The following is a 71,196-nucleotide window of genomic DNA, read 5'->3' as shown; positions in this document are numbered from 1 at the left end:
ATGATGTTCGGGAATACGAGAAAAACATGCATGAACAAACCAACATAAAAGTTTGCAATCAGCATTCCTCCACTGTGGATGACATAGAGAGCCATGCCCAAACAAGTGTATGTAGAATTTTTAAAACATGTTGCCCACCCTTTACCAAACGTCCACATAAACTGATATATGAAATACTGCAAACGTTCAGTTCTCGGCCTGCCACAAAAACATGTCATCGTCGCCCAGAGGCTGTTGGTGAGGAACCTGAGCTGGGTCTAAACTGGACAGTGTCACCCCCCTCTCGACTTTTCGCTCCTTCAAAAAGCCGCTTGATTTGGGGGTGGTTCCATTCCTACAACCCAAGAACGTGGAGGGCGGAAACATTTGTGGCTGGTGAATGGCCTGCACCACGAAGGAAGACAGGGGTGAAAACAGAAGTCCTAGGAAAACTAGAACGTCGTGACCGTAACTCTTAAGAATGTAGTTAGCATTCAAGTTATTCGTTCAAGGGACAGCTTGTGACTCATCTGGTATTTGAGATTTCTTTACATTTCCTTTGAAATGCTTTCTATGGCTCTTTATAGCTGTTCTATTCTAGCCAATCAGTTCCTTTTTACTTGGGTTCATCTCAAGATGGGGTGCAATCTGTGCACGCACTGGCTGAGCGGTGAAGGTGTGGTGAGCTGGGAACGTGCTGGGCCATGTAGCACGTCCAGCCTGGGACTTAAAATGAGACTCAGAGAGCCACAGGTTATTTAGTGGCACATTGGACATTGAGAGCTGACTGCATGGTGTATGTCAGCGTTTTGAATATCGTTCCCTCCCAATCATTTGGTGCGAATGAAGGGGAGATACAGATAACGAAGAAAATGTAATCATCAAGTTGTTTGTATGTGTTTTTGGCCAGAGCCATGATCTCTCTGGGTATCGGCTTGAGCCTGCCTGTCAGCTGGCCCATGCCCCAGGACAGAACATACTAGATTTTTAAGAAACTGGTAACCTAGTTGTGGAAAGTTGAGCAACGGCCATTGTTGTAAATGGGCGCTTCGGAATTGTGAAGATCTTTTGGTTGCACTTTGGAAATTCTTAGTGCAGTTTTTAGAGCATGTGTTTGGTATGTGCCCCGCAAGGCTCGTTTGTTCCTGTCGGGTGTGTGTGGCTGTCCTTGAGGCCGAAATGGCCCTGACCTTTCCTCCCCATGTTGCACGCAGTGATTGGATTTGCGGAAAGCTGTTGGGTAGACTTAACTGGGATGTTCCTCTCTATGCACAGGCCAGTCCCAGCAGGACCTCCCCCTTTCCTCTGTCCCTGTGCTCACGTTGGAAATGCTCATTAAAGACACTGTCCTTGAATATGCATCATTTTCTATTCCCTTTCCTTTTGGAATCTTAGATGCTAGGGCTCGCTCAGCCGCGCTCTGAAAGCTGCTTTGCTGGAAGTGTGACCAGACAAAGGAAGCCAGGGGAAAGGGGGAGAAATGCCACATTCCCAGGGATACTAAGCGAAGCGCTTTTCTCATTCCAGGCTCTTATGGTTTATAGCTTACGGCTGTTTGTTTGGTTTTCTTTCTGTTTTGCTGTGATGATTACCATTAGAAAGTCCGTTGACTATGTATGTAGACAGTGGTACCTAGAATGGTTCTCCCATGGGGAAGCCCCATGTGTTCTCTGGCTGAGATTCACTGTGGTTCCCATGACTTCAGCATAAGAGATGCCTATCTCCTCGGAAGTTATACAAAGCAGTTATTTTGAGTGCTGACGACATTTCCCTTATGCTTTGGAATTCCATCAAATTGGGGACCATTTATTTTTCCATTGTCTTTCTTCTCTATCATAATGAAAAACAGTTGACATCAAGAGGCCGCTGTCCGTCACAAACAAAAACTGCATGCGTGCTCAGTAAAGTTTAAATCCTCAACCTAAGACAGGACGTGGTAGGTTGAAATTATGCAAAATTAGCATCCATGAACACGGCAATAAGAAAATAACAGTCTTCTTTTCCATTGAGCAGTTTCAGTGCCTTCAAGGAAGGGAACTTCTAAGAGACTCTGGGAATGTAAAAACCCAATTCTGTATTTTGGATGCTCTCTGCCCCCTGCTGGATGTGTGGAGTAGAGCATTATACTAGCCACTAGAAAGTCTAATTTTCCAAGATGACATTTATTTATGATAGCAGGAACATACTCCATTGACTAAAATTTTTCTGGGAGTCTCAATTATATTTTGGAGTAAATCCTTCTTTTTTAAAAACTTAATCTCATTTCTTAGCTTGTTTAATAGTCTTAGTATTTTTTAAGTGGTAAATTTATAGGTACAATTTTTCTTGTTATAGTCTAAATTTTCTACGATATCGATACGATCGTAATTTTGTATTTACTTTATAAAGTTCCCCTTTCAGAATCTTTTAACAATTGCTCCCAAGAAATCCTCTTATGGGTTTAGTTTTTTAAGAAATATTTCTGGTTTCAAAATAAAAAGCTTCTGCACAGCGAAGGAAACAATCAGCAAAACTAAAAGGCAACCGACAGAATGGGAGAACATATTTGCAAATGACATATCAGATAAAGGGTTAGTATCCAAAATCTATAAGGAACTTATCAAACTCAACACCCAAAGAAACATTTCTGGTCTGCTCATGTTACGATATGACCTCATATATGCATATATATCTCCTAATGATTAATACCATGTTATGAATATTCATCCCATAATTAATATTTCCAAAGTGGATGTATTGCGCCTTGCTAGCTGATGCACTGTCACCTCATGGTTCTACCACTCGGTGCATGGGAGAGGACAAGAATGAAAAATGGGTCTGTGGGAAGTTAAAATACACGTGGAAAATCCATGGGCAATAGCTTTCACCTTTTATTCAAGGACAAGCCCTTAGACTTTCACTCAGTGCTTTTTCTAATAAGCCCAGTTACCCATTTTCTCTGTTCCCAGTAAGGAAAAATGGCAAAGGGGACCAGGGATAGCCAGAGAGTAATTAATAAGAACCGTAACAATAGTGATGATGGTAATAGTTGTAGAGTTTTGAAAAGTAGAGATCTCAAACTATTAAAAAAAAAAAAAAAGGCCGTGATAGAGGAGTCATCACTGTGTTGTAGCACAATGATTTTCATATTAGGTCTAAATGGTAGCAAGTGTATGTAATACATTAAATATATGGCCGGAGCGGCAGGGCGGGGTGGGGTCCTGGCTGGCTCAGCTGGTAGAGCGAGCAAGTCTTGATCTCAGGGTTGTGAGTTCAAGCCCCACGTTGGGCATAGACATTACTTAAAAATAAAATCTGTTTGAGAAACAAATAGATTAGGGAAAGATTTACATTTAAAATAGATACATTTTTTTTTACTTTCTCACTTAAATAAAAACATCTCAGGTGTTTAGAAAATCTCCATCATCTGGCAATTCCTCTTACACGGGGCATCACTGAGTTTATTTCTTGAATGCTTTTTTTTCTTTTATGTTTCCTTGAAAAATGGCTTTATTTTTCTTGGCTTTGGGATAATTAGCAGCGTTTGTTGTTGTCATTATCTTACCTGTTTTTTTAAGCTGAATTAATTAAAATACAGGATGGATACATAGTCAGGATGGGTTCACAGTCAGGAAACCAGTAACCCCCAGAATACAAAAAAATACATTTATTGAATAAGAAGAAACTCTGATGATTTGCCTGTTTTACCCTATAAAGGTATACTTGCATGACCTAAAGTAGGTAATAATATGTGTCATTCCTGGGCCATTGATGGCTTTAACTGCCTTCCCTTTATAGAAAAGATAGGTCTAATAATAGCTCCATATATCATACCATACCCACCACGCATGCACACACACACACACACACACACACACACACACACACACACACACAGTCTGGTTCTGTACTCTGCTGATCAGTTCTAATTCAGAACATTTAAACTACTCACTGAAGAATGCTTTGGAAAATCTTGGATGGATATTCATAAAGGAATTTTTTTTTCCCCAGAGGTTTGCCTTAGTAAAAAAAAAAAAAAAAAATTGTTTTAGGGTTTAGCATTTCAGTGTTACTTTTGGTTTATAATCTGGACAGACCTCTTTATGGTACAGTTCCCGTAGTTCCCTTAAAATCAGGTGTAGAGATAAAGCCATTTGCATCTCTTCTAAATGACTGGTCATTTTTCTTTTTTTTTTTTTTTCCTTTGAAGACATGACAATGGATGAAGTCCGAGAATTTGAACGAGCCACTCAGGAAGCCACCAACAGGAAAATTGGCGTTTTCCCTCCTGCGATTTCTATCTCGAGCATCCCCCTGCTGCCTTCCTCAGTCCGCAGTGCCCCTTCCAGTGCTCCGTCCACACCTCTCTCCACAGACGCACCAGAATTTCTGTCCGTTCCCAAAGATCGACCCCGGAAAAAGTCAGCCCCAGAAACTCTCACGCTTCCAGACCCTGAGAAAAAAGCCACCCTGAATTTACCTGGCATACACTTTTCAGATAAGCCATGTCGGCCCAAATTAGAGTAACTTCCTATGAATCTTTCAAGGGGTTTTTATATTTTCATTTGGGTTGTTGGGTTGTTTGTTTGTTTGTTTTTAAGAATCTTCTGATAGAGAAAAAGACTGCTTTGTCACTCAACCATGTTCTTTCGATCTCTGAGTATGCATGTGGTTAAGTAATTTCCCATATAATACGATTCCCTAAGTATGCCACACAGCATCATACTAGATGTAAAAAGTAAGGCTTGCAAAGGACAGAAGGAATCTTCTGTAACCACAGCTGGAAGCCGGGAGGAAGGCAGGAAGCCTTGTTATTGAGCATTTGATGAGGTAGGTGTGGACTTAAAGAGTAAATAAATGAAAACCTTATGCCACTGTTACAGGGGTGGTAAAATAGTGAAGTCAGTCTCCTCTCATCAAACCTGAATTCTCAAAAATATTCTCAGGCATAACATACCTAACTGTTCGATTTCAAACTGTTTATCGCCAAGACTTGAATACTAGTACTTAACTGAGATTCCTATTTTGATTAATCTGACTCAGGATTTGGGGCCTAATTAACTCTTTAAATTTTTTGAAAATTTTAATTATCAACCTATAGAGGCTCCAAGTGCAATTAATGAGAACTTATTTATACCTTTCGCAGAATTTAATAAAGATTCCACTTGTTTCTGTCTTTTAATAACTTCCCCCTTTGTGCCCTTGTGGCCTCAGAAACCTTTCAGAATTGCATGGATGAGTGTGGCCGTAACTGACTGATTTGGGGATGGCTTGGTTTAGGAACCAAGAGGCCCAGGTGAGGCAAACGTCCTTTTTCTCTACAGGTACCAACAAACCCTGAATTGTCACCTTCCGTCATCCATTAAGATTCACAGTATTTGCAATTAATTGAGTAGAATTCGTTGACTCTTTGTCCATTCTAAAAAGCGCAGGGGTAGTCTAAGCTGACTGGACTTTAGCACTGTCAGGATGTCTGGTCTGGGAACCCTGAAAAAGAGAACTGTCTCCCATCCCTCTCCAGGTTTTACTTTTCAGAGCATCCAGATTTCCCTGGAACAGATGGCCCATCACCGGACCTTAAAAAAGACTGTCCTTCTCTTGCTCTTACTTGAAATCCAAATATTGGGAATGCTGCCGAAGTGGAGTAAATGCTGTCGGGGGGGGGGGGGGGAGGATGAGCAGAATTGATGACTCCTGTTTGTAGAGTATACAGGAAGCATGAGAAAAGGTGCCCCCCTGGCTAGCTTTCTTTTCTGCAAGTAGCCGTAACGCAGGATCAGAACCCAGGCTGACAGGAAGCAAGACCATTCAACCCAAGTGGCAGAAAGCGAACTCTCCTTTGCTCTAAAGAGAAAACTCTGCCATCGACGCGCCTCACTGCCTTTAAACGCAGAAGGAAAGGCAAGCAGAACCGAGAATTTATTTTTGTCCTCCAAGAGAGGAAGACGACAAGGTAGTTGGGCGACTCCGAGGCCCCAGCTAGCCTTCCTGACCATAACCTCCAACCTCAGGAAAGGGACCTTCCCAAAACACAGATTCCAAAGGAAACAACAGAAACCAAGGAGCGCGTTCTCCTTCCCACACAGCCTCTCAGCCAGTGGACCCTGCCTGCTTCTCTCTCTCAGCGCTCAGCACGCTGCATAGTGTCTTTCCAATTGATCAACTCTCCCAAGGTGCAGGCGCTGGCCCCACGAACCCAGCACCGAGTATTCTAAGTCCTACGTCAGACTGTCAAGATCATTTCTTTATCTACAGGTTGACGTTGAGCTTAATAAATAAATAAACCCAGAACTCAAAGGAAACCAGTTGCAAATAGCTTAGATCCACAGTGCGTCTCTTCCCTGAGAATGACGGCGCTACATGTAGTAAGACCTCTCTCTGCATGGTATAGTAGCATGATTTTTGCCTGTGGGAAAACTTAATCTTCTCAAACCTCTTGGACTTGCTCAGTGGTCCCCTCTCCACACAGTAGTACTTAATGAGAATGTGTGGCTTTCGAGTGCCAACTTCTACTCTCAGAAGACACTGACATAGTATACGTATTTGCTTATTATTTGCCAGCTGAAATTTGCCAGGATGGGGCGGGATCGTTATTTTTGCACAGAACAGATTTATCTTGTGCAGGTTGTTAACACATCTGGCACCCAGTTTTTCCATTAATACCGTTGCCATTTTTCTTTCTTTGTAAAGCAGCTTCTGCTGTCAAGGTCAACAATGCTATATGCTTTAGAAAGCGGATTTCTGATTTCTTTCTGTGAGTTTTCTTTCTCCTGTAGCCAGTTCAGTAACACAGACATCAGTTTCAAAGCTGCCAATGATCGTGTGGTTTTTTAGCCAGCAAACGTGTGTGCACTCCAAGTATGTTCAGTTTTTCCAGTTTTTCCTGTCTACATGTGGTTTGTGTGCATTTAAACAAGGGGGTGGGGGGTGCAAATATTCCCTTAGCTGCTTTGAATATTTAATCCGGTCATCACAAGGCATAAATGACTTCAGTACTTTGTCTATCTTGATTTTTCACCTGTCCTTTCATATTCTCCATACATGAGTCTGTTTCTTGTGCGATACAAGCCTGCGATGAACGTGTATATATAGACCATTAATAATTCCTATAAGGATGGAAATTAAATGCTTGCATGATGGAAACTTAGAAGAAAACAAAGCCGAAACTTGAATTTATTAAGCATGTTTGGGGAAACATAGAATCTTAACTCAGTGCCTCTGTCTGCAATGTGGAAACCTTCAACTTTGTTCACCGAAATTGTATTATACCTGTATATATATAAATATAGTATAGTGAATCAGACACCACCAGTTTTAAGTCTCGGGTAGCCAAATTAAAATAAATAATCCATAGAAGAACACATATGTTCACCCCATCTTTATCTCTGTCGTTAGTGGAGACCATCAAAATGGCCATAAATATCGTTGCTTTGGATGGATTTCAAATGGTGAAATACCCCTGTGCTTCTCATTGGCTATAAAACAGCATTGTCGCTTTGGCTGTGCTGTCCCAGGATAAGAAGGTCTCCGTGTTTTTACTGCACAGACTTTCTCTGAGATGAGCTCTGAAGATCATCGCATTTTCCTACAGTTGGGCTGAAATAAAGCAAAGCAAAGGAAAAGCATAACAAAGGAGTCTGTGACGTCTTTCAGTTACCAATGTAATAACAGAAACAAAGAGTTCGCTGGTGAACTAAGTTATAAACCTTCTGCTTTGGGTTTGCATCTGTGTGGGGGGGGAAATGGTTTTAATGTGGGAGGATTTAATACCCATGTTTTGGGTTGTGAAAATAAATCTCTAAGGGGTGCAGTTGTGGGTGTCGAATGAACGCAGACACTTAAAAAAACACGAGACCTCCAAAAGCAAATGACACTGTCACCAGCAGTGACCTAAGAGAGAAGATTCTGACACTTCTCAGGAAGTCATTTTTCCGTGAAAATTTCAAGACTACTGTCTTTATGTGTGTTTTCCAATTTTACTTACCTTAGCATCTCTGCGTGGCCTCAGAAACAACAAGGTCACTGGCTGGCTTACGTCAATAGGAATTTTGCTTGTTACGAGGGCCAGAGTATAATTTAGTCACATAGAATGTGTATTCAGATAATCCAATAGAGAAGAATTGTCTAAATAGCTTTAGTCCCTTTCTGATCATCTGACTCAGTAGGCTAGGTGACAACCTGCCATCTGAGCCATAATTCTTGAAATTAAAAAGAAAAAAAAAAGGTCTGTTTAATAACTGCAATTGATCATAAATAGACCGTTTAAACTCTCCATTCTTGCTGAAACTGAAGTGTTACTCGAGAGCACAGTGTTGGCATGCAGAGACAACACCTACTGGGTTCTTCTGTGTTCTACCTTCAAAACAATCTGTTTGCGTTTGAAATAGAAGTGTTTAAGCTTTTTAGGAGTTAGTGCAATAAGAGAATGTGAATATGTTAAGAATTTTTCAGATGCCGTTATTATAATTTCATTGTTAACAAGTGCATTAGGATAAGCCTCTGGATGTTTCTGCTTAAGATGGAAAACGTCTGTCGAATTGCAAGTTTCCCTTCAGTTTCTGTGTCATCACCAAGAAGAGGTTCTTTGAGTTGTTGTTATCTCTATGCCCCTTACATGTGGCTTCGAGTGTAATTTTTTAGTGTTGACATTTCAAGCCGGGATCTGGATTAGTGACATATATTGAGTCAAAATACCACTGCCACTGCCGAAGGACCAAGTTTTGGAATGCACAGTGTTACAGACTACGAGCAGAGCAAGCAAGGTTTGACCCTCATACGTGCCATCCTTCTGTGTCATTTTATGGCTGTTTTGTGTTGTTGGTTTTTTTCCCCCAGTTATTTATTATTGTTAATAACTTCCTTTTTCTTACATTCTATTGTAAATAAACTACCAAGCAATCTTCTTTCCAAGTGTAGCTTCCTTCTTTCCCTTTCTCAGCCATTCTCAAGGGAATGTTAGCGATTGTGAACTTGCGGGTTGCCGGAAAAGAAGCTTCAAGGAAGAAGGAGTGAGCCAATGGTCGGCACTGAGACCTAGTTCTAGGTAGGAGTGGGAGTGGGTAGAGTGAAGACAGAAATGCTTTACTGCCCTTTGTCAGTCGTTTGCTACATACCTCCCAGCCTATGCTCTCTCCATACCTGAAGCTAATGTCAACGTCCGTGTCCCAATTGCATCAGGCCACAGGCTTCATATAACTGCACCATAACGAGGCTTTCTACACCGAAAACTTTCACGTAATCATGTCACACTGAGCCGATGAGCTAAAACATGCTTGCTTTTATAGCTCTCATTCCGCCATTGCCACTCCCACCCCGCCTTATAATTCTCTCTTCCACACACGCAGACTTCACTTTGTGCCAGCAAACTCAGGTACAGCCAGCCTGGCTGTTTCTTCCTGGGGCCAAACTAGAAAGGTTGCTAAGGATTTGGATGCTTACTGGTGAATAAATAGTTTGTAGTTTACCAGCTTACCAGTACTGCTTTTAATCAGTGTTTCCTGTTTGAGTATTACTCTTAGACGTCCAAATGCCCACACTGTTGTCTAAAATTCCCTGTTTCCTTTTGGGAGTTTTTGCCTCCAACCTCCGATTGTACCTTGGCCTGTCAAGTTCAGGATAAATCATGTATCCTTCCTCCAAGCCCTGTTCTGAAATATCCCTCCATGAAAATGTTCCTCTCAAACCTGAAGCTTTGATGGCCTTGGAACAGCAATCAACCTGTGTGTACATGTACATACGTGTGTGTGTGTGTGTGTGTGTGTGTGTTTAACTCCACGTGGTTGATCCAAGCAAAGCCCTGTTTTCAAGTTTGTTATGTTGACTTTCTCCATTGAATTATCAGCCCTCTAATAGTCCGTGCTCTCAAAAATTCCTTTTCTATAACATGCAACCTAGTGGGATATGCCATTCAAGTCCAAACATTAAACTGGGAAGATTGGAAACAGTCTGGTACTCTGCCTTAATGCTCTGGCTCTGGTCCCAGCAGTGAGGACTCAAGGTAAGATGTAGCCCAGGAAACTCGACATGGCTTCAAATCCTACTGAACGTGGCTGTTCGGTACAGCAACATTACGGAGCAACGTTACCAACCTTACAAAATGAACTAAACACCTGGAATTTAGAAGGCAGACACAAAAGCCTGGAGATCATCAGTTCCCCTCCAATTTATAGAAGGGAGACTGGCCACTCCCTCTCTCTCGAGCATATTGAAGGACAGCCACATCTGGACCTTTGTGATTTTTTTTTTAAACCTTTAGCTTTCAAAATAACTTTCCTGCTTCTAAGCGATTCCACGTGCAAGATGCTGGCAGTTTGCTGCTCCTGAGAAACGCTTGAGAATCCTTGTGTCATCTTAAGCACACTAGTGATCACATCCAGAGCATTCCAAAGATACCTTTGCTGCCCTCTGTATGCACTGGTTAAAGACCAGCCATCAGTTCTTTTTTTTTTTTTTTTAATTTTTTTTTTAATGTTTATTTATTTTTGAGACAGAGCACGAACGGGGGAGGGTCAGAGAGAGAGGGAGACACAGAATCTGAAACAGGCTCCAGGCTCTGAGCAGTCAGCCCAGAGCCCGACGCGGGGCTCGAACTCACGGACCGTGAGATCGTGACCTGAGCTGAAGTCGGCCGCTTAACGGACTGAGCCACCCAGGCGCCCCAAGACCAGCCATCAGTTCTAATGTGTGTTATGCCTCTTCTCAGAACGTAACTTGAAAACTGATAAATGTTTCTACAAGTTTGAATTTCCTCACACTCATCTTAGACTTATTCTATGTATTTGCATTTTGCTAAAATCTATTCTATAGACCCAAGGACATGAATTTCACTTTCCACCTTAATTAAGCACTGTAGAGTTTGCTCTTTCTTCTATGGAAGGTAACTCATAAGTGCATACCTTTCTATAAAATGCTTTGACGATTGTGAATTGTTTTATAAGCACCTTTCCATTTGGTACATAGCCTGTTTACCATTTTTCATAGCTATATAATAGTCCCCCAGGTTGGAAATCCATAATTTACTTAAACATTCCTTTATTATTTGGCATTTAGGTTATTTTCTGGATTTTGTTATTATATAGAGTGTTGTTAGGAGCATCTTTATAACATAGTTTATGTCTTCTTTTTAATGATTTGTTTTGGGTAAATTCCCAGAAATTGAATTACTGGGCCAAAGGATATGAATGTTTTTATGACTGAGTATTTACTGCCAACATCTCTTCCAAAGAAAATTGTAACAATTTACAGTTCTGCTGACAATATATGAGTGAGAACATTTGTCTTTTTAAACAAGTATTTACAGTTTGAAAAGTTTACTACTCTCCACTTGTTAAGCAATTGCTAGCATCCAATTCCCATTGAAGTCCTTTGTTGGTTTAACGTATTAATACTCTCTTTTTGGGTGTTCATGTGATGAAGGGCAAACGTAGACAAAGAAGTTCTCTGATTTATTTAAAGGTTCGGTGTCTTCGCTGGCTTACTACACTGCAGAAACATTGGCTACGAAAGAGACAAAAACATAAGGAACTCCATTTAATTGAATAGACAAACATCAATTCTCATTTGCGTTCGCACTTTCAGTGATAACATTGAATGCATCTTGACTTGAGGATTTCCTGAAAACCACCATGCAAATGCCAACAGAATTTTTTGGGGTGGTTTTGTTTTGTTTTGTTTTTAACCAGGAGAGAATGAAAGTAAGAACTCAAGCTCACTGTTATTTTAGAATCCATGCTTTCCTGGTTCTAACAGGACCTTGGTAAGGACAGCAGAAGCTTAAGTCTTTCCTTTAACTTCTTGGAAAGAACATGATGATAGATTGCATGTGTGTCCCCAGAAAAAAGGACATCAACAGACTGTGCATCATCCTCTCTCACTGACGCCACGGGAGAGCCACTCCTGGAGAAGAGAGAATTCTCCTCAAGGAGAATGGTCATTCCTCCCACATCACAAGGACAAGGAATAAAATCTACCCTCAAATTCATGCGCCATCTGACTGCTGTCTTTACTTTTTCGTTGTCCGTGTCGTGTGTTTGGGTTAACTTTTTATTTTGAAAGAACTGTGGATTCGCAGGGAGTTACAAAGAAATGGGTAGGGATGTCCCGTACGTCCTTACCCCGGCCTCCCCCAATAAATATGATAACCACGAAATTGATACAATCCATAAAGCTCATTCAGATTTCACCGGTTCTACGTGCACCACATTGTGTGTGTGTGTGTGTGTGTGTGTGTGTGTGTATCTGTGCAATTTCACCACCTGTGTAGCTTCGTGTAATCACCATCGTATTCAAGCTACAGAACTGTTTGATTCCCACAGGACCCTCTCATACATGCGGCCACTGGTTCCGCCTCCCAAACCTTTGTGAAATATTTTATTAGTGAAATATTTCGCAGCCGTATCTTTTTTTCACCATAACATACTCATCACAGCTCTCAAACATTTGGGGGGTATTTTTTTTTTTAAATTTTTTTTTCAACCTTTATTTATTTTTGGAACAGAGAGAGACAGAGTATGAACGGGGGATGGGCAGAGAGAGAGGGAGACACAGAATCGGAAACAGGCTCCAGGCTCCGAGCCATCAGCCCAGAGCCTGACGCGGGGCTCGAACTCACAGACCGCGAGATCGTGACCTGGCTGAAGTCGGACGCTTAACCGACTGCGCCACCCAGGCGCCCCTGGGGGGTATTTTTTAAAGATTTTTTTTTTAATGTTTTTATTTATTTTTGAGACGGAGAGAGACAGAGCATGAGCAGGGGAAGGGCAGAGAGAGAGGGAGACGCAGAATCCGAAGCAGGCTCCGGGCTCTGAGCTGTCAGCCCAGAGCCCGACGCGGGGCTGGAACTCACAGACCGCGAGATCATGACCTGAGCTGAAGTCGGACGCTCAACCGACTGAGCCACCCGGGCGCCCCTTTTTGGCTATTTTTTAAATGTTTATTAATTTAGAGAGAGAGCGTGCACCGTTGGGTTAGCTACAGCTGAGGGGCTGCGTTGGGGGATGTGGGAGGAAGGCTAATGTTTGAGTTTAGGGGCAGGCAATCTTGTTTAAAACCTTTAAAGGCTAAGCATTTGGATTTATATGTATTTCTTTTATTTTTTTAATGAGAGAGAGAGAGCATGTGCCAGAGGGGGAGGGGCAGAGAAAGAGAGAATCCCAAGCAGGTTCTGTGCTGTCGGCATGGAGTCCGATGCAGGACTCGAACTCATGAAACCGTGAGATCATGACCTGAACCGAAACCAAGGGTCAGTCACTTAACCAACTGAGCCACTCAGGCGCCCCTACATTTTACTTCTATAAAGATAATTAAATGAGGGTGCTTGGGTCATTTTTTAAAAACTGGCTAATTCATATTATCTGGTGGGTCAATAGTATGTATACTCAGATTCTTTTGAGCAACATGACCTTGTATTTTCAGAATATAAAAATGTCAAGAACTTTCCTTTTTTCCTAATAGGCTAGGTCTAATTTACATCTAAATGAAAAAGCTTTTTCACATAAGACACCCTCCCCAACCTGATGAATGGCTTTTGAGACAGATCTAATTAATACACAGAAGTTTAACTAGAAAAACCAACATTTTGTTATTTGGATTTGCTAAGCAATAACACCGCCTCAGCTGAAACTCTTCAGTGAATCCTTTTAAGTAAAATTAAACCAAATGTACTCAAAGAAGCATACATATCTTTAACAAGAGCCTCTTCAGATCTGGATCCAAATATGAATCAATTATTTTAAGTGTTTTTAGTGAGTTCCTCTCTTCCTCTCCCTCCGGAATCTTTTTTTTTTTTTTAATGTTTATTTATTTATTTTTGAGAGACGGGGTAGAGAGAGCGGGAGACAGAGAATCCCAAGCAGGCTCCGCACTGTCACTGCAGAGCCCTACACAGGGCTCAAACCCGAACCCACAACCGTGAGATCATGACCTGAGCCAAAATCAAGAGTCAGGCGCTTAACCCACTGAGCCACCCTGGCGCCATATATAGAGAGATAGATAGATACTTTTTAAATGTTTATTTTTCAGAGAGAGGGAGGGGAGCACAGAGAGGGGAGGGACAGAGAGAGGGAGACACAGGATCAGAAACGGGCTCTGTGCTGACAGCAGAGACCCTGATGCGGGGCTCGATCTCATGAACCTGAGATCATGACCTGAGCGAAATCAGTGGCTTAACCAACTGAGCCACCCACGGTTCGTGGGTTCAAGCCTCATGTCAGGCTCTGTGCTAAGCTCAGAGCCTGGAGCCTGCTTCAGATTCTGTGTCTCCCTCTCTCTCTGCCCCTCCCCCACTTGCGCTCTGTCTCTCAAAAAATAAATAAACACTTAAAAAATTTTTTTAAAAAAAGAAAGAAAAGAATAGAACCAATTTAGGGGTGCCTGGCTGGGTCAGCTGGTGGAATCCCCAACTCTTGATCTCAAGGTCGTGAGTTCAAGCCCCATGTTAGGTGTAGAGCCTACTTTAAAAAAAAAAAGGAATAGAACCAATTTATTTGTAGAGCTGACTGAGGAAGAAGAGCTTGGTGAACGGACTGTCTTTAACCCTTGTTCACGCTAAGCTGACAAAGGAAGATGTTGGGGCCACAGGGGTGGAGGGGAACAATCCCCACGTAGTTGAGCAGCGTCCTAGCCCAGACCCACTTGACCTTTCCCTGAGGCAACAACTGCACAAAGAAGTTCACTCGTACCCACCCCCGTGCTGCCCCATATGCCGGACCTAATAGAGTTCAGAGGTAGAATATGTTTAAGCAGCCTCAAACCTCATCCTCGGCCCCATCCCCCACATATTGGGAAAACTACCTTCTTCCCAAGCTGACTTGGGTATTTTGTCGTTACCCTGCATTCTCTTCCTGCCTTCCCTGTGAAACTGGTTCCTAGGGCCAATCTCTGCTGGAGTCTTTATTCCTCACCCTGGTCCTGATAAAACTTATTCAGTAATCTAGTACTATCCTTCATCTTTTTCCCTTCCTTCCTTCCTTCCTTCCTTCCTTCCTTCCTTCTTTCCTTCCTTCCTTCTTTCCTTCTTCCTTCCTTCCTTCCTTTTTTCCTTCCTCCCCTCTTTCCTTCCTTCCTTCCTTCCTTCCTTCTTTCCTTCCATCTTTCCTTCCTTCCTTCTTTCCTTCCTTCCTTCTTTCCTTCTGTCTTTCCTTCCTTCTTTCCTTCCTTCTTTCCTTCCCTCTTTCCCCCCCTCCTTTTTCCTTTAACTCCTTTCTTCTCTCCCTTCACAGTGCCTATCATGTATCAGACACGAGGAGAGGCACAGGGGACACAGAGTGAGCAAAAATAAATCTGGTTTCTCACCTTACAGTTTAGCGGAAAAGATACAATACTTAACATAGTCACACAAATGTGTAATTGCGGTCTGACACAGGGTCAGTGAAGGAAAGTTACACCACTCTAGGAGAGTACACAACACAAGGAGAAGGCTGTGAAATCTGAAAGGTGAGTCACAGCTAATCCAGGAGGAACTTAAAGCATTCCTAGCAGGGCCGCCTGGCTGGCTTGGTGGGTTAAGTGTCCAACGTCAGCTCAGGTTATGATCTCATGGATCATGGGTTCAAGCCCCGCCCGGGCTCTGTGCTGACAGCTCAGAGCCTGGAGCCTGCTTTGGATTCTCTCTCTGCCCCTCCCCCGCTTGCATTCTGTCTCTGTCTCTCTGAAAAATAAATAAAACATTCAAAAAAATTTTTTTAATGGGGCACCTGGGTGGCTCAGTCGGTTAAGCATCCGAATTTAGCTCAGGTCATGATCTCACAGTTTGTGGGTTCAAGCCCCTCGTCGGGCTCTGTGCTAACAGCTCAGAGCCTGGAACCTGCTTCGGATTCTGTGTCTCCCTCTCTCCCACTCCGCCGCTCACACACACTTTCTGTCTGTCTGTCTGTCTCTCTAAAATGTAAATAAACATTAAAAAGTTAAAAAAAAAATTTTGATAATAAATAAATAAATACTCAAAGCATTCCTAGCAAAGGCCTTGAGGTGGAGAGGGCAGAGTGTATTTCAGGTTCTGAAGAAAACTAATATGACTTGAGTCAGAGAACAGGGGATATCTGATGAGAGATGAACCAGGGAAAAATGGCAGGGGTCAAATCTTGCAAAGCCCTGGTGGGTAGGTAGGGTTGCCAGACTTAGCAAATAAAAATACAAGATGCCAAGGGTGGGTGGCTCATTCGGCTGAGCATCTGGCTCTCGGTTGGGCTCAGGTCATGATCTCACAGGCCCATGGGTCATGAGTTCGAGGACCAAATGGGGCTTTCAGGCTGACAGTGTGGAGCCTGCTTGGGATTCTCTCTCTGCCCCTCTTCCACTCGTGTGCACGTGCCCTCTCTTTCTCTCTCTTTCTCTCAAAATGAACGGATAAACTTAAAAAAAGTACAAGATGCCAGGTTGAGTTTAATTTAAGGCGAGTGATGATATTTATACTAAAAGTGATTCTTCATCTGAAATTCAAACTTTACTGGGCATCCTGTGTTTTCTTTGGCAGCCCTACTTGTGGGTCAGGTAAGGATTTGCTTTTGTTCTTCCTGAGACCAAGGCATTCAAGGGTTGGAAGCTGGGGAGCGGCATAATCTGATTACATTTTGAACAGGTCACACTGGCTAGAGATTAAACAGGAACAAGCAGAGAAGCACGGGGACAAGGAACAATTACAGTGGCCCAAGGAAGAGCAGGGGGCTGGACCTGAGGGATGGTAGGGGAGAAGGGGCGAGGTGGACACGTTGAGCTAGGTTGAGAAGATCAAATCAACAGCGTTGGACACCTACCTACTCTGGTCCCACCTTCCACATGCCGATGGTGCTGAAATGCCCAAATCCGTATGTCTGACCTGAACCTCTGCCAGGAACTCCGGGCCCATGAGAGCTACTGCTTACTTGGCACCTCAAGCTCAACACAGCCAGACTAGAACTCTAGGTCTGGCCTCTCCAAACCACTCCCTCCAAATCCCGCCTCCCCTGCCCCGACCTCCTATGTCGGTAAAGAACACCCCAATCCACCTGGTCACTCAAGCCAAAAGCACAGGGCTTGCTCTCGATTCTCCTCATTCTCTCCTACCACACTCCATCCATCTACCGTCCTGTTGACTTCACCCCAAATCCCATCCTGAATCAGTCCACTTTCTCCTATTTCCATTATTACTAACCAACCACAAGTCACCATCTGTCGCACCCAGATGAATGGTAGAGTCTCAAAATTGGTCCTTCCGTTTCCACTTTTCTTCACCTATAACCCATTCTCCCCTCGGGAGCAAAGGTAATCCGTTCCAAATAGAAATCAGATCTTAGCTTAAAACCCTTCCAGCACTTCTAATGGCATTTAGAACGTGCCAACTCCTCACCTTGGCTTACAGAGAGTCCTAGAAGATCAAGGCTCCTGCCTTTCTCCGCCTCATCACCATAGGTTGTCCCCCATCACCTGACCCCTTCTTGTCCCACAAATCTCAGTGGGAAAGTCCCACCTTCAGGGAGACTTTTCTTGAGCAGACTGTCTCCCCCACTTCCCATGGGGTTGAGAGCTCCTTGGGAGTAGGAGCCTCATCTGTCTCATTCACTGCCAAATTCACAACTCCTAGGCCCTCATCAATATTTGGGAAGTGAATGAATACATAGGAACAGTTTGGATCTGGGAGACAAGGGAGAGGAAGTATCAGTGATTTCTGGCCAGATCCAATCCTCAGTCCAGTGACTAGAAACCACTTCCAGAGGCCAGACCCCTCCCAGATTGTTTATTTGTTCACCTGCCAGCAATCACTTTTGCAGAGCCCTGGTTACTGCTCTGACCTCAACTTGGACCCTTAGTGACAAGTTGCCCAAATTCTTCCTGAAGATTGTTGGCTTCTGTGGACACTGTACCCCGCCCACCTGTCTAAAAGTCCTCAGCTTAAGGGGTGTCTGGCTGGCTCAGTCAGGGGAGCATGCAACTCTTAATCTGATCTCGGGGTTGGGAGTTCAAGCCCCATGTTGGGTGTAGACATTACTTAAAAATAAAATCTTAAAAAACAAAAACAAAAACAAAAACCTCTTCTGCTCCTCAGCTCAAGTTTTTTTCTCCTCCTTCCCTGTCCTGTGAAATTAAATTACAAGTGTTTGCTTGACCTCAAATTCCAAACACACCTGTTGCATTTGGGCACAATGGAAGGGCATTAGCGTTAGACTGAAATGTGTGCCCTAAATTACCAAAAAATAAAAATTAAAAAAAAAAAGCTTAGATTCTTCCTTTATCTCTGAAATTTACCATGGGAAGTACAGAGGTGTCTGACTGAGTTTCAGTGATATTGTTCAATTCATCATGGCGGTCTCAACATTTGCCTCAAAGGTACTTTGAGATTCTAACACCGGAAAATATATCTTGGAGCATCTTAGACCATATTTAAGAACCACCATAACTTCCATATGATATGGAGATCTGGTAGAATATATATATCTGCCATGCATCTTCTTTTCAGAATGGTGCTTCTAGAAATGTTCCTTTGGCAAAGCTCTTACTATAACCCACTCATGCAATGTGCACACCACCAACTGTCAACCTTCCATGAAAAATCCATAATGGGCAACATTCTCCCTTTTGAATATGGGCAGGCATCCCTTCCTACCCGTTACATAATTAGACTTGTTCATTGTATATTTATCACCTAATTCTATTCTAGGAATTGAATGTGAGAGGCGATAACTTCCCCCAGTCTTCACGGCTAGGCAGCCAAGCAGCATAAACACGACAAACAATTCAGATGGAACAGCCACAGCTCACAGTAAAATGTACAGGGTCACAGCTGCCTTTGAAGCCTGGCTCTTCTGTGTCTCTCACTGGCGATGGATACCCAGGCTATGTTCTTGCTCATTGACCTTGACTGATGCATCTTGGAAGTGGAACATTTTGACCCGTTCTTATCTGAGACTAGGTTACTGAAGCCTCCTAGTTCCCTTGTGACGGCTGGTGTCCTTCCAGAAAGGATTGCAATCTCCTTTAATAGTTTACCAAACTTAGACTCGAATTTACAGATGAACATGCAAATGCAGCTTCACCTTTCTCAACCACCAAGTCTTACTTTATCCTAATGGATCAAGCCCACAGCCCATTTATTACAATGGCTTGCCATGTGAGTGAGTGTTCTTCTATTTAACAAACATATATTAAACTCTTTCTTCTTTTAAAGTAAACCCTATGCCCTACATGGGACTCAAACTCATGACCCCAAGATCCAGAGTCACATGCTCTACTGACTGAGCCAGTCAGGCACCCCTGTATTGAACCCTTTATGTAGATCAGACACAATTGCTGGTGCTAGGAATGCAAAGATGTAAAGTGATCGATTCATTCATTTAAATAGCATATTTTTAATGAGTACCTACTAAGTGCCAGGAAATGAGGATGTGTAGGTTAATAGGACAGACAGGGACTCCCTATGCCCAAGAAGTTTATGATATAGGGGCGCCTGGGTGGCTCAGTCAGTTAAGCATCCGCTGCTTGATTTAGGCTCAGGTCATGATCTCACGTTGGGGAAATCAAGCCCTGCATTGGGCTCCACATCATGGAGCCTGCTTGGGATTCTCTCTCTCCTCTCTCTGCCCCTCTGCTGCTCGCTTGTGTGTGCACTCTCAATCTCTCTCTCAAAATAAATAAATAAACTAAAGAAAAAAAAAAGAAGTTTATGATATAGTTGGGGAGCCTAGGTGAGTGAGAAAACTAATTTTTAAAAATTTACAAACTATGATAAAAAGGAAACAAATTGTTAAGAGAATGATGGGCAAGACTTGTTTTAGACAAGGTAAACAGGAAGGCCTCTCTGATGATGGTATCCTCATCATCTATCACCTGGATAACTACAGTAACTACAATAGCCTTCCAATAAAGTCCCCTGCTTGTGCCACAGGACACTTGCACTTTCTGCCGACAATGCTCTTGTCTCGGCTAACTCCATAATTAGCTCCCTCTCCTCTTTCATGTCATTTACTCAAAAGACACCTTCTCAAGAACACCTTCTATGGTCCCATCCTTACTCAAATTTCACATACACACCTATCATCCAATTCCCCCCTCCCCTTTTCATTTCTCCCTTCTGAGCTTTTTTTTTTCCTCCTTGCCACTTATAATAATGTAAGTTACAAAGCATAATACGTGCGTAATAAAACACATATTCCTGAACCCACCACCCAACCTAAAAAATAGAATGATATCAGTAGCTACTCCATATATGGCTGCATATTTCATGAAATCCCCAAACCATCAAAAATCTATTACCGATTATGCAAGAATCAAGAAGAAGAAGAAAGTTCTTTATGTATTGATAGGGAGTGAGCTACAGGACACATTATTTAGATGAAAAAAGCAAAGGGCAGAGCACTGGATACACTATGCCATCCTTTTCGTAAAAGCGAGACGAAAAAAGGTGTACGTACACAAGACTTATATGGGTAGAAAATCTATCTGAAATGTTACGTAAAAATTGTTAACACTGATCATCTCTGAGGAGGAGGATAGGGTAGCTGGAGACAGGGATGGGAGAGTTTTTACTCCACATAGCCTTTGTATGTTTGGAATTCTGAGTAACCTATCGTATTCGTTTCCTGGTGCTGCCATAATTGGGTCCTAGAGGTCTGAGATCAAGGTGTCTTCAAGGTGACTACTTCTGAGAACTCTCTCCTTGGCTTGTCCATGGCTATCTCCTCATGTCTTCACAAGACCTCCTCTTTGTGGGTCTGTGTCCTATTCTCTTCTCCTTCTCCTTTTTAAATTTCCTCTTCTTATAATAAAACCAGTCATACTGGATTAGGGCCTACCCAAATGACCACATTTTACCTTAATGACCTCTCTGAAGCTCTGTCTCCAGATACAGTCCCATTCTAAGGTACTGGAGGCTAAATCTTCAACATATTAACTTGGTTAGGGGAGGGGATGATTCAGCCCATAACCTCTATCACAAGAAAGAATGGAAAGAAAATGTAGGAGCACCTGGGTGGCTCAGTCGGTTAAGTGTCCCACTTCAGCTCAGGTCATGATCTCTCTGTTTGTGGGTTCAAGCCCTGTGTCAGGCTCTGTGCTGACAGCGCAGTGCCTGCTTGGGATTCTCTCTCTCCCTCTCTCTCTCTCTGCCCCTCCCTCACTCACTGTCTCTCTCTCTCAAAATGAATAAACTTAACAAAGTTGTCTTTCACATTATTTTTCATAAAAAATACTATTTATGTTAATATGTAATGAGTTTATTACTATTTTAAAATGAGTAACTTTTTTCCTGATTCCTGTTTTAATTTCCAATACAGTAAATATCAATAAATATAATCCGTAGAAACAAAAGCTATTTGTGATCCTCAATAATTTTTAAGAATTTGAAGGAATCCTGGGGCACCTGGCTGGCTCAGTCCATGGAACATGTGACTCTTGATCTTGGGGTTGTGAGTTTGAGCCCCATGGTGAGTATAGAGATTACCTAAAACAAAATTCAAAAAAAAAAAAAAAAGTAATCTTGAAATCACAAAGTTTGAGAAACCCTGTATTTATCTAATTTTTTAAAGTAATCTCTACACCCAATGTGGGGCTCAAACTCACAACCCTGAGATCCAGAGCTGCATGTGCTTCTCACTGAGCTATCCAGCTATCCCTCTTCCAACTGAGCGAGCCAGGTATCCCAAGAACCCCTGTTTTAAGTCTTCAAGCTGAAGGAAAAGGGAAAGCACAAATTCAAAATTATGAGTAAGCTTTCACTATTTATTCACTAGTCGCACAAATATTTATGGGATAGGCATTATGCCAGATACTAGTGAAAAATCCAGAGTTCCTTCAAAGAAATAAAATATAATGGGTCAGATATTTGAGTAGGCTTTCCCAGTACTGGATGGCACATGTTGCAATAACATCGGTGCATTGAATCATTTAATCCAGTCCCAGAGAATCAGGGTAGGCTTCCTGGAGGAGGAGGAAACGTCTAGGCTGGAACCAAACCATGGGCAGTATGCACCAGACAACGTTCAGTGGAGAGGCCGATTAACTGTCCTGGGAGGAAAAGGAAGGTTTCACAGAGGCCAAGATGGGTCGAATCTCATAGTACTTCTTTTCCAACTAACAAAGGGGCCACAAATTCGTAGTCAAATTCCTTGGCAACTTTAGAAAATTAAAGGCCTGTTAGCCTTATTAAGAGTTTACAGTATTTGATTCCTTTACAGTAGCTAAATATCCTCTTGTCTCCAGTGTTGTAATGTTGTAGCCATAAAGTATCTCCACACATAAGGCGATCCAAGTGGATGCTTGATTTAAATGTTGCCCTGATGTAACACCTGATATAGGTTTTTTAGTAATTGCCCATTTAGATGGTTTCTCCCTAAGAACATGAACTATTTATCGTTATTATTTTTTTTTACATTACTAGTTAAATCAATCATGTTGACATTAGAAATCTCTCCCAGAAATGATGTAAATAAAAATTGCCCAAGAGGACCTTGGCCTTCACCTTCTATCAGACAAATTCTTATTAGCTAGACAGGGCTCAGGAAACAGAAGGCGACTGAGACAGATGCAGGTGGGTTAGGCATCTCACTTAGGGACAGCACTTTATCAAGAGTTTATTTAAAGAGGTAAATTTCTCTAGCACACTGTTCCTTGAGGCCTTGGTAAAGAATTCCCAGAGAGTTCACGTAGAGTAAAAACAAAACAAAACAGAACAAAAACAAACCCACAACCAAAACAAAAATGAGCTTATTTCTGTTTGGTCACCTGCCACGCCCACCCTTCAGACTCCCAAATCCTTAGCAGAAGGCGCTGCACCTTGGGCAGCTGTACGCAACGTAAGCTTTCCCCAGCCTGCCCATCCCCGTCACGCAGAGTACATCCGGGACGCTGACGGGGCGTGGCTGGGAGGCGGAGTCTAGAAGGAAAGTCCAGGCTCCGCCCACCCGGCGGCGCCCACAGCCCTGCCTGCCCGCCACGCCCGGCAGAGGTCGCAGGCTCAGCAAACAGGTTTGTTATTTGGCGAACGCCTGTCCAGTTGCGATCCTAGTTCTCGCGATAGAAAGCGCAAAGCCTGCCGGGAGGGATGCGCGGCCGTCGGTAGGTTTGCCCAAAATGGCAGCCCTGGAGGAGGAATTCACGTTGTCTACGGTACCCTTGGGTGCCGGGCCTAACGGACTCCTAGGTGTGGAGCAGAGCGACAAAACAGACCAGTTTCTAGTGACGCACGGCGGCAGGACCGTCATCCTCTACAAGGTGAGGGCGATGTGATCGGAGAGCCCCCGCTGAGGTCTTGTCCCTTTCCGTTCACTGAGCTAGAGCCGCAGGTTTCTCACGGCTTCAGAAAGAGATCGCCGAGCAGCTTGTTGGAGAGCTGGCTTGGCCCCTCCGGGACGCTGAGTGAGGTCTAGAATAGGATTCGGCTGTTTTCCTGGAGAGAGAGGCATATTTCGGAGTTGCAAGTGGCGGAGCGTCTAAGTGCACGTGGGCTAGACTCAGAAACGAAAAGAAAACCTGTGCTTTCGCTTCGCATCTCTCCGACAGGGCCTTAACATCCCCTCCTGGGATTTCTGTCACCCCAGCTGCCCGCAGAAGGTTGAACAGAGATTGGGCGGGAGAGCGTGATTGGCAGCATGGGAACAGTGTTTGTGTCCATACCCTTCTTCCCTCTCTTTGGGGAAAAGAGATGTGTGGATTGTTTTATTGTTTGTTTGGTTGTTTGTTTGTTTCCTTGGTAGCTTGATGGAATTTTGATTCCGAGTGAGCTGTCTCTTGCCAACTCCCATGTTGTAAATCCTGGAGTTGAGTCCTGGACAGGCTCTATACGTCCCACCCCCTTTTCATCCTCGCTCTTGGCTCACCACACGTTCTAATAAGTTGTGCTTTTAGTGGTTTCATAGAAAGTAATTGTTTTATTTGGGCTGCTGAACATAGTTTCACGTGTCTTTAAGAAGCTAGCTGTCTACTTGGAAGTTTGGGGAACAGGTTCCCAACATTCCTTTTTTTTTTTTTTTTTTTTTTTTTTAGTTTTATTTTTACTTATTTTAAGAGAGAGAGAACAAGCGGGTGAGGGGCAGAGAGAGAGGGAGACAGAATCCCAAGGAGGCTGCCTGCTGTCCAGCACAGAGCCGAATATTGGGTTCGAACTCACGAACCATGACATCACAACCTGACCCAAAATCAAGAGTCAGAAGCTTAACTGACTGAGCCACCCAGGTGCCCCTTGACTCCTCTGATGACACTGTTGGTTTTTACCTTGGCTGTCTAGTGGACTTAAAATTTTGTAGTTCCTGCATAGGAATACAGTGGCTGATTGGAACTGACATGATCGGGACTGTCCCTACTCAGTTTCCCATGCCTCTGTTCAAAGGCACAGTGGAATCCATTTTTTAAATGTACTGTTCACTAAATAGTGTTGTTTATTTACATTTTCATTTTAGGAACTTAGTCATATTTTCATTTAAATTACTTTTTGAAAATTGTTTATGGTTTTTAATTGTAGTAAAATACACATAAAATTTATCTCGGGGTGCCTGGGTGGCTCAGTTGGTTAAGCGTCTGACTCTTGATCTCACTCAGCTCAGGTCTTGATCTTCGGGTTGTGAGTTCAAGCCCCACGTTGGGCTCCATGCTGGGCATGGAGCCTACTTAAAAAAAAACTTAGATCTTAACCAGCTTACATCATACAGTTCAGGGTATTTAGTACATTTACGTTTTCGTGCAGTCATCACCCCCCTCCACCTCCCAAACTCTTTTCATCTTACAAAACTGAAACTCCACCATTAAACAATAAATCTCAGGGCGCCTGGGTGGCGCAGTCGGTTGAGCGTCCGACTTCAGCCAGGTCACGATCTCGCGGTCCGTGAGTTCGAGCCCCGCGTCGGGCTCTGGGCTGATGGCTCAGAACCTGGAGCCTGTTTCCGATTCTGTGTCTCCCTCTCTCTCTGCCCCTCCCCCGTTCATGCTCTGTCTCTCTCTGTCCCAAAAATAAATAAACGTTGAAAAAAAAAAACAAAAAAACCCAATAAATCTCTATTCTCCCAGCCCCTGAAAACCACCATTCTACTTTCTGTCTTAAGTGGAATCATACACTGTCTTTTGTGACTACTTACTTTTTTAATTTAGGAAGTTTGTTAAATGCTATTATGTTAATGATTTCTTCCTTTGTCTTGATTGTAAACTTAATTGCTTATAATATCTGAAATTGACCTTTTGAATATTGTATGTTAATTTTACTAGGTTTCTGATCAGAAACCCTTGGGGAGCTGGTCAGTGAAACAAGGCCAAATTATAACGTGTCCAGCTGTGTGCAACTTTCAAACTGGAGAGTTTATTGTTGTACATGACAATAAGGTGAGTTTTAAAACTATTTATATAATAATATATACAGCACAAGTGTTGATTTATTAACTGTGTAAATGAAAACTGTTATGTGTAAATGAAAACTGGAATGCTTTCTTAACTTGTATGTTTTGATTTAAGGTTTTGAGAATATGGAATACTGAAAATGTAAACCTGGATAAAGTATTTAAAGCCACAGTAAGTCTGAATTTTCTGACTTTTTAAAAAAAATGTTTATTTGTTTGTTTTTAAAGTTTATGTATTTATTTTGAGAGAGAAAGAGAGAGACAGAGCACAAGCAGATGAGGGGGAGAGAGAAGGAAAGAGAGGATCCCAGGCAGGCTGCACACCATCAGTGCAGAGCCCGATGTGAGTCTCGAACTCCCTGTGAGATCGTGATGGGAGCAGAGATCAACAGTTGGACACCCACCTGACTGGGCCACCTAGATGCCCCAAATGTTCATTTACTTTTGAGAGGGAGGGAGGGGTAGAGAGAGGAGGACAGAGGATAGGAAATGGGCTCTGCACTGACAGCAGCAAGCCCGATGTGGGGCTTGAACTCAAGCCGCCAGATCAGATCTGAGCTGAAGTCAGACACTCAACCCGCTGAGCCACCCAGGTGTCCCGGAATTTTCTAACGTTTTTAATGTAGTAGATCGTTTCTCTTCATGCATCTGTGAAAGTGAGCATAAAGGTTACATTAGCTTTCATTCTAATTATCTTATAGTGTATCTTGGTAACACATCTTAGTTCACGAGTTAATGTTAAAAAATATAAACTTTTTTATTCCATGAGATTAAGAATTTAAATAATTCCTGGGGCACCTGGGTGACTCAGCCGGTTAAGTGTCCCAACTTCGGCTCAGGTCATGATCTCATGATTCGTGAGTTCAAGCCCCGTGTCGGGCTCTGTGCTGTCCAGCTCAGAGCCTGGAGCCTGCTTCGGATTCTGTGTCTCCCTCTCTCTCTGCCTCTCCACTGCTCGCTTGCTCTCTTTCTCTCTCTCTCAAGAATAAATAATTAAAAAAAATTTTTTTTTAAATAATTCTTGAATAAGTTTACAGTTAATTTCCACGAGTTCAGGTGTTTATGGTATGTCTCTTGTGAGAACTTACCATGCCCTTTCTTAAAATAAGTAGAACACGTCCTGCTACTTTGATGCAATATATGTGTGTGTGTGTGTGTGTGTGTGTGTGTGTGTGTGTGTGTGTGTACATGTATATATATATATATACATACATGTATTGTTTTTTCAATGTTTATTTTTGAGAGAGAGAGAGAGAGAGAGTGGGGAAGGGACAGACAGAGAGGGAGACACAGAATCCAAAGCAGACACCAGGCTCTGAGCTGTCAGCACAGAGCCCCACACGGGGCTTAAACCCACGAACTGTGAGAGCATGACCTGAGCTGAAGTTGGACACTCAACTGACTGAGCCACCCACGTGCCTATATATATATATATTTACATACATACAGAGAGAGAGAATCCCAAGCAGGCTCCACTATCAGCGCAGAGCCCGATGCAGGGCTTGAACTCACGAACTGTGAGATCATGACCTGAGCTGAAATCAAGAGCTGGGCGCTTAACTGACTGAGCCACCCAGGCGTCCCTGCATTATGTATTTTAAGAGTGGCTCAGAATGCAATAAAAATAACCATGAGGAACTGTGCATTTTCTAGTGATGCCCTAAAGTATGTTAATTAACATTTTCTTACAAATTGAGAGTCTCAAATTAGGGTAACCTTGAAAGTTCCTTCCAGTTCTTTCTATCCATCTATCTATCTATCTATTTATTTATTTATTTATTTTTACTTTTTACTTTTTATTTATTTTAGTGGAGAGCGCTAGTGGGGACAGGGCAGAGAGAGAGTCCCAAGCAGGCTTCACACTGTTGAGAGCCCAACACAGGGCTCAGTCTCATGAACCATGAGATCATGACCTGAGCCGAAATCAAGAGTTGGACACTTAACTGACTGAGCCAACCCAGGCGCCCCCAAAGTTCCTTCCGGTTCTAGATGTCTAACTCTAAGGGTACCTGGGTGGCTCAATCGACTGAGCTTCCCATGATCTCACGGTCATGGGATCCAGTCCAGCATCGTGCTCCGTGCTGCGTGTGGAGCCTGCTTCCTCTCCCCCTTTCTCTGCCCCCCTCCCCCCACTCTGCTTGTGCTATGAATAAACAAAGATGTCTAATTCTAAGTATAATTGGCAAATTTTAAACATTTTTTAAATGTTTATTAGTTTTGAGAGAGAGACAATGTGAGTGGAGGAGGTGCAGAGAGAGGGAGACACAGAATCTGAAGCAGGCTCCAGGCTCTGAGCTGTCAGCACAGAGCCCGACGAGGGGCTTGAAATTACGGAACTGTGAGATCAGGACCTGGGCCAAAGTTGGAGGAGTAACCAACTGAGCCACTTAGGAGCCCCTAATTGGCAAATTGTAGACGTGGCTTATAATGGAGCTGGTTCAGATATAATGGCATTTATCACCTGGAACCTTGAAACTTCTGGCTAGCTAACTATGTTGTCTCTCGGCCCCCGTCTTTTCATTTACCCTGCGGTAACATGATCTTGATTTTTACAGTGGGGTTAACTTATTTTCTTGGGTTTACAGGCTGTAGTTGTAATTATGGCATCAGTCTTTGTCTTGCACCACAACTGCTTAAATCTAATTAGTGGCTTTATTTATACCTCTTCCACCTTCAGTTTTTGGAAAGCTAGGTTGTACCTAACCTCCAGTACTCACAATGAAAGGATAAACCAAAAATGCATAGAAATGCAAAAAAATACTTAAGGGGGAGAGCAGGGGACCGAGTGCACAGAATAGGAGTAAAAGGCTTCTGTGTGGGCGTGCCTGGGTGGTTCAGTCGGTTGAGCATCCTACTCTTCATTTCCGCGCAGGTCATGATTTTGCAGTTCGTGAGATCGCGCCCCGAGTCAGGCTCTATGCTGACAGTGTGGAGCCTGCTTGGGATGCTTTCTCTCCCTCCCTCTCTGCCCTTAAACCTATTGCTTGCACTCTAAATAAATAAGTAAATAAATAAACTTTATAAAGAAAAGGCTTCTATGTATATTTATGTTGTATGTTTGACTTTGGAACCATACAAAGCTGAATCAAAATGAAAACAAATCAGTTCTTAAAAATAAGCTTTCTATAAACATCCTTATTTTATTAGGTGACAATTGTTTTAGAATAAAAATTAATGCATTCTTATGTTTTTCAAGTTGTCAGCTGAGATCTATAGGATACATTCAATACAAGGGACAGAACCCTTAGTGCTATTCAAGGAAGGTGCTGTTCGTGGTTTAGAGGCCTTGCTTGCAGAGCCCCAGCAGAAAATTGAAACTGTTGTCTCTGATGATGAAGTGATTAAGTAAGTTCCAATACTTGTAAGTGAATTTTTACCAAAATAATGGACTCTGCATGTTTTTTGACATTCTCTGCCTTGGTTATAAACATAACAAACCTTAATTAAAAACCATGTATGTGCTGTTGGCCAAATTAGCATCCCCCAGAAGCCTTGAGAGTGTTAGGCGATTGAGGAAACTGCAGGGACATACGAATCCTGTTCTAATGACAGAGAACTGGATAGTCAATTATTTGAAGATGAAGTGGGTAACTCCAGGAGACCAAAATCTCTGTTTTCTGTCCTATTGCGTGACTGCCAAGATTGGAACCCTTACCCCTGAGCAAGTAGTTTGTTGTTAGTAAAATCATGATGGTGCTTTGAGCCCTCTGCTGTCCCAAATTCTGGAATAAAACTGGAAAAATGACTCACTCAAATGATAGAAGGAAATCCCCTCCAGTCCCCGTTATTTTATCACATTTCCTGTTTAGTGAACTTGCTCCCTGTCCAGGTCTACTTGATGCAAGCTAAGTTCCTGAAAGTCAAGGTGAAGGCTTGTACTGAGTGAACAGTGTGGACAGTGACTATGTGTATCTTGGACTGCCCTGTTGAATGCTCCTAAATGTGGGGGAAAGTGGAGGAAACCCCTCAGAAAAGGGACGTAGGTGGAGGACCTGGGTTCTAATGGCCACTTTGCCAGAGTCTGGCTGTGTGTGGCCTTGCCTAGAAGCCCGTCACCACCCCCCCCAACCCCCGGCCCACTGTCCTTCTGCAGCTCGAGGAAGGCACGTGAGCGCCTCATGTTTTCCTCAGAGCATGGGTCCCAAAAGTGACTGAAAAGGGAGAGGAGGTGAGTCAGATAAGGTTAATAACACTGCACAATGTCCCACAGCCACCCCTTTGGAGCCTTACAATTCACATTGTCTTCCTTTTTTTTTTTTTTGTTAAATTTTTTTTTTAACGTTTATTTATTTTTGAGACAGAGAGAGACAGAGCATGAACGGGGGAGGGGCAGAGAGAGAGGGAGACACAGAATCAGAAGCAGGCTCCAGGCTCTGAGCCATCAGCCCAGAGCCCGACGCGGGGCTTGAACTCACAGACCGCGAGATCGTGACCTGAGTTGAAGTCGGACGCTTAACCGACTGAGCCACCCAGGCGCCCCTCACATTGTCTTTCAAAGCTCCGGGAACTTGCATTTAATCCAGAGATGCATTTGGCAGAGAAATGCCTACTGATTCCCTGTCGTATATGTATCTTGAAACACCAAATCAAATGTTCTCTGATGTCTCTCTGGCTCTAAAAAATATTGAAGATAAGGTATCCTCTTAAATTTAGTTTGATGGGTTTGTCTCAGCTGGTGATTTGATGTTTTATAATTTTTCTGTTTTTTAGGTGGACAAAGGTTTTCATGGTATTTAGGCATCCTGTCTTAATCTTTATTACTGAAAAAGTAAGTGACCGCTCTAATTCCTGGCCTGTTTTGTGACATTTCAAATTCACCTATAATATTTTTAAAACTAAAATCGGGCATTAGTATTTCTCTCAGATGTGTGTGTGTGTGTGTGTGTGTGTGTGTGTGTGTGTGTGTGTGTGTTTAAATGCTAAAAAACCTGTTAGTTACAAGGAAATACATTTTAGAATACGTTTAAATGGATAAGAGGTTTTTAAGCACTCGTTGAAGTAATTAGAGTGACAGTTGGCTTTAACATTTAGGTACAGTTGGTTGAAATGGAAATATTTTTAAATAAAATAACCCTTTCTTTGTGTGCAGCATGGAAATCACTTTGCTTACATACAAACATTTAGCTCTCGCACCTTAAGCAAATACACACTCTTCCATGGACAAGAAGAAAAATCTGTCATACAGAATTTTACTGCATCTGTGGATCGGAAATTCATCTCTCTGATGTCATTAAGTAAGTATTTTTCTTTGAACTTTCAGAGATAGTAAATAAAGGGATATCACAGGATGGTGGTTTTTTGGAGTTTGAGTCTTAGGTTTTTGCAGTTGTCTATTGTAACACTTCCCTTCACGTGCTTCCTTACAAGCATTTATGCCCTCACTTTTTGCACTTTGTCATGTGTGGTCACGCATTAAGTCAGTATTTCTCGGCAGGTACCTTTTATTTTTTATTTATTTATTTATTATTTTAATTTTTTTACTGTTTATTCATTTCTGAGAGAGAGACAGAGCATGAGCAGGGGAGGGGCAGAGAGAGAGGGAGACACAGAATCTGAATCAGGCACCAGGCTCTGAGCTGTCAGCACAGAGTCTGACATGGGGCTTGTACTCATGAACCATGATTTCGTGACCTGAGCCGAAGTCGGAAGCTTAACCGACTGAGCCACCCAGGCGCCCCATGGGCAGGTACCTTTTATATCTTAAAATTTATCATAAGCAATAAATAACAATAATATAATACCAATAAAGAAGGAAAAATCACTATCGTGATAAGGTCAGGTTGTTTGATATTGTAAATAGTGACCCATAAATTAAGAGGGTTTTTTTTGTTTTGTTTTTTTAATATTTATTTTTGGGAGAGTGCGCAGGGGAGGGGCAGAGAGAGGGGGACAGGATCCAAAGCAGGCTCTGCACTGACAGACTGTCCGCAGCGAGCCTGATGTGGGGCTCCCAACCCACGAACTGCGAGATCATGACCTGAGCTGAAGCCAGATGCTCAGCAGACTGAGCCACTCAGGCGCCCCTAAGGTTGGTACTGAGTGGCTCCGGTAGTCCTCTTTTTTAGCCTTAAGGTATAGTTTGCCCTTCTTTGAACAGTGGTGGAGGCAGATGGGTTAAAGGAGACTAACAAAGCATTCGTGGCCTCTGCCGGCCAGCATTTTATAGATTTGTTAATGCCTTGGAGTTTAGCTGTATGTAATGGTCTAAAGTATAATCCAATTTTATGTGACTAGGAAAAAGAAGAGTGCCTGTGTGGGATTCTCATCCTCCTGCTCTTTATGGCTCCTCTTGAAGTTGTTTTGAGAAAAGGGAGAAAGAAACAAAAGCAGCATTTTCATATTATCACAATTAAAAACCTGTGAAGTTTTTTAATGTGCAAATGTTTGCAATGGCTATTAAAAAGATTGCTATCATATCTAGAAGATCTTTGGAATGCACTTAATGCCTTTGCTCAAGAAGGACTGGTTTTCTTATGGTTTCACTTATATACTTACTGGTTTTGTTCTGTTTTGTTTTTTTGAGTAGGCTCCATGCCCAACATGAGGCTTGAACTCACAACCCTGAGACTAGGAGTTGGATGCTTGGGCACCTGGGTGGCTCAATTGGTTAAGTGTCTGATGCTAGCTCGGGTCATGATCTCCTAGTTTGTGACTTTGAGTCTCACTTTGGGTTTTCTGCTATCAGCACAGAGCCCGCTTTGGATCCTTTGTCCCCCTCTCTCTGCCCCTCCCTGCATGTGCTCTCTTTCTCTCTCTCTCAAACATTAAAAAAAAAAAAAAAAAAAAAAAGTTGCATGCTCTACTGACTGAGCCAGCTAGGCACCCCAGATATACTTACGATTAAATGAAAGCTTGTGAGTTAATGAATGAACATAGGAATAAGGGAATCTGAACCAAAGAGCCCTAAAATCTTTGTGTTATTCAGCTAGAACCACGTGAAATTGCCCAACTTCAATTGACATACAAAAAACGGCAACTTCATACAGTTTTCAGGGTGATGGAGTAACAAAAAATGTCATGTGCAGACCCGAATGCTAATTAATCTTAAATGTGAGATACATCCTCTTGGTGACTAGATTGTCTGTATTCCTGACAGTTCCTTCTCATATTTTAAGTTCGTACTAGTATCTACAGTTTGTAATTCTTACCTGTTGTGACGATTTTTTTTTTTTTTTTTTTTTTTTTGAGAGCAAGTGAGCAGGGGAAGGGCAGGGGGGAGAGAGAAAGAATCGTAAGCAGGCTCCACACCCAGCTCAATTTTAGGTTTGTAGTGCAGTGCGTTCTTTAAGGGAAAGCAAAGAGCAATGTGATTGTTAACTTCATTTTTCTGATTATATCTTCTATCAAATTGGTCCAACTTACAAATAACCTGGTACTTTTAGCTCTGAAAGATCTAGAACTGTCCTTTAACTGATAATGAGCAACAAATGCTTGTTCCCAACAGGCTCTGATGGGTGTGTATATGAAACCTTGATACCAATACATCCGAGGGACCCAGACGAAAATCAGAGGGTAGTCAGATCGCTATTGCTCAAGACTGTGGTGGCCGGTAATGCTCCAAGTGGTGTTGCACTCACCGTCCTGGATCAGGATCACGTAGCAGTCCTAGGACCGCCGCTGCCAGCTTCCAAGGGTGACTGGATGTGATCAATTAAGAAGTCCTTTGGGTTTTTTCCTTCAACGTGTGCCTCTTTTTCTTCTTTTTCTTTTGTATTTATTACCACCCATTCATTTTCTTTATCATCGTACTCAAATTATTTTTGTAGCTTCCTAACTCTTCTTGAATAGGTCTTTGGTTTTATCTTAATGTTAGTTAATCTTTTTCTTCCCCTCGGGTTATTTATTTATTTATTTATTTATTTATTTAGGTCATCTCTATGCCCCACGTGGGGCTGAAACTCAGCGACCCCGAGATTAAGGGTCACATACTTTCCTGAGACAGCCAGATGCCCCATCTTTTTAAAAAACATTTCCTTATATCATTACCTTGCTCGTGACTAATGTCTTAAAGAAATAAAAACTGCAAGTATCTGTACCAGCCCATGGGCGTTTGATCATTGGTAAGCCTTACAGTAGAGAATTGAATTCATAGCCTGGTGGCATTTCAGCAGAATGGAAGTCCACACGACCTGGATGACTTGAAATTCAGGGTCTACTAGAATGCTTTTCCATCTGTGACTTCAGAGCATGACTCTCATTTGCACCTCCCCTAGCCCCCAGACATCCCTCCACACAACACAGACTTGTAGTCTATCACGAAGAACACATTTGTTCCTGACCAGTGCTAGATTGGGATCTCTTAGGCAACACTATAAAACTCAAGAGTCTTTTGTTTGGTGTTCAGGTCTCTTACAGTCTAGACCCCACCCACCTTTTCCGGTCTCTTTTCCCAGTTGCAGAGCAAAAACCCTTTGATTTATTCAGTCCAGGCTTCCTATTGACTGTACGCATCATCTGCCTGTGCTCTCATCTGCCTGTGCTCGTTTGTGGTTGTTTCTCCTGCTTATTGAGATAGGAGCTACTAGATACAGCGTAGCTATCCTGGGCCAGGCATTTTACTTGTGTTATCCCTTTGCATTATTTAATCTTCCAACAACACCAGGAGAGAAGGTAGTTACTAATAGCACTCCTGCACTCCTGTTTTACAGACCAGGAAACAAGTGTTAGATGATTCAGTAGAGCGGGGGTTCAGCCCAAGCAGATTGCCTCTTTGGTCCCGGACCTTACTTTTCTCAAGTCCTGGCGCCCCGCCACTTTACCGCCCTGTGCTGTTCCTCTCCCCCACCATCATCCCTCTTTCTGGTTCTGCTCTACCCCCCCCCCCCCCGAAACCTGGTAACCACCGTTAGAGCTTCCGTCGTCTCTTTCCAGAGGGTTTTTATATGTATGCAAGCAAATACTACTGCTTATTTTTTTTCCTCTTCTTTTTCCATGAATGGTAGCATACCATACATGCTGCTGTGTACCTTGTTTATTCACTTACCTGAGAGATCAAAGAGCCCTTTCCATATTAACATTTGTCATTATTATTACTGTTAGTATTATTAGCTTTCTTTTATTAGAACAGTTTAAGGTTCACAGCAAAATTGAGGGGAAGATACATAGATCTCCCATATGCCCCCTGCCCTCACACATGTCCACTTGTCATGAGATCTCATTTCCTTGAGTTTCTGTGGTACTCACTGTCTTTGTGACTTCTTTTTATACTGAATGAAGCAAGACTTGTGTGTTTAGCTGTGACTCTCCCCAGTCTCCCCACTTCCCCCTGCCCTCAGCATCACATATTTACATGTGGCACGACGTCTGAATTTGTATGTCTTATTTTACAGAATGCCTTTCCATATGGAACACGAAATTTCAAACACTACAGACTTCCAGAGAGTTACCACAGGGGACCAGCGGTCAAGTAAGTTTTTGTCCTTAACTCTTTTTTCAAATTTAGTACTTTTGTGCATGATAAATACACTGTAAAGGAAGAGACTTCCGATCTAAATAATTTGGCAGTTTTTGTTTTGAGAGAAAGTGCGTGTGAGCCCACGTGAGCCGGGGGCAGAGGGAGAGTGAGAGAGAGAATCTTAAGCAGGCTCCATGTTGAGCGTGGAGATCAGTCCCAAGACCCTGGATTCATGACTCGAGCTGATTCATGGTTCAACTGAACCACCCAGGCGTCCCTATTTGGCAATTTTCGATTAAAATAAATTGAGAAATATTTTTTTATCTGCAGGAGTATACTTGTTTGGTTATTTGAATTTTCTTTTATGTTTGTTACTTTCAAAACACTAAATTTGGGGTAATTTTAGATCAAGGGAGAATAATTAGTAAATAAAACAACTTCTGTTTTTAGCTGCTCTTTGGTTTGACCTTTTTACTTTTGTATTGTTTTTTATATTTTGTTTTTATTTTTTAAGTATTTTCTGTATCCGGTGTGGGGCTTGAACTCACGGCTTTGAGACCAAGCAGGAGTCACATGCTCTACCGACTCAGCCAGCCAGGCACCCCTGCCTTTGTATTTTGAACCATGTGCCAGGGCTGTTACTTTTCTAACAAATTAGTCTTTTAGATATATGTTAAACATTCTCATGGAGTTACACAAGAATTATTAAAGAATTAAAATTTAGACCAACCAAACTGTAAACTTCCTGAGGCCGGGGGTCCTTGTCTATTTTGTTACCCATTTTATCTTCAGTGTCTAGCAGAGGTGCTCAGTAAACATTGGTGGTTTAGTGAATGCGAATAAAATGCAAATAAAGGTAATACAGCTTTACTGATAATTGTAATTAGAGGATAAAGAGACTAAATTTCTCAGCATACAATATAATTCTTATTTATAGGGGTGCCTGGGTGGTTTAGTTGGGCATCCGACTTTGGCCCACCCAGGTCATGATCTCACGGTTCATGAATTCATCAGGCTTGCTGCTCTCAGCGTGGAGCCTGTTTCACATCTTCTGTTCCCCTCTCTCTTTGCTCCTCCCCTTTTCATACCCCCCCCCTCACAAAAATGAATAAACATTTAAAAAAATTGTAATTTATACTTACAGCAGAGTTAACCATTCACAATTCGGCTCTAACATATGATTTCCATGTTTCTTTAAGCTTTTTGTTCATATATCTTATTTATACTATTTTAATAATTGGAATCCTAAGATAGAAACAATGTTAAATTCTGCTTTTTTCTTTTTTTTTTTAATTTTAATTTTATTTTACAATTTACATCCAAATTAGCATATAGTGCAACAATGATTTCAGGAGTAGATTCCTTAGTGCCCCTTACCCATTTAGCCCATCCTCCCTCCCAGAACCCCTCCATTAACTCTCGATTTGTTCTCCATATTTATGAGTTTTTTCTGTTTTGTCTCCCTCCCTGTTTTTATATTATTTTTGTTTCCCTTCCCCTATGTTCATCTGTTTTGTCTCTTAAAGTCCTCATATGAGCGAAGTCATAGGAGATTTCTTTCTCTAATTTTGCTTAGCATAATACCCTCTAGTTCTGTCCACATAGTTGCAAATGGCAAGATTTCATTCTTTTTGATTGCCAAGTAATACTCCCATTGTATATATACACCACATCTTCTTTGCCCATTCATCCATCGATGGACATTTGGGCTCTTTCCATACTTTGGCTGTTGTCGATAGCGCTGCTATAAACATTGGGGTAAATGTGTCCCTTCAAAATAGCACACCTGTATCCCTCGGTTAATAAATACCTCGTAGCGCAATTGCTGGGTCGTAGGGTAGTTCTGTTTTTAGTTTTTTGAGGAACCTCCATACTGTTTTCCAGAGTGGCTGCACCAGCTTGCATTCCCATCTGCTTTTTTTCATCTAGCACATCATTAACTGAGTGCCCTGTTAAGTAGCCTTGGTAATCATTACGTTAATAGCTTTAGAATAGTGGCAATACTATTTTTAAATAATTATTTTAAATGCATACAGTGATCAGATTTTTAAGAGTTGAGAGTATCCTTTAAATTATGCTTCATTCAGGGGCGCCGGGGTGGCTCAGTCGCTTAAGTGCCCAACTTTGGCTCAGGTCATGATCTCATGGTTCATGAGTTCAAGCCCCACATCAGGCTCTGCGCTAACCATTCAGAGCCTGGTGCCTGCTTCAGATCCTGTGTCTCCCTCTCTCTCTGCCCCTTCCCTGTTTGTGCTTGTCTCTCTCTTTCTCTCTCGAAAATAAATAAAACATTAAATTGTGCTTCATTCAGTCGTGGGTAGAAATAAGAGCTGTGTAAACCTACCCAGTTAATAAGTTGTGCATGTGAGGTTATTCTGGAAAGTTGTTTAACTTTATCCTGTTGTTTTTTGTTATGTTAAGATTACTTAACACTAAGTTATTGTTATAAGTGTGATTCAGATCCTAGAAAAAAATTGCTTATATTTTCTGTAACATTTTTTGTAGCTCTGGTATTTTGGGGAAAATTTATTTATGCTACATGGAAAATTTCTTACTGTGATTCCATACAAGTGTGAAGTATCTTCATTAGCAGGTGCTCTTGGAAAACTCAAGCATAGTCAAGATCCAGGTAGGAGGCCACCCCTTTTGTTAAAGTAACCTCCGTGCCTAATGTGGGGCTCGAACTCATGACCCCAAGATCAAGAGTCGCATGCTGTACCAACTGAGCCAGCCAGGCACCCCAGGAATTCTGTTTTTTTCTTATTAATGTAAACCATTTTATTAACTTCCAGTGTGATGTAGATTTCTATAGCCATCAGTTTACAGAGCCTGTTTTTGATGTTGAAATTTGCCACTCTTCATTGAAATTTCCTTGACCCAGGTATCTACCTTGGGAGCAGTCTATACTGCAGGTACTGGTGTAGGCTGAAGAGCTACACTGTTTTGAACACCAGTGTTCTGACATTAGGGGCATTGGAAGAGTCCCCCAGGCAAAATCACTATTTGCTTTATCCTCTCGTGTTTCCCAGTGATCTCATCTGTTGGCTTAATGTTGCTGGGCACATACCCTTTTACGGTATTGTGACTTACTGATGTGGGGTTATCAGTAGGATTCAGTGGTCTTTAAAGCATCTCTTGAATTGTGCATGAATGGTTGTCGTTTGGCTAAACACCAATAGGTCAAAAATTTTCAGAAATTGTATGCTTTGTGTTTTCTTAGGCACTCACACTGTGCCTCATTTTGTAAACTGGGAAACATCTCGAGGATATGGATTTGGATCCCAGAACTCAGAGCAGTCGAAGAGAATTGTAAGTTTGGTAGTTGAAATAGAAATGTTAGTGCAGGGTGGGTAGAGATTACTTAAAAATAAGATCTTAAAAAAAGAAAAAAAAAGTTCTCCAAAAATGTTAGTGCAAATATTTTAAAAAAAGAGAGGAAAAAAAAAAGTTGGGATTATTTTAATAATTCACATCTGTACAACTCTTACGGCTTTGATCTTCATGACGGCAATTTGAATCGTGAACCCAGTACCCCGTAACCTGACAGCCTTTATCCAAAATGTCAGGTGTAGTTGAGTAGTTAATTTTTATGGGCATATGTGTATGTCTAAGACACAGGTGTGAAAATGGACAGTTTGCAATTAGTAATGATACCTTGTTGAGTATAGCGAGTTTTGTGTGTGTGTTTAAAAAACAAAAACCTTAAAGGTATTTAAATTACTCTAAATAAACCCACTCTTCACTATAACGAAGCTATAATATTTTGAAAAGCTTGTGATGAGAGCATTAGGGGTGCAATTCTAGTGTCTTTAGGACATTTTATATTCTTCTAAATATATGTTGGATCTTTTGCACTGTTTTGAGATCCTAATCAATTTACTTAATTCCAGTTAAGGAGAAGGAAAATTGAAGTGAATGTGCCGCCTCCAGCATTTGAACAACTTTTATCAACAATAAAGGTAAATAAAATACCAGAAATATGAAAAATCGAGGCACCTGGGTGACTCAGTCGGTTAAGCGTCCGACTTTGGCTCAGCTCATGATCTCACCGTTTGTGAGTTCGAGCCCCGCGTCGGGTTCTGTGCTGACGGCTTGAAGCCTGGAGCCTGTTTCAGATTCTGTGTTTCCCTGTCTCTTTCTGTCCCTCCCCTGCTTGCGCTCCGTCTCTTTGTCTCTCTCTCTCTGTCTCTCTCTCTCTCTGTCTCTCTCTCTCTCTCTGTCTCTCTCTCAAAAATAAACATTAAAATAATTAAAAGAAAAAAATATGAAAAATCAACCGAAGTGGTAAAAGAAATCCCATCTGCTTTCCATTCTAATTTTTCTGATCATTGTTTAATATCTGCAGCTAACATATGCATAGTGTCTTCAGGTTGTCAGAGCTACCTAATACTTGGGCTTATTTGACTCTTACTGACCATTTTGTGAGAGGGAGGTGGCCTCATCAGGATCTCTTTCACCTTTGCGTTGAATACACTTGTCACTTTGCCTCTTAAAGAATTTGATCTCTAAACCCTGGAATTAATTTCTGTTTTGGTTTGGTCTTTGTGTAGCATATCGTATCAACTCCCAGTTTCACAGGAATGCATGAATGTTGTTAAGTGATTTGAGAAAATGTTGAGCTAGGAACTTTTGACTTCAGAGTGACGTTTGTTTCCTGTACTAGACTGAAGTCTGTTACTTCCACCCTTTCAGAAAGATTCAGAAAAAGACATTGAAGTAGAACTATGTAAATTTTTGGCTGTGAAGCGGACACCTGACTTTCATGCTATTGTTGGGGACATAGTATTAGAACTTCTGGGACGACATACAACAGAGCCATCATTTTACCCCCGGAACTCTCTGATGCAACTTATCCAGACACACGTGCTTTCTTACAGGTAAGTGTTTCTGTGTACCACGCTTTGTGTCTGTAACTCTTTTGACCTTGTTTTTTACAGTTCTAGTATTCATACTCTGAAAAAGCTTATACGTTATTTGCAGTTGAGATCTTTCTTGCTATACAAAAGTGGTTCATGGTGTTTTGTCTCAGCTTGTGCCCCGGCCTGATGGAGGCGGCCTTGGAAAAGACAGATGTGCAGATGTTACAGCTGTGTCTACAGCAGTTCCCCGACATTCCTGAATCGATCACCTGCGCTTGCTTAAAAATTTTCTTGAGGTAAGTTAGAAGCTGATGGTCCTTTTTCTCCACTGCATCTTTACTCTCTTACAGTCCTTGATTTCTAAAACTTCAGATGCTTACAGAATGAACATTTTTCTAGTAAGTTCATGCAGCGATGAATTAATTTCTCACTTTCAATTAACATGATAGCATTAGTGATGACAGTCTTCAAGAAACAGAAATCAATATGGAATCAGTTTCTGACTGTAGTGATCCTGTGCAAGAGAAAATGGACGAGCAAACGGAAATTCTTCAAAACGGTTTCAATGCTGACGAACAAAACTGTGATAGCTGTGATCGGAAGTTAAACCAAAAGCCTCAGGACGCAGCCGAGGAGACCACCTCGTGCCCTGTGGTACCGAAGAGAGCGGCACTGCTGTATCCTTTGAAACCCTCCCCCCCGTATTGTCTCTTTCCACAGATACAGGCGAGTGCCAGGCAGTAACCCGGGAATAAGTAGATCATTTCAGGTGCTTTTTGTTTTCTTCAGTTTTTTTTCAGTTTCTGCCTGAATGTGGAATGCATTCAGTGCTAGATTCAAACAACTTACTTAAACCTGTTTTAAGAAGGCGTATGAAAGCAGAAGCTCTATCAATTCTAAAAGTTAGTCTTCTGAATAAATACCAGTTAGATGAGTGAAGTATTCCAGGTGACCTGTCGTGATGAGGAGAAAGTTCAGTGATCGAGCTCTTTCAGAAAAGTGAAACTTTCATATAAATTTAGAAGAGATCTCATTGAGGCAGGGAGTTACTCATAATTCCGGTAGAAAAGCCTTTATTTGTTGAAACAAGGTTTTCCTTTAGTCCTGAGTAGAAATGCAATTCTTCATTCAGCTTATAGCGAAATGTTTCTTCTGCCGCACTTGAAAGACATCCCAGCACAACATGTCACGGTAAGTGTTTGTAGACATCCTATGGAATTTTATATTCTATACATTTCACTGCTCAACTGGCCGACTTTAGGGCATTTGAAAGGTGATCAATGAAGGCTCCTTCATGTGAATAAGAGGTTTCCCAGCCCCCACGGTAAAAAACTGTGCCAAGGAGACGAGTGATTTTTGATGGGCAGATCTTGGCATGCTTGGTGCCAAGCCTGAAGGCCAAGTTGATCCATCTGCATTGAAAACAGGTGCCTGGCCGGCTCGCTCTCAGTGGAGCATATGACACTTGATCTTAGGGTTGTGAGTTTGAGCCCGTGTTGGGCGTAGAGCTTACTTTGAAACAAACAAATATTAAAAAAAAAAAAAAAAAAAAAGGAGAAACTAAAAAGAATTGCCCAGAGATGGATTCTGTCTTTTCTGCTTATTGTTTACAAACAGGATAAGCTTCCCAGCTACCCCTCCCCAACCAGATGAACTCCCCATTGATAGCAAAGACTGTGTTTTATTCTTTTTTATGTCCCCAGATGTCTAGCATAATTGTCTGCTGTATAATTAAATTCAGTAGCTTCTTAAAATTCTTCAGTCTCTGTTAGCTTTATAGAGAGAGAAAATTTTTCTATCAAAGTGATAAATTGTCCTTTTTCTTCCTACCCAGCTATTTCTCCAGTATTTGTATTTCCTTTATCTGAAGTGTAGTGAAAATGCTACTATGACTCTTCCTGGACTGCACCCTCCAACCTTGAACCAAGTAAGATCATCTTTTTAAAAAATTTTTTTTAACTTTTTAGTTTTATTTTAATTCCAGTAGAGCTAACATACAGTATTATATCAATTGCACGTGCACAGTGTAGCGATTGAACAGTTCTAGGCATTAGTGAGTGCTCATCATAATTAGTGAACTCTCATTATTTCCCCTTCACCTGTTTGCCCCATTCTCCCCACCCACCTCCACTCTAGTAACCAACAGTCTGTACTCTACAGTAAGAGTCTGTTTTTTTGGTTTGTCTCTTTTTTCTTTGTTCACTTGTTTTGTAAATTCCGTATATGAGTGAAATCATGTGGTATTTGTCTTTCTCTGACTGATTGCACTTGGCATAATACACTCCAGCTCCATCCATGTTATTGCAAATAGCAACTTTCCGGGTATTTTTTTTTTAATGTTTATTTATTTATGAGTGGGGCAGCAGCAGCAAGTGGGGTAGAGGTGGAGAGAGAGAGAGAGAGAGACAGAGACAGAGACAGAGAGAGAGAGAGAGAATATCCCAAGCCGGCTCCACACTGTCAGCATAGAGCCGGATGCAGGGCTTGATCTCACAAGCCGTGACATCATGACCTGAGCTGAGATCAAGAGTCAGATAGTCAACTGACTGAGCCACCCAGGTGCCCCTTGACTTCATTTGTTTTTAATGCTGGGTGATATTCCATTATACACACACACACACACACACACACACACACACACACACACACACCTTCCCCGCATCTTCTTTATCCATTTATATATCGATGGACACTTGCACTGCTTTTATAATTTGGCTATTGTAAATAATGCCACAGTAAACATAGGGGTGAGATCATCTTTTTAACTTTTTAACTCGATCTGGTGCTAGGAAAAGTCTGTAAGAACAAAATAATGTTATATATAATAGTGTCAGAACTTGGAATTCGGTAACTGATTTCTCTTTGTCTCCTAGTCCGTATGAATTTCCTCTCTCACCCTGTATACAAACCACTGGAGTGAGAGGTGGGGAGGATCTCTCAATTTGGGGTCAAAATTCTGTGCTAAAGAACTTAAATACATCTTAAATTCTTGCTATTGTGACCCTTTTCAAGAATTTCCTTATCTCTTTGGGAGATGGTGTAAGTGTCCAAATCTCTTTAAGAATAAGAGAATTGGGGCGCCTGGGTGGCGCAGTCGGTTAAGCGTCCGACTTCAGCCAGGTCACGATCTCGCGGTCCGGGAGTTCGAGCCCCGAGTCAGGCTCTGGGCTGATGGCTCAGAGCCTGGAGCCTGTTTCCGATTCTGTGTCTCCCTCTCTCTCTGCCCCTCCCCCGTTCATGCTCTGTCTCTCTCTGTCCCAAAAAATAAATAAACGTTGAAAAAAAAAAATTAAAAAAAAAAGAATAAGAGAATTAAGATTAATGGAAAAAAATGTTTTCAGAGAATCTCTTTAAATACAGTATTTATTTGAGAAGCAGTTTAAAACATTAAAAAGTTTATTGTTGCTAGTAACGCATGGCTGGCTCAGTCTGTAGAGTATGCAACTCTCAATCTTAGGGTTGTGAGTTTGAGCCCCATGTTGGGTATAGAAATTCCTTAAAAAAAAAAAAAAAGAGTATTGTGGTTTAAGAATATGTTATCCTAATTAAGCAGTTCAAACACTTAATTTGACTACTTTCATTTAAAAAAAAATTTTTTTTAATGTTTATTTATGTCTGAGACAGAGCATGAGTGGCAGAGGGGCAGAGAGAGAGGGAGACACAGAATCTGAAGCAGGCTCCAGGCTCCGAGCTGTCAGCATAGAGCCCGACTCGGGACTTGAACTCACAAACCGTGAGATCATGACCTGAGCCGAAGTCGGTCGCTCAACCGACTGAGCCACCCAGGCACCCCTACTTTCGTTTTTTTTTTTTTTTTTTAGTAAAATTTTGTTAAGTAATTTTTATTTTTTTTAAATTTTTTAAAATGTTTTTATTTATCTTTGAGAGAGAGAAAAACTGAACGCAAGTGGGGAAGGGGCAGAGAGAGAGGGAGACCAGAATCCGAAGCAGGCTCCGGGCTCCGAGCTGTCAGCACAGAGCCCCACATAGGGCTCAAACCCACCAACCGTGAGATCGTGACCTGAGCCAAAGTGGGATGTTTAACCACCTGAGCCACCCAAGTGCCCCTAAGAAGTTAATTTTTGGAGTCAAAAATCCCACATTATCAGAGGTTGCTTCTCCACTCCCCTTGTCCGTCTTAGGGATAACCAATATTAAGAGTTTCTTTTGGGGCACCTGTATGGCTCAGGTGGTGGAGCGTGCATTTCTCATTCTCAGGGTTGTGAGTTCGAGCTCCGTGTTGGGTGAAGAGATTAAGTTAACTTAAAAAAGTCTCTTTTATGTCTGGGAATTTTCTTTCTATACCCTAACTTATCTTCCTCTTGTTTTTCTAACAGAAATTAGGTCATAGTATGCATGCTATTTGCAATTTGCTTTTTTATTCAGCCCTGAGTTTTAGACATTTTCTGGACCAAACATCTGCCTCATTTCTCTTCTTTTTTTTTTTTTTTTTCTTTTAATTCAATTAAAAATTTTCTTAAGTAATCTCTACACCCAGCATGAGACTCAAACTCAGACTCCAATATCAAGAATTACATACTGTGGGGGCGCCTGGGTGGCGCAGTCGGTTAAGCATCCGACTTCAGCCAGGTCACGATCCTGCGGTCCGTGAGTTCGAGCCCCGCATCAGGCTCTGGGCTGATGGCTCAGAGCCTGGAGCCTGTTTCCGATTCTGTGTCTCCCTCTCTCTCTGCCCCTCCCCCGTTCATGCTCTGTCTCTCTCTGTCCCAAAAATAAATAAAAACGTTGGAAAAAAAAAAATTAAAAAAAAAAAATTACATACTGTGCTGACTGAGCCAGCCAGGCGCTCCCTGCCTCATTCTTTTTAATCGCTGCATACTATTTCATTTTGTGGAGAATCTTAATTTATGTCAGTCCCCTGTTGATTTGCATTAAGTTGTTTACAGTTTTTTTATTATTGTAAACCTTCGGCGAACATCTTTACACAGATACTCTTTTTTTTATTATTTTTTTAAATGTTTATTTATTTATTTTGAGAGAGAGATTGTGAGGAAGCATAGGAGAGACAGAGAGATTGAGTCCCAAACAGGCTCCTCTGTGACACTGAAACTCACAAACCCTAAGATCATGACCTGAGCCAGAATCAAGAGTCGGCTGCTTAACTGGTTGACCCACCCAGGCACCCCCCCCCCTTTCTTTTTCTTAAGTAATTTCTGTATCCAATCTGGGGCTCAAACTCAAAACCCTAAGATCAAGAGTCACATGCCCTACTGGCTGAGCCAGCCAGGTGCCCCTACACAGATATTCTAGTATGATTATAAGGGAACACCTGTGGAGTAAATTCCCAGGAGTGAAATTACTGGATAAAGGGTACATGCATTTTTTTTTTAGGTGTTTATTTGTTTTAAATAATTTCTCCCCCTCCCCTTTTTTTTCCGTATTAAGTAATCTCTACACCTGGCATTGAACTCACAACTCGGAGATCAAGAGTCCTATGCTCTAATGACTGAGCGACCCAGATGCCCTGTATTTTTAGTTTCCAAAATGCCAGTACCTTTCTGAAGGGTTGTGACCATCTTTTCTTGTCTGTTTACACATTTCCTTTCGTGAACTGCCAGGTTGGGTTCTTTGTCCAGTTTTCAATTGCTTTTTCTGTCTTTTTCATTTTGGCTTATAAAGAATTCTTTGTGTATTAGGAAATTGTCTTTTTCTATGGAGTGTGTTATAAGTACTTTCTTCGTATCACTTGTCTTTTTACTTTTTTCAGTGTAATTTTTGCGATAGATAAGTTTCTGATTTTATTTTAAAGTTTTAATTTTTAAAATTATTAAGCTTTTCCTTTTTGGCTTCGTTATGGCTAGGTCATGCTTGAGGCCCTTTCAACTCAGAGAATATAAAAATAGTCACCCTTTCTTAGTACATTCATGGTTTCCTTTTCTGTGTTTAATTCCTTGATTCATATAAAAAAATTTATTTTGGTGTAAGGAGTTTCATAGGGAATGAACCTTCCCTTCTCCACCCAAATGGTGGATGAGTTTCCTTAATGCTTTTTCATGACAAGTGATCTTGCATGTTAACTATAGCCCATCTGAAGGTGTCAAACTATGTAGAATACTTTAATAAATGCGTAGCGATTGTATTTTAGTTCATGGTAGTTCATCTTTGATACACCACATCCTGTTCTTGGGGCATAGGGTATGTTTCAGAGTAGGAGATGAGTGGGTTGTTTTTTGTAACTGTCAATAATTTTTTTTAAGATTGTATTTTTAAGTAATCTCTATATCCAATGTGGGGCTCGAACCCACAACCCTGAGGTCGAGTCGCCATGCTCCACAGACCAGACCAGGCCAGCCAGGTGCCCTGATTACAAAAAAATTTGTAATAAAAACCATGTACTAACTCTCCCTTGGATTAAATGTCACTCTGGCTTTCTTTTTACAGATGAATGCTGTGAAAAAGACTGAGTTGAACTTGTAAAATAACAAGTGTAAAGCAAGGAAGACCATTTTTATATTGTTTAGAAATTCTTCCATTTCTGAACTTAAATGCTTAGATTTTTGTAAACAAGACTAACTTTTCTTATAACTGTTTGATATAATTCTGGACTTTCTAAAATGAATTAACCTAAAATTAAATTTAAAATCTTAACTTTCCTTTCCTGTTTATCCTCAGATTATGGATTGGATATGCCTCCTTCTGGATGCTAACTTTACCGTTGTGGTAATGATACCAGAAGCAAAAAGACTACTGTTAAGTCTTTATAAGTTTGTGAAATCCCAGGTGTGTGATTATTTGATACATGCTGAATTCCTTTTGTACCCCAGTATCACTTACATTATAATTTATTCTTAACATTTTTGAATTGGCATAGTTATAAGTAATCGTGGAGGATTTGTTTGTGTGTGGAAGTTACGGTAAAAGTTACTTTGAAACTTTTTTCTTTAGATATGCATTTGCTCCGAGCTCAACAAGATTGAAGTAAGTTTTCGTGAGCTGCAAAAACTAAATCAAGAAAAGAATAATAGGGAATTATATTCAATCGAAGTACTGGAACTCTTCTGATACTACCGATTCTCCTTCATAGATGTTTTATGAAGCTCTTTTATGTGAATTCTTCCTGCTCATCCAGGCAAGAGATGTGTTTTGTTTGTAACTGTCTCCGTGACCAGAGAAATGAGTCCTCTAGTACCTGGACCATCACTGTTGCATTCTTCTGGGTTGGAACATAGGTTTCATGTGAACCTATTTTAGTTTATGGACATTGGTGGGGAGAGGTTCTGAAACTTTTTTTAAATATGTAACTGAGCTGATTTTAAGTAAACTTATTTGTGTATTGATAAAAATCTAATTTCTTACCATGTGTTTTGGTTAGTTCTTCTTTTAGTAAAAAAAAATAAATAATAATAATCGTAAAAATCACCACTGAAACAGTGATTCTAAGAAGAATGTAGTTTTATCAGAGTCCGAAGCTGTCCTAGCTCATCCGTGCTTGTGGGGGACCGAAGAAGTCGGTCCCATAAGCAGGTGCAGAAAGGTCTGTACAGGCATGTGCCTGTCTTCTGCCATTTTCTCCTGTCCTTTATCGACTTCTGCTTACCTTCTTTATATGCCTAGGGGTTGAACAGTACCTCCCTCTATTTATTGTCCCTCAGATCATCTTCGTGATGAGTAGGTAATTTGGGTTTTTATATTACTAAATAGTAGAAAAGTCTGTTCTGAAAATAGCTTTATAGGTTAGTTGACCATAGAATTTCCCATTTTAACTCTTTGGATTTAGGACAGATGAGGGGTTTTATGTAGATGAAATGGATGCTTTTGTTTCTTGGAGATAAACTCAGGATTTATCTTGGTTAAAAATGAAATCATTCGGGGCACCTGGGTGGCTCAGTCAGTTGGGCATCTGGCTTTGGCTCAGGTCATGATCTCGCAGTTTGTGAGTTCGAGCCCCGCGTTGGGCTCTGTGTGGACAGCTCAGAGCTTGGAGCCTGCTTAGGATTCTGCACCTCCATGTCTCTCTGCTCCTCCTCTCTCTCTCTCTCTCTCTCTCTCTCTCTCTCTCTCTCTCTTTCTCTCTCTCTCCAAATTAAACATTAATGAAAAATTAAAAAAAAAAAATGAAATCATTCTTTCAGATGATGAATTAAAATCCCTGTAAATAACTTGAAACATTTCTGAGCAATGAAATCTCTGTTGAGTAAATCATATTGAAACCTGTTTTAACTTGGAAGAGTTACAATATGTGAAAAACAATTCCTGTAAATTCTAGTGCATAAATATAAGTTCAAATGTGATTGTAGAGCCCAGAGTTACAGAATTCGAATTGCTTAACTTAATTTGCATCAGAGAGAGGCTTCATTTTATGTCAGGCACTCCATGTAAACTTTAGTTACAACTGTGACATTTAACAAACAGCCACCCCTCCTGTTGTTCTTAATCTCTCTTTAATCCTGAGAGAAAAGACTTACAAAGGTAACAGCGTATGTTAATTGTCACACCCACTTTACATAACAGGAATTTTTGCTCTTAAAGTGATAGGGTACTTCTCAGCAGAAGTAGAAAATCCAGGTTTTCATAGTAGTAGAGTTTCTGTATATGGTCCTTATAAAGTCTTTATTGTAAAGTTTAATAGTGTGGATTTAATATTAGGGAAATTTTGCTGATGCTACATGCTATAAAATTAGGTTGCCCACAGCCTAAGTCACTAAATTTAAAAATAAGGATTTTATAAGGATATGTAGAGACTTTTTTTCTATTGAAGTATAATTGACAGTAGACTCTTGTAGGCCGAGTCCTTCAAGGCAAGGGTTACGTCTTATCCTTTCTGCACACTAAACACGGGACCACGGGCACATAATTAGCGTTCAGTAGATGGTTACTGAATAAAGTTACTGAATAATGGATCTTATCTGTCCAGCTATTGAGTAAATTCTGAGGTTTGCAGCAGTTAATTTTTCTGGAAACTAAATCCTCTGTGTTTAAGTATAGTCAGCGTACCTTTTGCCTTTATACTTACTTCTCATAACCCTAAATTATATCTCAGATTTGTTTCTGGTTACATACTACATCTATAAAAAGAAAAATAATTGTTTTTTAAACTTAAATTCTCCGTTTAGGAAGCAATTTCCTGCTGTGAACTTAATGTTTTATCAGGGTAATGTGGACTAACAAATTATCTTTAATACTTGAAATTAGACATCTGTTTGCCTTTTGTCTCTTTAGGTTTCTTGTGAATATTTGGTGACTATAACTATAGTGGAATCCATTCTGGATCATGTATAGAACTTTTTGGAACTCACGACCCTGAGATCAAGAGTCACATGCTCTTCCGACTGAGCCAGCCAGGCACCTCTGCATCATGTTAGAACTTTAGTATTTTATGTTTATTTTATTTTTTTCATGTATAGAACTTTAAAGCAGGGCGCTTGGGTGGCTCAGTTGGTTAGGCATCCAACTCTTGATTTCAGTTCAGGTCATGATCTCATGGTTCATGAGATTGAGCCCCATGTTGGACTCTGCACTGACAGAGCTGAGCTTGCTTGGGATTCTTTGTTTGTCTGTTCCCCAGCCCCCACCCCCCACACCCCTTCCTGTCTCTCTCTTTCTCTCAAAATACATAAACTCTAAAGAAAGAGAGAGAGAGAGGGAGGGAGGGAGAGAGGGAGGGAGGGAGGGAGGAAGGAAGGAAGGAAGGAAGGAAGGAAGGAAGGAAGGAAGGAAGGAAGGAAGGAAGGACAACAACTTTAGGGGTGCCTGGGTGGCTCAGTCAGTTGGGTGTCCAACTTCAGCTCAGGTCATGATCTTGTGGTTCATGAGTTCGAGCCCCACATCAGGCTCACTGCTGTCAGTGCAGAGCCTGTTCAGATCTTCTGTCCCTCTCTCTCCCTGCTTCTTCCCTCTTTGCACTGTCTCTCTCAAAAATAAATCTTAAAAAAAAAAAACAAAGATGGACTTTTTGCCCCAACTCTTTAAAAAAAATTTTAATCCCAAAACAGTTATAAGAAAAAACAATGAATACCCATTTATTCTTGACCTCAGTTTACCTGATAACATTTTGCCATGTTTGTTTCACCACTCTGCGTATATTTTTTCTTTTTTTTTAAGTTTATTTATTTATTTCGAGAGAGAGGGTGGGGAGGGGCAGAGAGAGAGATTTCCAAGCAGGCTCCACACTGTCAGCCCAAAGCCTGACCCAGGGTTCAAACTCACAAACCATGAGATCACGACCTGAGCTGAAACGGAGAGCTGAGTGCTTAACCAGCTGAGCCACCAGGAGCCCCTGTTTGTTTTCTTTCTTTAATGAATCATTTGAGAGATTTGCAAACATCCAGATTAATACAATAATTCAGTTTAATCTCATAAATACATTAGTTTAGTCCTCTAAAACAAGAGCATTATTTTACATGACCATAATTAAATGATCAAGTTCAAGAAATTAATATTAATACAGTACTATTTGGAATGATTATGGTCCTTATTCAGATTTCCACAGTTGTCTTCAGTAATGTCTCCTATAGCTGGACTTTTTCCTTATAAAATCCTTCCGAGGATCTTGCACTGCATTTAGTTTTCATGTTTCCTTAATTTCCTTAGACAGTGCAATTTTGACGCATCTAGGCCAGTTATTTTGGACAGCGCCCCTCGGTTTGGATTTATCTTGTTTCACATGATTAGATTCAGAGTAAACATTTTTGACAGGAAAGCTACAGAGACGGCACAGCATCAGGAGGCACTGATGGGACTCGTCCCATCGTTGGTGACGTTAAATTGGATCACTTTGGTAGAGTTTACCAGATTGCCTCGCTGTACCAGACTGCCTCTGTCTTTTCCCTTTCCCTCTTTTATTTCTTCTTTGTTGAGTGAGGGAGCAAAGGAGGGCCAAAGAGAGAATCCCAAGCAGTTTTCCTGACTGTCAGTGCAGAGCCTGACATGGGACTCGATCTCACAAACCATGAGATCATAACCTGAGCTCAAACCAAGTGTCACACGCTTAACCGAGCCACCCAGGTGCCCCTGTCTTTTTCCTTGGTAACCCCATTAGTAACCTGTGTGTATCTTTGAGACTGTGAATATCTTATTCTGGAATATTCTGCCCAACAATGGTTTTTTTGATCTATTGGTAATTTTTGCCTGAATCAGTTGTTACTTTGGTGGTTGTGATTGCAAAGCGGAAAATTGTTTTGGCATAAATTTCACTTTAAACCGAATGCTGTGCCAATAGCCACCATTATCCTCTCTGCGGTCTGCTTTCTAATCTATAGATGGATGGAGCTGTTTCACAGATTTGAATAGTTATTATCACATTGAGTGTACCATGTGTGGTCTATTTTCCTTCACTTAATATCTTCATCAAAAGCTATTTTTACCTAGTTACTATGTGTTGATTCTTAAAAGTTTCAGACTCAGAAAACTGTACAACTGAAAAGGCTTACCAGTGATTTATTCCTAAATGTTAAGTGTCTCACGCAGTTCGCACAGCTTTGTACTTGGCATAACTAAAGTGTAACTTTGGATTATACCATCCCACTTCCATTATACTTAAGGGATACTTAAGAGAATACCCAAATCAGTGGAATATTTGGAATGCCTCTGTTTGCTACAAATTTCTTAAGGAAACAAGATTAAATTCTGGATAACTTTTTTGAAGAGTAATCATTTTTTAAAATATTTATTTATTTTTGAGAGAGAGAGGGCGCTCATGCAAGTTGGGGAGGGGCAGAGGGAGAGGAACAGAGTATCCAAAGCGGGCTCTGCAGTGACAGCAGCAAGCCCAGTGTGGGGCTCAAACTCACGAACCGCAAGATAATGACCTCAGCTGGTCAAGTCAGATGCTCAACTGACTGAGCCACTTAGGTACCCCAGAAAGTCATCATTTTAAATTACCTCCTCAGGACTTTTTATCTCTTAAGAGAGCAGTGTACTACTATTAAAGTGATTTTATATATACATATATATGTAATAATATATATATATTTTATATGTAAATAATATGTATATAATAAGTTATATGTGTGTGTATATAATTTTGTTTAAGTAGGCTGCACACCCAGAGTAGGGCTTGAACTCATAACCCCAAAGTCAAGGGTCACGTGCTCTACTAACTGAGCCAGCCAGACACCGCTGAAGTGGTTTTAAAGAAATGTCTGTCGGGGGCCTGGGTGGCTCAGTCAGTTAGGCGTCCATCTCTTGATTTCAGTTCGGGCATGATCTCCTGGTTCATAGGATTGAGCTTTTAATACATTTCAGATCCCAGTTTGCTATGCTATTCTACGCTTATTTTCAGACTTAGAATAGAAGAGTTTTATTTTTTTAATTGTATTTTAACTAGTAAGACAAATGTACAGGTGTGTATTTGCCACTGAAGCTTATGATGTATAAATTAGTATATATTAGGGGTGCCTGGGTGGCGCAGTTGGTTAAGCATCCGACTTCAGCCAGGTCACGATCTCGCGGTCCGTGAGTTCGAGCCCCGCGTCGGTCTCTGGGCTGATGGCTCAGAGCCTGGAGCCTGTTTCCGATTCTGTGTCTCCCTCCCCCGTTCATGCTCTGTCTCTCTCTGTCCCAAAAATAAATAAACGTTGAAAAAAAAATTTATAAAAAAATAAATTAGTATATATTAGATTATGTGATACTTAGTGTGTGCCAGCCATTGTCCTAAATGCATCCCCCAAATTAATTAATTTAATACTCTGCTTAACAATCCCATGAAGTAGGATTTACTGTTGAGGAAATTGAGGCACACACCAGTAAGAGACCCTTCCAAGTATATGTAGCAAGTAACTATCAGGATTTCAATCCAGGTGCTTTAACTATCGGTTTTTGCTCCTAACCCCCTACGCTGTGCTGCCTCTTCACCACTGCTATACTTAGGCTACCTGGCTGGTTATATCTATAATTTGGTGTTTGATCTTAGGAATATAACTGAATTACCATTTAATTTTATGTAGGAAAAATTATACGTAAGACCTGCTTCACGGTAGTGTTTCTTGGGATGTAGTTTACAGGAACACCTTGTGACAAGAAATGGGTGCCATCTATATAGTGCTCAAAAGATTATCTGATAGATTCTAAATATCTATAGCATGCATGTACACGTTAGCAGAAAGCATTATGACTCCCAAGACCTAGTAAATTTTCTCATCAAACACTGAATACCTTGGGCGGTCACCATCAAGAAAGATGTGGAATCAAAATGGAGATAGTTTACGTCCGGAATAGATAAAAGTATACTTGTCTAAGGATGAAAGAGTGATTTGAGTTAGAAAAAATGAATTAGAAAAAATTAGAAAAAAAGGAAAAAAAATGTTCCTTATTCAAAGTGAGGACAATAACCTCTGCCTTCCGAGATCATTGCAGAAATGAAATGAAACAACCCAGCCTGAAAGAAGCATACCATGCCTAGCCTGGGATTTGGACAGCGCTCCGAGTCCACGTGTAATTTTAAGCTTAGTGGCTGCGTTGCTGTGCGTGAAACGGTGGGACGGGTTGGGTAAGTATGGCCAGAAGAGCAAGGCCCAGGAAGGTTACAGAGACTCACGCCCAGATGCGGGCAGTACGGGTGGTGCCAGGATTCTGTTCAGAGGTTTCAATTTGACCAGCAGAGAGGTGCCTGGGTGACTCAGCCGGTTAAGCATCCGACTTCGGGTCAGGTCATGATCTCCCAGTCCGTGGGTTCGAGCCCTGCCTCGGGCTCTGTGCTGACAGCTCAGAGCCTGGAGCCTGTTTCCGATTCTGCGTCTCCCTCTCTCTCCCCTCCCCTGCTCGCACTCTGTCTCTCTCTCAAAAATAAATAACGTTATAAATAAATAAATAAATTTGACCAGCAGAATGAGCAGCTAGATGAGGGCGTTGTGACATCTGGTACAGGTAGTTTTCTATGGGGTCAGCGTGAAACAGGCCATGCCTAGGAACTTCTGCCAGGATATCCAGGAGCCTATGACTTAAGTAACCCGCCTGTGGTGGCACAGAGTATGTAGGTGAGTAAAGTGCTGTCCCGTCCCCACCTTCAGGTATATCCCAGGCCTACAGGGAAGCCCAGATATATTGTAAGCAAAAAGGTTAGAAAATGTCAAGTGTCCTAAACGCTGGGGGAGTTTTGAGGAGGGTGAAGGTTGCTCCCAGTTAGGGAATCATGGAAGGCTTTGTGGAGGAGGTGGCATTTGAAGTTTGTCTTATAAAATGGTAAAGACTGGAAATACAGCAGTGAAAGGGAAGGATACTTCCAAAGGAAGGGAACAGCATAAACGACATCAAAACCGAGATCCCAGGGTGCCTGGCTGGCTCAGTCAGCGGAGCGTGGGACTCTTGATGTAGGGGTCCTGAGTGCCAGACCCATCTTGGGTATGTATAGACATTACTTAACGATATAGCCTTTAACAAACAAACAACAAAAACGCAAGATCATGATGTGTCCCAGGGCAGCAAGTATGGCAGGACCTGGAGATCAGCTCAGACTATGGATAAGTTCCTACCTACAGACTTGGGGTCATGAAGGGCAGATTGTACCAAAGAAGGGCACTTTGAGGCACTGCCCCTCAGATCATTGGGATAAAATGGCATTTGAGAATATTTATCACCTACTGTTCGGGGGGCCTTATTTACTTCCAGTTGAGGGGATCTGCAGTGTGTGGCAAGGCTCCCAAATGACTAAGTGCCATGAGGGTTGTGATGGGGGAGTTTGAATTGCACAGTGAGTAATCTGGATTATCGCAAGCATAATCCGGTTCATGTTGCAGAACTATCGGTTGTAAAGGGAGAATCTCCATAGAGAAGTCTCAATCATCAGACCGCTGCCCCCCTATAGCAAGGGGATGGTACTGAGGGCTATTTACTAGCCTTCTGGGATGGAATGCTGCTCACGAGTCATGAGGTTAAAGGATAAGAATCAGAAATTGTGTTTTGGATATAAAACAAGGAAAGTAAATCCAGAGCCACCTGCAGTCAGAGTGTAGGGAAGAGGGATGTAGACCAGATTCAGTTGGCTGATGAAATGTTTGGGCTTTTTATGAGCAGATGTGACAAGGTGGGCAATCAAGCATGCATTACAGTTTAGGTGTAAATGTAAATTTGGTATAGCCTCATCAGAAGAAAATTTTGACAATGTGTACTGAAAGTGAAAATCAGGTATCTTTTGACTCCTCTCTCACCGGAATTTATTCTACAGATGTAGGGCACATGTGCCCACAGAAGCATGTAGAAGGATATTCATTCCCGCCCTTTTTGCAATAGGAAACATTTGGAAATAACTTACATGTCCAAGAGAATACTAGCCAAATAAATAAATACGATACATCTGTGCAATGGTTTGACACAGCGAGCGGCGTTAAAAAGGGGCACAGGTCAGCATGTATTGATATGGACCAGTCTCCAGAATATAATAGATGAAAACAGAAAGCACGGTGCAGTGCTATGGTTAGTATAAATAATGGGATATGTTTACATTTAGAATATTTATAGGAGGACGCAAAAGAAGTTAGGAAGAGTGGGGGTGCCTGGGTGACTCCGTCAGTTATGTTCAACTCTTGGTTTTAAGTCAGTGGTTCCTGAACCACTTTATCTTGTAATAGATAAAAGCATGGCTTTTTTTTTTTTTTAAATTGTGGTAAAATACACATACCATAAAACTTACCATCTTAACCATTTTTAAGTGTGCAGTTCAGTGATGTTAAGTACGTTCACACCGTGGTGCAACCAATCTCCAGAACTTTTTCATCTTGCAAAACTGAAAACTCTGTGCCCATTAAACAACTTCCCTTTCCCCACTTCCTCAGTGCCTGGCAACCACCATTCTACTTTCTGTCCTTGAGTCTGACTGTTCTAGATGCCTCGCATCAGTGAAATAGGATCTTTGGCTTTTTGTGACTGGTTTACTTCCCTTAGCATCATATCTTTAAGGTTCATCCACGTTGTAGCCTCTGTCAGAATGCCCTTTCTGAAGGTCAAATAATATTCCATCGCACGTACGTACATTTTTTGTTTATCCATTCTGTTGGTGTCGCACTTGTGTTTCCATGTTTGGCTGTTGCGAGTAATGCTGCCCGTTGTAGGGGAGGAGCAAATGAACTTTTCCCTCTACCCTCTGAGGTTCTCTGGCTGGCGCCCTGCACATTGGACTGACACAAAACAGATTAATAGGAGAAGAATGGTTTCTTCATGAGCGTATGTGCACCGGAGAACTCAAAGGGGCGATTAGGACTTGGGCTTGTAGTGCATCGAACAAAAGAACAATAAATCTGATAGAGAAGTGACAAGACAAAGCACCAGGACTATGTGCTTCTACGGGCAGCAAACTGTGGGAAGGTAAATATTTGGAGAGAGTGAGGATAAAGGTTACCTAATAGGGTTTGTTATGTGGAGTCCTCTGGTGCTATTTCTGAGCTAGAGTCTAGAGGTGTCTCTGATGATCAAGAATTGTCCTGCCCTCCTGTCCCGTAAGGGGGGGGGGCAGTTTTTCCTGTGTCCCTTTTTTTTCCAATTACTTTCAGCTCAAAATAATTCTTTTTTTTTTTTTTTTTAAGTTTTATTTATTTATTTTGAGAGAGAGAGAATCCCAAGCAGGCCCCACACTTGATCCCACGGACCATGAGATCAGGCCCTGAGCTGAAGTCAAGAGTCAAACACTTCACCAACTGAGCCACCCAGGCACCCCTCAAAATAATTCTATCAGGGGCGCCTGGCTGGCTCAGTCGATGGAGCGTATGACTCTCAAGCATGTGAACTTGGGGTTGTGAGTTCAAGCCCCGTGTTGGGTGTAGAGCTTACTCAAATCAACAACAAATAATTCTTAATGCGTATTTCATGGTGCGTGTTCTGAACCCCTTCACTATGGACACGGATGTACAAATATTTCTCCAAGACCCTGCTTTCAACTCTTCCGACGTATGCCCCGAAGTGGAATTACTAGATCATCCGGTAATTCTATTTTTAATATTTTGAGAAACTGCCACGCTGTCGCATTCCTACCAGCGGGACACCGGGGCGCCAATTTCTCTGCGTCCTTGCCAACACTTGTTGTTTTCTGGGTGTGGTTTTGGTTGTTAACAGTCGCCGTTCTAACAGGTATGAGGCGGTAACTCATCGTGGTTTTGATTTGAAAGGCACTGCTTTTTTAGTTCCGACCCCCGGTGGCATGCTCTCTCTACCGGGTTACTACAGAAGCCTCCAGACAGCCTCCTGCTTCCACCCTGGCTCCCTGCAGTCCGTTCTCAGTGTAACAGATGGAGCGATCCTGTTAAAAAATCAGGAGAAGACGACAAATCACGTGAGTGTCTTTCAAACCTGCGTCCCTGTGTCTCTCCTCACTGTAGTCCTCCCGACCTCATCTGCGGCTCTCTTGCTCTGTCTTGCTCCTGCAATTCTGTACCTTATTCTTTCTTCCTGAATCTTTTTCTTCCCCCCGCCCCCCTTGGGGTCTGTCCTCAAATGGCACCTCAGCGAAGCCTCCCGTTCTGTGCCCACAATGCCACTCTCTAATGTCTTTTTCCCTCATTCATTTCCACCCAGAAAACTGTTAACTATCCAACATCCCCTATATTTTACTTCCCTATTAAAAGTTTTTTTTTATGTTTATTTTTGAGAGAGAGACAGAGCGTGGAGGGGAGGAGAGGGGCAGAGAGAGAAGGAGACACAGAATCTGAAGCAGGCTTCGGATTCTGAGCTGACGCGGGGCTTGAGCTCATAAACCGTGAGATCGTGACCTGAGCCAAAGTCGGCAGCTTAACGGACTGAGCCACCCGGGTTCCCCCCCCCTTATATTTTACTTCTTAATCTGTTGGGAGTTTTTTCGTCCGTTCGGGCTTCATGGGGACAGAATCCCTGTCTCGTTCTCTGCTTTAACTGCAAGCATTAGGTCAGCGCCTGGTGCACGGAGGCAGCCAGGGCCTCGAGATAAAGAAACGAAGCCCTCTGCCCTGACGTTGCTGACCGTGAACCACCAGGCAGCTCTAGAGCCAGGGATCTGATTGGTAAGCATCCTCGCCAGCGCGTGCCCCTTGCTCGCGAAAGGATCATTTCAGCAAAGGGAGAAGGGTTCTTTTTGATTGGAGAGTTCAAGGGCACTTCCTCCTGCGCCGCTCTCTCCTCTTATTTGCCTGAGTTCCTGCACCTGGGTTTTATAGTGATTGAAGTAAACAGATTTGGGCAAGACCAGGAAGACAATTGTTGGAAGTCTATCTACATCTTCCCTTCCTTCCCAGTGCCCCCCACCCAGAGGCTGGGGTGGGGCCCCGTCACTGCTGTTTGAGCGAAAGTGGACTCCCTTGTGAGGTGTTTGGTTACAGGACTTCTCCCAGAGACTTTGTGTCCACAATTAGGATGGCCGCTCATACAGGAGCATGGATTGTCCAGGAAGAGTCAAATCACTCGAAAACATGACGGTGTAGAAGCACTTTATGAATACAGTTGACCGACCCTTGAACAACACAGGGGTTGGGATGCCGACCACCTTGCAGTTGAAAATCCACGTATAGCTTTTGACTCCCCCAAAACTCCAGTAATAGCCCGCTCTCGACCGGAAGGCTTACTGGTAACATAGTCAATTAACATCTTTTGCGTGTTGTATATGTATTATACACTGTATTCTTACAATAGGTGAGCTAGAAAAAAAAATGTAACTATGGGGCACCTGGGTGGCTCAGTCGACTGAGCGTCCCAACTCTTGGTTTTGACTCAGGTCATGGTCTTGTGGTTCATGGGTTCGAGCCCCATGTCAAACCAGCACGGAGCCTGCATGGGATTCTTTCTCTCTCCCTCTCTCTCTGCCCCTCCACCATTTGTGTGCTCTCTCTCTCTCAAAATAAATAAAATTTGGGGCGCCTGGGTGGCTCAGTCGGTTGAGCGACTGACTTCAGCTCAGGGCATGATCTCACGGTTTGTGAGTTTGAGGCCCGCATCGGGCTCTGTGCTGACAGAGCCTGGAGCGTGCTTCTGATTCTGTGTCTCCCTCTTCCCTCCCCTGCTCATGCTCTGTCTCTGTCTCAGAAATAAATACAAAAAAAAAATTTTTTTTAATAAAAAAAATAAATAACATTTTAAAATAAATAAATAAATACAAATAAATAAATTCTGTTAAAAATAAAATGTTTAGGGGCGCCTGGGTGGTGCAGTCGGTTAAGCGTCCGACTTCAGCCAGGTCACGATCTCACGGTCCATGGGTTCGAGCCCCGCGTCGGGCTCTGGGCTGATGGCTCGGAGCCTGGAGCCTGTTTCCGATTCTGTGTCTCCCCCTCTCTCTCTGACCCTCCCCCGTTCATGCTCTGTCTCTCTCTGTCCCAAAAATAAATAAAAAACGTTGAAAAAAAATTAAAAAAAATAAAAATAAAATGTTTAAAAAAAATCATGAGGGAAATACACTTATAGCACTGCACTGTATTTATCGGGGAAATAACCCTGCGCTGGACTCCATGGGGACTTGATGCCACACATCCCTTGCCCCCCCATCCGTCACCAAGTCCTGTCGACCTTACCCAGAAAATATTTCAAAAGCGTCTCCTCGGCATTTCTACTGCAGCCACCCTCCCATGCCTCCGTCCTCTCTCACCTGCCTACTTTCCCCCTGGCTTCTCTCCTGTCCTTCCTCTCCATAGCAGTAAATGGGACCCTGAAATGTAAATCAGACTGGTCCACACATGCCCTCTAAGAAGCCTGTACTGGGCTGGCTCAGTCAGTAGAGCATGCACCCGTTGGTACTGAGTTCGAGCCCCATGTTGGGTACAGAGATTGCTTAAAACAAATAAAAGTAAGGGGCGTCCGGGTGGCTCAGTCGGTTAAGCGTCAGACTCCGGCCTAGATCACGATCTCATGGTTCACGAGTTCAAGCCCCGTGTCGGGCTTTCTGCTGTCAGCACAGAGCCTGCTGCAGATCCTCTGTCTCCCTCTCTCTCTGCCCCTCCCTCTGTCTCTCAAAAATAAATAAACATTAAAAAAATTGCTTATTATAGTCCACCAAGCCTTGCGTGATCTGGCCCCTGGCTACCCGTCCCGTACTCTGAGCCTCACCTGGGGCCAGCCCACCTCCAGTCCTTGTTCAGGCTGTTCCCTCTGCCCCCAAATTTACCGGGTGGCTCAGTCGGTTAAGCATCTGACTCTTGATCTTGGCTCAGGTCCTGATCTCACAGTGCATGAGAGTGAGCCGCGAGTCGGGGTTCTCTCTCTCTCCCCCTCGGGAGGGAGATTCTTGGGATTCTCGCTCTCCCTTCTCTCTCTGCCCCTCCCCAATAAAACAAAAATAAATAAGTAAATAAAACATAATATGAAAATCTTGAATGTTATGCAAAGAGACAAGATATTCTTACAATGAGATAACCTAATTGACCCACCGGAAGTATTTCATCCAAGAAGCTGTGCCTTGTTACTAGGAGAGCGCCTACCTGGGTCTGGGCCGAGCAAGCTCCTTTCTGACCTCCTGACCTTATTTTTGGATAGTGCTTTAGTTCATCACGCGACCTTCCACGCATTAGCTCATCTTTTCTTTGAATTAACTTCTCCAGGTGGGTATTTCTATTATTTCCGCTTCGCAACTATGGAAACCGAGGCTCCGAGGGGCCAAATGACTGGCCTAGAATCGCAGCGCCAGAGCCAAATGCGCTCATCGGCTTCACTTCGAGCACGTTGCTTGGCCTCACCCAGCTCCCGCTCCCGTTCCTTGTGTCCCCTCCAGGCCTTTCCCGTCCAGCAGGGGAGTTGCAAGGAGGATAAACCATGCATAGCAAATGCCAGGCTGTGGTCCGGAGCCTTCCATCAAGGCCTGTTAGTGTTGTAATTTTTCCACTCAATGTCAAGCTGACGCTGCCCCCCCCACACACACACCCCCGCCCCGCCAAGGTGGCCTGGAGGGGACTGAGGGCCTCTTTGCTCTACCTGAAAGGGGCGACACCCTGGCTGGGAGCTGAGGGCTGGGAAAGCCACCAGCCCGGGTCCTTCCAGCCTCTCCCTACATGCTCTTCATACCACACACGTGCTCACACACACCATGCTCAGCGCAATGGAATTTCCAGCCCGGACAGGGAGGCAGGAATGTATATTGAGACCCACAATAACCAGAAAAATAATTCAGCCTGGCTCCGTTCCCAGGGCAGGCGCCCCTCGCGTCATCCAGACCACAGTCCACACCCAGTCCCTTCTGACCAACCGCCAGGCCCAGCTGCTCTGCTCTGGGCCCGGAAACACCCTCTCGGGGCAGGGTGTACCCTGGGAAGACTCAAAGGGCAAGGGGTGAAAGGGCCCAGAGAAGACAGGAGGGAGAGAAGGTCCTCTCTCCCTCCCCTCCCCCACCCAGGCTCATCCCTGGGACCACAGGGCTTCAGCCAAGGCCCGTTAGTTCTCCTCCTGCAGTGGGTAATGGGAAATTAAAGCAATTATGGAGATAAAAGCAGCCCCTTAAACTCTTCCTTACATTGTAGGTAAAGGAGGATTGTCTCTCTTTAGTTTGTGCAGCCATAGCAACCAGGTATCTTTAAACTTTCATGTTTCTGGAAGCCTTGAGCCCCGTAATAAAGAGCAGCTAATCTCTATGCACTTTCATGCTCTTATCCACGCAGAACACTCTCTGCCCTGTGCCCTGGGTATTCGCCCTTGCCATAGCTCTGTATGCTGTTCTTTCATATACAATGTGCTCGGGGACTTTATTTTTCCTTTTAGAAACCGCGAATGAAAGGAGTAGCTCTATAGGATTTCCATGGCTTAAAAACTGGTTTATACAATTTAAAAATTATCTTAAGCAGGGACGCCTGTGTACTACAAGGTAATGTATCTTTTTGTTGATGACCACCTTGTAAATGAATCCATGTTTGGCTACAAAAGGGAGATAGAAAGCATGGATGATTGTCTTCTCTTAATTGATACAGTTTTTCTTTAAGACCAACGTGTGATCTCAGGATAATTCTAATTATTTCGAGGCTTTTAAAATATCATTTAGGTTTTCGACTACAAGATAAATTGCAAGAGTATAATAAAGAGCGGGAAAGTCTCATCTAAAGAGACTTAAAAGACATCAGTCAGTTGCGATACGGGAACTTTATTTGGATCCCAGTTTAAATAAACCTAAAAAAACATATGATAAATACAAAGAGAAGGTGGATTTCTGAGTAGATATTTGACGATAAGAGGAATTATTTTTATTTTGTTTTAGCTGTTTTATATTTTTCCAAAGGAAGCCCCTCTCTTTCAGAGATATATACTAAAATATTTATGTAAGAAATATGCTTTCTAATATTTGCTTCAAAATAATATGGGGAGGGAGCAAAGGAGGGGGTTAGATGAAAGGCGCTAAGCCATGAATTTGATGATTGTTGAATCTACGTATGAGTTCATGGGATTCATTATACTAGTCTCTCTACATTTGTATACATCCGAAATTAATTTTCATAATGATTTAAAGAAATTGAATACGCTCATACACGCACATATTCCATCAATATGAAAATACTTCCTACTTGCCTTTGCTTTTTTAAGTAGACCCTTTGCCCAACGTGGGGTGTGAACTCATGACCTGGAGATCAAGAGTTGCATGCCCTACCAATCGAGCCAGCCGGTGCCCCAAAATACTTTCTAAATATAGGGTGTTTCTAGCTCATTCTAGTCTACTTATAAAGTGTGTTGAAATGGCCAGTTGGCCCTGTCCATAGGAGAGGATTGGAGCTGTGGTCAAATCTTGGTTCGAAGGCAAGTCTTAAAAACTACTTAACTTGTATTCTTAAGTTCACTACTCGGTCACATCTGAAGACCTCATTTTTATGAGTGTATAAAACTTCACTATGAATAGTATTCAATTTCATCTCTCTCTCCCCCTTACATTCACAGTATCTCTTTGGGGAATGGAGACTCTAAAAATTCTCTGAAGAAGCTAACAGGATGAGTCAAATGACTTGTCCACAGTAACCCAACTCCGGGGGAGCACTGAGCCTGGCTGCTTCCATGGGGGTCCACCCGGTGAGAGGGGACTCAGAACAGAATAAATAAAAAATAAATTCGTAGAAGAATGTATCTGTAGGAACTGGACCCAGGTTGTATCCCAGCGAACATGCGTTAACAGAAACACACTATGGGATCCCCTAGCCTTTCTTCGCAAACCCCAGTTCTTCATCTCCATGAAACTTTAGGCAAGTCACATCCTGAGACCCAGTTTCCACATCCAGCAAGTGGGATAACAAGACTTGCTTTACAGGTTGCTTTGAAGCCATCTAGTGAATGAGTGCCCGGGGCACTTTCGGCTCTATGTGAGTGCCAGCTGTCACCATGAAGGTAATTAGGTATTTGGAATTTAGACCACAGCCAATGTTTGATTTATTTCTATTAAAACATTTTTTTAATGTTTATTTTTGAGAGAGAGAGAGAGAGAGAGAGCGCAACGGGGAGGAGCAGAGAAAGGAGGAGACACAGAATCCGAAGCAGGCTCCAGGCTCTGAGCTGTCAGCACAGAGCCTGACGTGGGGCTCGAACTCACAGACCCACAGACCATGAGATCATGACCTGAGCTGAAGTCAGACGCTCAACTGACTGAGCCGCCCAGATGCCCCCAGAGCCAATGTTTTAAACAATAGTTTTGATCCCAGGCTGTTTCTCATTTAGCACATATTAAATGAGTGCCTGCTTGTGCCAGGCATAGTTCTGGGGTCAGAGGACACAGCACTGAACAAGATAGATGTGGCTCCCAGTGGGACGCCTGGGTGTCTCAGTTGGTTAAGCGTCCGGCTCTTGGTTTCAGCTCAAGTCGTGATCTCATGGTTTGTGAGTTCGAACCCTGCCATCGGACTCCGTGGTGACGGTACAGGGCCTGCTTGAGATTCTCTCTGCCCCTCTCCTCTCTCTCTGTCTCTAAATAAATAAACTTAAACAATTTTTCGTTAGCTTTTAATATTTATTTATTTTTGAGAGAGAGAGAGAGAGAGAGCTGGGGAGGGGCAGAGAGAGAAGGAGACACAGAATCTGAAGCAGGTCCAGGCTCTGAGCAGTCAGCACAGCTAACAGTTTGCGGGGCTCAAACTTAGAAACTGTGAGATCATGACCTGAGCCAAAGTTGGACGTTTAACCGACCGAGCCACCCAGGTGCCCCTAAGTGAATAAACTTTAAAAAAGAAAAGAAAAGAAGACAGATGTGGATCCTGGCTCACGCAGAGCTTGCAGACCACAGGTCAGCCCACAGAAGCTTGCATGACACAAGAACACCTGAAATAGAGTATCGATAGTGTCTAGCACTGTTACCTCAGTTCTCCCTTGTCTTCATAGTCGTCTGAGAGAACGCAGGCCCCATTCCTACTTCAGTGAGCATCTCCTACCTCACCCCGCACAGCTGGGGCTGCCTCTTGGCTCCTGGGATGGTGAGATGGCCGGTTGCTCCATGGAGGACTTAGGACGAGTAGAGGGTGTCAGGATCCGGGCAAAAGAAGTTGGATGGGAGTAGGACCACATTAGGCAGATTGATGGAGGCCCCTGGGTGGGATATTTGGAAGGGACGTGGTCTGGGGAAGAATCCTCCACCTTGAAAACGGGCTCATTCCCATGTGGCTAGTGGGCGGGTTCAGAGGTAAAATCCAAGATAGTTTTCAAGGGATTAGAGAGAGCAGTGGTCCCTTGAACCATTGTCCTTGGAACGTCCTTGGAGTTATTCTGGTTCTCATTCTTGTCATTGGTGAGACGCAAAGTGTGATTGGCGGCATCGTCAATGGGTATCAGCTCTGTCACAGAGGTGTCCTAGGTGCTGGGGTGCCCAACCCCACGCCACAGCTCTCTCTGAATTCTGCTTCTCCCCAGGTCCTCCCAGGTGGTCCTGGAGCTCCCAGAGATATTCCACATAAGGTTTTCTTTCATGGCCACACAGGACAACCTTACTGAGCTGCTGGTGGGAGAGGATCAAATGGTCCCAAAGTGTTCTGCGTGGAGGATGCCCCCAGTGGGCATTCACCCCCAGACCCGTAGGCTGGAAGGAATCCCAGAACTCATGATAAGGAGTCTCTGAAAGGAATGATTTTTTTTTTAATTTTTTTTCAACGTTTATTTATTTTTGGGACAGAGAGAGACAGAGCATGAACGGGGAAGGAGCAGAGAGAGAGGGAGACACAGAATCAGAAACAGGCTCCAGGCTCTGAGCCAGCAGCCCAGAGCCCCACGCCGGGCTCGAACTCACGGACCGCGAGATCGTGACCTGGCTGAAGTCGGACGCTTAACCGACTGTGCCACCCAGGCGCCCCTGATTATTTTTTTTAAACTTTTTTTTTTAATATTTATTTATTTTTGAGACAGAGAGAGAGCATGAACAGGGGAGGGGCAGAGAGAGAGGGAGACACAGAATCCAAAGCGGGCTCCAGGCTCTGAGCTGTCAGCACAGATCCTGACGTGGGGCTCGAACTCACAGACCATGAGATCATGACCGGAGCCAAAGTCGGACGCTTAACCGACAGAGCCACCCAGGCGCCCCAAGGAATGATTATTTTTACTGGAGTTACTTTCCTCTTAGAAGTCTACTGACTTCTCATTGCCAACAATTTTTTCCTTCTCACTCTTACTGAGCTAAGCAAAGTTGGAGGCTGGGCCAGGGGAAAGGACCTATAGGTGTTACTGTTGCAGGTAAGGACTTAAGGCAGGTCCAGGATAGATGCTCAGGGGACACTCAATGTGAAGGAGCTGAGTTTGGCCAAGGACTGGGACAACAATGAGGTCAAGACCATTGCTCTTTACAGAAGACACAATATTTTTTAAATATTTTTATTTATTTTTGAGAGAGAAAGGGAGGGGCAGAGAGAGAAGGAGACAGAGGACCCGAAGTTGGCTCCGTGCTGAGAGTGGAGAGCCCCCTGAGGGACTCGAACTCACAAACCATGAGATCATGACCTGAGCCAAAGTTGGATGCTTAACCAACTGAGCCACCCAGGCACCCCAAAGGAAGACACAACTTTTTTTTTGAAGACACAATTTTTTTTTTAAGTTAAAACAATTTTCTTTCTTTTTTAAAAAAATTTTTTTAAGGTTTATTTATTTTAAGAGAGACAGAAGCATGAATGGGGGGAGGGACAGAGAGCGAGGTAAAGAGAGAATTCCAAGCAGGCTCCTCCCCGGCAGCACAGAGCCCAATGTGAGGCTTGAACTCATGAAACTGTGAGATCATGACCTGAGCTGAACCCAAGAGTCAGATGCCCAATGGCCCGAGCCACCCAGATGCCCCTTTTTCTTTCTTTCTTTCTTTTTTTTTTTTTTTAATGTTTTTCTTTCTTTTTGAAAGAGAGAGAGACAGAGCATGAGCAGGGGAAGAGCAGAGAGAGAGGGAGTCACAGAATCTGAAGCAGGCTCCAGGCTCTAAGCTGTCAGCACAGAGCCCGATGCAGGGTTCGAACTCATGAACTGTGAGATCATGACCTGAGCCGAAGTCGGACGCTTAACCGACTGAGCCACCCAGGGGCCCCCAGAATCTGCATTTTTAACAGGACTCTCAGAAGATAATGGACAGCATTCTTCAGGGAGGCCTATGTGATTTAATGTTAGTTTATTTATTTATTCATTCATTCATTTATGAGAGAGAGAGAGAGAGAGAGAGCGAGCATCCCAAGCAGGCTCCACACCACCAGCACACAGCCTGACGTGAGACTCGAACTCGCAAACCTCGCAATCATGACCAGAGCCAAAATCAAGAGTCGGACACTCAGCCAACCCCTTAAGTAGGCTCTACACCCAACGTGGGGCCTGAACTCACAACCCCAAGATCGAGAGTTGCATGTTGCATGCACCACTGACTAAGCCAGCCAGACTCCCCCTGACTACCTTATCTTAGTAGGGTTCGTTTGCCTTTTTCTTACCTTATGTTCTATCATTTCAACTTCTTCAATTCCTTTTTCTTGCTATGTATTGCTTTTTACCCTTTGTTTTTTAAGTTTATTTAAGCAATCTCTACACCCAACATGGGCCTTGCATTCATGACCCCAAGATCAAGAACCTCGTGCTCTACCAGCTGAGCCAGCCAGGTGCCTCAACTATTTACCATTATTTATTTGCTTTATCAGGTAAGGGTAATATCAATACAAAAGGTATTCCTAGTGCCTGACACAATGCCTGGTACCTCCTAAGAGCTCAATAAAATTAGCTAAACTCTTTTTTATTTTTTTTAAAGTTTATTTGGGGGTGCCTGGGTGGCTCAGTGGGTTAAACGACCGACTCTTGATTTGAGCTCAGGTCATGATCTCACAGTTCGTGGGTTTGAGCCCCATGGGGGGCTCTGTGTAGCAATTGTGGAGCCTACTTGAGATTCTCTCTCTCTCCCTCTCTCTGCCCTTGCCCGGCTTGCTCTCTCTCTCTGTCTCAAAAAATAAATAAATAAACATTAAAAATGTATTAAAGGTGTATTTATTTATTTTGTGAGAGAGAGAGAGAGAGAGAGAGAGAGAGAGAGAGAGCACAAGCAAGGGAGGGGCAGAGAGAAGGAAGGAGAATCCCAAGCAGGCTCCACACCCAGCCCGGAGCCCGACTTGAGGCTCCATCACACGACAGCGACAAAACAACCTAAGCTGAAATTCAGAGTCAGGTGCTTAACCGACCGAGCCACCCAGGCTCCTCATATTAGCTAAATTCTTAATGAATGAATGAAAGAGGAATGGTAGCTGTTGCATCCACAGCCCCAGGGGTTCAAGAACCATCCTAATTTTCTTCTTTAAATCAAATCAACTTAAATCCTACTTCAAGCGTTTGTTTCAGCAGACTTCTAGGCAATGCAATCTCAGTCACGATTGGGTTTCCCTCACCTTCCATAGCTACCGGGAGGTTTTGATGATGCCAGAGATATGGGGGACGGTCAGCCCACCATGGTTTTTGTCCAAACCCCTGAAGTCCCTTGAAGTCTTGCAGATCTCTGTTTCCGTGCCATGTCTGAAATCCAGGAATTCTCACTGTGGTGGGAGTGGGCGCCCCAGCGCCAAGGCTCTAGGCTCCTGGGGACGCCAGTGAGCCATCTCCTCTGAGCACTTGCCATTTCTGTGAGGCGTGCCAAAGCGTCAGCCTGGGGGCCCCTACCCTCGGGACTAAAAGTTCTCTCTGCTTCCCTATGTCCCCCCCTTGCTGCCCTCGGAGTCGCTCCTCTCTCAGTCCTCCTCCTTTTTATTTTTTAATTTTTATTTAATGTTTACTTATTTATTTGTTGGGAGAGCGTGAGAGGGGAAGGGGCAGAGAGAGAGAATTCCAATCAGGCTCTGTACTGTCAGTGCAGAGCCTGACGCGGGGCTCAAACTCCTGAAGTGTGAGATCACGACCTGAGCCGGAATCAAGAGTCCGAGGCCTACACTGGCTGAGCCACCCAGGTGCCCCTCCTCCTCCTTTTTAAACTGGCATGGCAGCTCGCTTCTGTAGCTTTTGTAGCCTTCAACGCAGCCACGGGGGGGAGGGGCGGAGAGAGAGGGAGACCCAGAATCCGAAGCGGGCTCCAAGGTCCGAGCTGTCAGCCCAGAGCCCGACGCGGGGCCCAAAATCACAAGCCAGGAGATCTTGACCTGAGCCGAAGTCTGACACTTAACCGACTGAGCCACCCAGGTGCCCCTCATGTTATTTATTTATTTTTTTAAATTTTTTAAAAGTTTATTTATTGAGGGAGAGCGGGAGGAGGGGCAGAGAGAGAAGGAGAGAGAGAAAATCTCAAGCAGGCTCTGCACGGTCAGCGTGGAGCCCGATGCGGGGCTCGAACCCACGAACCTGTGGGATCCAGACCTGAGCCAAAATCGAGAGTCAGACGCTCAACTGACTGAGCCACCCAGCACCCCTGGGATACTCATTCTGGCGCCACCACGAAGTCACCAACCTTGGGCAGTTCACTCCTTTGTGCCTTCATCTTTCATCTTCAAAGTAAGTGAAATTATTCTTATTTCGCGCATGAAACTGCTGTGATAATCCAAGGTGATAACTTGCCAGCAGGTGCCTTATACATAGTGTCAATTGCCATTACACATGCAAGGTTTTATTTTTATTATCTTAGTAACTCGTCGAATCATACTGCTTTCTTAACACGGCCAAGGACGTGTGTGCAAGACACTTCGCTGTAGGCAGCCACGTGACAAATGCGCAAGGCACGTCAGGAGCCAGGTCCTGAGTAGAAGGCATCGGCTGGTCTCAGTGCTTTGGTGTCTGGGTGGGTGCTTATGTCAGGAGATCCAAGGCAAAGAGGGGAAGGAGTTAGGCAGCACAGACGGAACGGGGCTGTTGAAGTTTGGGGCCTGGGGACGTTGCCACCGGTCAGTAAGAGGATTACTGTTCTAGAGAGGAGGTCAAACCGAGGGACAGGTCTTGGCGTGGCAGAGGTCAGGATGTGGAGGCTCTGGGTAACAGGGTTATAGAATCTCGGGCCCAGAGAACTCGGTTCATCTGCCAAACTCGCTCGTAGCTGGATCCCAGGGTTGGGAGTCCACGGGTCAGGTCCAGGCAGAGAGACTCAGTGGTGGAGATCAAACTCCAGGCGCAGAATGACTTCAGAGCACCAATTGTAGCAAGTCTTCTGCTTGCATTTTACCTGCACCGTCCCTCGGGTGTAGGGACGTCCCCGTGAAGACAGGGGCTGCATTCCCACAGCTGAGGAAACGCAGAGGTTCAGAGATGCGGTCACTCTGCCGAATGGCCGAGCCCGCGACTATCTGACTCCACGACCGGAAGAAATGGGCATCAGAGCTGGGGGGAGAGGGCGAGCGAGGGGGGCAAAGGAAGAAGCTGCAAAACTCTGTCGGTCTCATCCCTTTTTCTGAGGGGGGCTCATGGAGGAGAGCCCTTGCTCACACAGGGACAGGACGGACTCCCGCAAGAACACAAGGAACCACCTAGAACAAATCCCAACTCAGACAATCATCTTGGCGCCTTTCCAGCAATGCTTCGGAAGTGAGGGGCAGGAAGATGCCAGTAAGCTGGAAATTTCTAGAAGCAAAGGCTATTTTGAAAGAGGGCTGGGCAACGAGATGGGGAAACACTTTGGACACGAACGTTAGGAAAAGCAGTGTGCGGGATTACTGTTTTGTATAGAAGTGCGTAGAGAAACACACAGGGAAGGTAATGGGTTGTTAGGTGCTGAGATAGGATATTTTCCCGCTTAGTTTGCGAAATTTGTATAATGTATTACATTTTGAAAGTAGTCATCATGAAAAAATAATCATGAGGCTTATGTGAAAATGTGAATAATGTTTATGAATCAGTTACGAGCCTGCTCTTTTAAGCAGAATGTATGATGGAACCAGGATGGATGTAATTAAGAGCACTGCACATAGTGATGTATGTGCAGTGCTTGGCACGTAGTACATGCTCAATAAATAAGTAGCAGGAGTGATGTGTAGCTATGGAAACAGTGCTAAGGTGCTGGGGTTGGGGATAAGGTTGTCTCTTTTTTCCTTTTTTAACGTTTCAGTATTTTTAAACATTTAAATCCAAGTTACTTAACATAGAGTGTAATAAGGATTTCGGGAGCAGAATTTAGTGATTCATCACTTACATATAACACCCAGTGCTCATCCCAACAAGTGCCCATCACTCATTTAGCCCATCCCCCCACCCAATATCCCTCCGGCAACCCTCAGTTTGTTCTCTGTATTTCAGACTCTCTTCTGGTTTGAGGTTTTTTCTTTGTCTGAAATTTGCTTTAATGTTACATTGGCTTCCAAAGCCCTGAAGAAACCACAAGGCCCTACTGAGGGCCAATTCGCTAGGATTCTTAATACATTAGAGTCTTAAACCAAGATTCGTAGCTGAACATGTAAGCCAATGTAGGCCAAACATGCTTTCTTTATACGCAAAGATGCTCCAGCACACCTTTCTAGAAGCAAGGGCATCCATGTTGAGAGGCACGCCTGGGCCTCCGGTTTCTCTCAGATATGCCCAATATCCAAGCAGAAGTTTCCGTAACACGCAGGGTCAGACGAGAGCCTGAAGCCACAGTCTTTCTTCTAAGTAGAGCTGATGGGGCCTCTGGGGATGGAGCCCAGGGTTCTGGACTTGTTTCTTGGACACTTCAGACTTGATTCTGGAAGAGACAAAAGATCTCAAGGGAGAGCGGGGCCTGCCCGGAATCGGTGGGGCCCCAGGCAGAGAGTAAGCACTGGCTGGGCTGTGTGGCCTATGTGGAGTCCCCACAATCCCTCAGCATTTCAGAGTCATCCCTGAGGTATCAGGAACCTGGTTCCAGGAAACCTGACACTCACCGAGGCTTCAGGCAAGCTGGGGTCAAAAGGCGGGGTGGGCGGAGTCAGTCAGTGTCCTGAGAGGGTCTGGCAAGGGTGGAGTCCCCAGCCCGGACTGCTAGTGTCTGACAGATAAGTCAGGGCTCACGGTTCACATCTCCAAGCAGTGGCAGCCCCAAGGGGGTGGCTTGGGGATATTTGAATCCCCACCGGTATCTCTATGAGTCCCCCAACACACCCCAAGTAAGCCTATGACTTTTCTCAGATAGGTTTCAAGACAAGCTAGCTTCCAGTTCCTTCCAATCCACTTGCTGTTCCCAAATTCCTGCTAAACGGACATGTCAGAGCATCTCTGGCTCCAGAGAAAGCTCTGGAAGAAATAAGTTCCCTGTTGGATTAAAACCTCCCGTTTGGGAAGTTACCTACTCTCTCTGAGCCTCAAATTTCTCATTGGTACGTAGAAATAACATCACCTACATTTTTTAGGGTTGCTGAGAGAACCGAGTTAAAGAACTGTATTTCGTCAAGTCTAAGATTCTTGATTTTTTTTTTCATATATTACGTCTGAAATCGGGATGTGTTTTACAATTGATGACATCTTATATGCAACACATATG

General features: G+C 43.0%; 2 protein-coding genes and 1 long non-coding RNA gene across 13 annotated transcripts in view; 2 read left to right on the top strand and 1 right to left on the bottom strand.

The window, feature by feature from the left end:
- PITPNC1 (phosphatidylinositol transfer protein cytoplasmic 1) overlaps positions 1-8,861 on the top strand; it is a 275,970-nt gene extending 267,109 nt beyond the window's left edge. For 8 of the 9 annotated variants that reach the window (XM_045044220.1, XM_045044223.1, XM_019818130.3 and 5 more), the window contains one exon: positions 4,169-8,861. In XM_045044220.1, coding sequence (XP_044900155.1) covers positions 4,169-4,485 — 317 coding nt within the window. In that variant the 3' untranslated portion in view covers positions 4,486-8,861. Of the gene's footprint in view, positions 108-4,168 lie in introns of all 9 variants that reach the window. The other variant, XM_045044222.1, reaches the window with a different exon arrangement.
- Positions 8,862-22,932: 14,071 nt separating this feature from the next.
- NOL11 (nucleolar protein 11) lies at positions 22,933-46,819 on the top strand. Of its 3 annotated transcripts, none has more exons than XM_019818123.3 (18): positions 22,933-23,136; positions 25,120-25,233; positions 25,363-25,419; positions 28,444-28,592; positions 29,958-30,015; positions 30,337-30,481; positions 32,692-32,880; positions 34,577-34,653; positions 37,147-37,270; positions 37,862-37,950; positions 38,532-38,600; positions 39,334-39,518; positions 39,671-39,796; positions 40,010-40,177; positions 40,613-40,691; positions 41,335-41,427; positions 46,134-46,241; positions 46,407-46,819. In XM_019818123.3, the coding sequence occupies exons 1-18, from the start codon at positions 22,996-22,998 to the stop codon at positions 46,521-46,523; spliced, it is 2,088 nt and encodes a 695-aa protein (XP_019673682.2). In that variant the 5' UTR covers positions 22,933-22,995; the 3' UTR covers positions 46,524-46,819. The 3 variants fall into 3 exon arrangements, with proteins under 3 accessions (XP_019673682.2, XP_011287619.2, XP_019673683.1); XM_011289317.4 differs by having other exon boundaries at positions 22,935-23,136; positions 39,950-40,177; XM_019818124.2 differs by lacking the exons at positions 22,933-23,136; positions 25,120-25,233; positions 28,444-28,592 and having other exon boundaries at positions 25,375-25,419; positions 39,950-40,177.
- Positions 46,820-56,540: 9,721 nt separating this feature from the next.
- LOC109494419 lies at positions 56,541-64,055 on the bottom strand. Its single transcript, XR_006589705.1, has 2 exons — positions 63,657-64,055; positions 56,541-56,685 (listed from the first exon to the last, which is right to left on the bottom strand). It is a non-coding gene; the product is annotated as an uncharacterized LOC109494419 (long non-coding RNA).
- Between the last annotated feature and the right edge of the window lie 7,141 nt (positions 64,056-71,196).

Source organism: Felis catus, chromosome E1, assembly GCF_018350175.1.
Source record: "Felis catus isolate Fca126 chromosome E1, F.catus_Fca126_mat1.0, whole genome shotgun sequence".
Lineage (NCBI taxonomy): Eukaryota > Metazoa > Chordata > Mammalia > Carnivora > Felidae > Felis > Felis catus.
The sequence above is the reverse complement of the archived record's forward strand: the minus strand, read 5'-3'. Positions and strand labels throughout refer to the sequence as shown.

Excerpts from the sequence above, each read along its gene's own strand:
- NOL11 (XM_011289317.4), top strand. The coding sequence starts at position 22,996 with ATGGCAGCCCTGGAGGAGGAATTCACGTTGTCTACGGTACCCTTGGGT. Across the intron at positions 25,234-25,362 it reads TTGTTGTACATGACAATAAG|GTTTTGAGAATATGGAATAC; the intron begins GTGAGTTTTAAA and ends TTTTGATTTAAG. Across the intron at positions 40,178-40,612 it reads CCGAAGAGAGCGGCACTGCT|AAATGCAATTCTTCATTCAG; the intron begins GTATCCTTTGAA and ends AGTCCTGAGTAG.